The sequence below is a fragment of the Rhamphochromis sp. 'chilingali' genome (assembly GCF_963969265.1).
Source record: "Rhamphochromis sp. 'chilingali' genome assembly, chromosome: 17".
Classification (NCBI taxonomy): Eukaryota; Metazoa; Chordata; class Actinopteri; order Cichliformes; family Cichlidae; genus Rhamphochromis; species Rhamphochromis sp. 'chilingali'.
The window spans coordinates 7,251,985-7,324,073 of NC_137944.1; the positions used below are offsets into that span (position 1 = coordinate 7,251,985).

Below are 72,089 nucleotides of genomic sequence, written 5' to 3' on the forward strand. Positions count from 1 at the left end.
TTGCAGAAATTGGAAAAGTTTGTTGCCAGGATGGGACGGGTCCTTCAGTATCTGCGCTGCTCTAGTCCGGCATCTCCTGGTGTAGGTGTCCTGAAGCGGGGGGAGAGCAATCCTGCAGCAGCGTTCTGCTGTACGGATCACTCTCTGGAGAGCTTTTTGGTCCTTCACACAGCTGTTCCCAAACCACGATGTCATGTTCTGTGTGAGGATGCTCTCCACAGCGCCTGTATAGAAAATCCTGAGGATCTTTGAAGAGACCCTGAACTTCCTCAGTTGTCGTAGGTGATACAGGCGCTGCCTAGCCTTTTTGGTCTGGACCTGAATGTGGGAAGCCCATGTCAGGTCTGAGGAGATGTGAACACCAAGATACTTGAAGGACTGCACCCTCTCCACTGGAGCTCCATTGATGATAATGGGCTTGTAGTCTCTGTGCTGACCCCTTCTGAAGTCCACCACCAGCTCCTTGGTCTTGCCGACGTTCAGCTGGAGGTGGTTGTCCTGGCACCATGATGCCAGATTCTTCACTTCATCCATGTAGGCCGCCTCATCGTTGTTGGAGATGGCACCCAACACCACTGTGTCGTCAGCAAACTTCACAATGGTGTTGGAGCCATGGGTGGCCACACAGTCTGAAGTGTAGAGGGAGTGGAGCAGTGGCGAGAGGACACATCCCTGAGGTGCTCCTGTGTTGATCGTGATGCTGTTGGAGAAGCACCTGCCCACCCTCACCACCTGAGTTCTGCCAGTGAGGAAGTCCAACACCCATGCACACAGACGGCTGTTAAGTCCCAGATCCCTCAGCTTTGTGAACAGTCTGCAGGGCACTATTGTGTTAAACGCTGAACTGTAATCAACAAACAGCATTCGCACATAGTTACCCTGTTTCTTGTCCACGTGGCTGAGAGTGGTGTGTAGGACGTGGGCGATGGCATCCTCTGTGGATCTGTTGGATCTGTAGGCGAACTGCAGCGGATCTGTGGTGTCTGGGATGGAGGAAGAGATGGTGTTCTTCAGCAGCCTCTCAAACACCTTCATTACTACCGAGGTCAGTGCAACTGGCCGGTAATCGTTCAGGGATGAGGGTTTGCTGTTCTTGGGCACAGGGATGATGGTGGATCTTTTGAAGCATGTGGGGACCACAGACTTCGCCAGGGACTCGTTGAAGATGTAAGTGAACACACCTGCTAGCTGGTCAGCACAGCAGACGGCCGGTGATGCCGTCTGGCCCCGCCGCTTTCCTTGTGTTCACTCTCCTCAAAGCCGCTCGGACGTCATGCTCCGCAATGCTGGTCACCGGTCTCTCGCTGATGACGTCACTGTCCTCGGTAGTCAGGCGGTAGATAGAATTAGCCGCCTGGCTAACCTCGAAACGGGCGTAGAACTGATTCAGCTCGTTGGTGAATGCAGAGTCGGCGTTGATCGGCGCAGTGTCCCTGGCTTTGTAGTCCGTAATGGTGCATAGTCCGTGCCACATACTCCGTGTGTCCCCCTGGTGGAAGCGGGACTCCACACGTTCCCGGTACCGGCGTTTGGCATCTCTCACCGCACGCCGCACGCCGTACGAGGCCGCTTTGTAGGCGCTCATATCGCCAGTGGCGAGACCCGCGTTGTAGGAGGCGGTCCTGGCGTTTACTGCAGTGCGGATCGATCTCACAGCCTCAATGACTAAAGACCCATAGCCCTCACGCCTATAGTCAAATTCAAATTCAAATTCAAATTTTATTTGTCACACACACAACCATACACAGTATGACATGAGGTGAAATGCTTGTAGCTGTGCAATGTAGTGCCATTAAATGACAGTGGTTTTACAGTATTTACAAATTTACAGGTTATACAAAATTTACAGATTTAACTTAGAAATTTACAGTAAAAAAATGTGCAAATAGCAGAAAGAGATTATAAATTATAGGAAGTGTGCATGAAGAAAAACCAGAGTGCGTGTGGTGATGTGATGTGTGTGAGAGTCCAGTCTTATAGTGATGAGATGTGTATGTGAGAGTCCAGTCCTACACCTGGTTCAGGGCCCGAATAGCCTGGGGGAAGAAGCTCCTCCTCATTCTCTCTGTTTTGGCCTTAAGGGAGCGGAAGCGCTTCCCGGACCTCAACAGTGAGAAGAGTCCATTGTTGGGATGGGAGAGGTCCATCATAATCTTCCTAGCTTTGGTCTTGCACCGCTTGGTGTAGATGGACAGCAGGTCAGGGAGCTCTGATTGAATGATGCGTTCAGCTGAGCGCACCACTCTTTGCAGATCTCGTCTGTCCTGCTTGGTGCTGTTCCCAAACCAGGTGCAGATGTTTCCCGTCAGGATGCTCTCGATTTTGCAGGAGTAAAAGTTCTTGAGCACCTTCAGTGGCAGATGGAAGTCTCTAAGTCTTCTGAGGAAGAAGAGACGCTGACGGGCTTTCTTAACCAGGGTGTTGATGTGACAGGACCATGACAGGTCCTGAGTGATGTGGACACCCAGGTATTGGAAACTGTCCACTCTCTCCACTGGCGTGCCACTGATGATGAGGGGCTTGTAATTCCTCGGCTGCTTTGTAGTGAAGTCCACGATCAGCTTCTTAGTCTTGCTGACGTTTAGGAGGAGGTTATTCTCCTGGCACCAGGTCTCCAGGTTCCTAATCTCCTCCAGGTAGGCCGTCTCGATATTGTCGGAGATCAGGCCCACAACAACAGTGTCGTCAGCAAACTTGACAATGGAGGTGGTGTCTGATGTGGCTACACAGTCATAAGTGTACAGTGAGTACAGCAGGGGGCTTAAAACACAGCCCTGAGGCGCTCCAGTGCTGAGTGAGATGGAGACTTGTTTTCCCACCCTCACTGATTGGGGTCTGTCTGTGAGGAAGTTGAGGATCCACTGACACAGTGATGAGCTGAGTCCTAGATCCGTCAATTTGGTGAAAAGCTTAGAGGGAATTATTGTGTTGAATGCTGAACTGTAGTCCACGAAGAGCATCCTAACATAATTGTCACGGTCCTGGGTCTCCTGACCCAGCGTTTTTAGTTTTTTGTGATGTTTGTATTATTGTACTTGTGTGTGAGTTATTCGATGGTTTCTAGTTTCGATCCCTTGCCCTTCATGTTTCTCTGTGTCCCCTCTGTTCTGTGTAAGTCTGTGTCTGCATGTTTGAGTTCCCCTCTGTGTCTCTCAGTTCTTAAAGTCCTCTGCCTTATGGTTTATGTCTCTGTGTTTCTTAGTTGCTGTCTCCACTGTGTCAAGTTCGCGTCTCTGTGTGATCCTTCCTGTTTTACTTTGAAGGTCCGTGTCTTATGTGAATGTGTCCTGCTTTGCTTGTCTCGTCAGTCCTGATTTCTCCCAGCTGTGCCCTCCTTCTGTGTCTCATTCCCCTCGTTACTCCCCAGTGTATTTAAACCCTGTGTTTCTCTGAGTCAGTGTTGCGTCGTCCCTCATGCTGTGTGGATCTCCCTGTGTTTCTCTGTGGGTTTAGTTTGTGAGTTTACAGTTTAGTTTGCTTTGTATGACTTTCTCCTGCCAGCGAATAAAGCTGAGTTCTTTGTGTTTAAACTTTGTGCCTGAGTGCCTGCCTTTTGGGTCCAACTCCTTCCCACCGCACAGCGATTCATGACAATAATTGCCTCTGCCAGTGTCCAGGTGACTCAGGGATGTGTGGAGCAGGTGAGATATGGCATCGTCTGTGGAACGATTAGTCCAGTAAGCAAATTGAAGTGAGTCGATGGTGGCAGGAAGTGAAGAAGTGATTTGATCTTTCATCAGTCTTTCAAAACACTTCATCACAATTGAAGTCAGTGCTACTGGACGGTAGTCATTGTGGCAAGCGGGCTGCTGTTTCTTTGGAACAGGGACAATGATGGACTGTTTGAAGCACGTGGGAGGGAGAGCCAGGGAGAGGTTGAAGATCTCCGTGAACACCGGTGCTAGCTGGTCAGCGCAGGCTCTCAGAACCCGGCCAGGGGTTGCATCTGGTCCTGCTGCCTGAAGGTGTTCCTCACGGCATGCTCTGTGATGAGAATGCATTGTCTTCACTGGTGCACTCCGAGTGTGCGCAGCCGTTTGTTGTTTTAATTGCCGCGGTGTCGAAGCGAGCGTAAAACGTGTTCAGCTCATCAGCCAGTGAAGCGTCGGCATTCATCATTGACGAAGTGTTTGTTGATGTGTGAGAGCCTCATGCAGCTCACATAAGGCAGTATCCGAGTCCGCGTGAGGCGGAATGTAAACAGTGCAGGCAATGACCGCAGTGAATTCCCGAGGGAGATAGAAAGGGCGACATTTAACGATCAAAAGTTCCAGAATGGGTGAGCAAGAGCGTGTGAGATGTTTGTGCTGTCGCACCATCTGTTGTTCACCATCAAACACACTCCACCACCTCTTTTCTTCCCCGACTCCATTGTCCTGTCCATGCGGTAAACCGAAAAGAACCCCGCCGGCTGCACGGTGCGGTCTGGTATCGCTGGGTTCAGCCAAGTCTCGGCGAAGCAGAGGAGGTTGCAGTCCCGAATGTCTCTCTGCAACTTAGTTCTGGCTCTGAGGTCATCAAGCTTGTTCTCGATGGATTGAACATTGGCTAGCAGGATACTGGGCATGGGTGCGCTGTGCGCGCGAGCCCATAGCCTGTTCCTGATGCCGGTTCGTTTCCCTCGAGGCCGTCGCTTAGGGTCGCGTCCTTTGTTCTCTCTTAGGATCTCCTTTGGCCAGGTTGGGTCCGGAGTTAAACATGGTGAAATGTTTGTGTATTGTAGACCAATAGAAACCAGAGTGTCTCTACTGTAGCGAATTTGTGTGTTTTGCATGATGCCCATTATGGCAGATATAGCCACGGTCTGAGTAACCCCCTTATTTAGGCCACTCACACACGGACTCTATTCAGACCAAAGTCTTTTTTTTGCACTACTTTCAAGCACTTTGCAAGTTGTCCTCTAATGTGTGGCTTTCTCTTATTTTTGTTCATATGTTTGTATCGTGTTTGTATATATATCTCCTATTTGCTATTCATCCCCACTGTCAACTATGAATATTTCATTCTGGCACACTTGGTGTAGAGCACCCATCTCTGTATTCATGGTCTCATTTACTGGTTTTATGTGCTCATTTTGATTTTGTGGTCATTAATTAAGCCTTTTTAACATATTCACTGTAGCTCTGAGCTTTAGACAATACTCAACCGAGTTGCGTGTGAGATTACAAATACCAGACACAGTAAAATTGGGCATTAAATGATCTTTAAACTTCCATTAACAAATGCGCTGGTGTGAGAATTGTTCATGGTAAGAGTGCTGAATTCCCAGCTTTTGAGTGGTCTTGTAATCTTCCTCCTGCTTTCCTCAATTACTTAGAACATTTTGGGCAGTAAGAATGCATCTGAAGCAGATTATCTCGTCTTATGTGAATGTATGTTTCTGAATGTGAAAAACGGCAAGTTGGAACAGTGTCCTGACCCTGGTTCATATGTAAAATCATCTAAGAGAGGGCCAACTCTTAGTACAGTTTGTGCCGACAGGACTGACAGGAAATTACATGCTTTTGCAGAGCATGCTTTTGCAGGCGAAAAGTGAAACTAAGCAGAGTGTTTGATCGAAACTTAAAGTGTGTGTGACGTCTATATAAATGACTATCCTTCCTGTTTTGTGCTTCAGACCTTGGGTTGTGTGTTATGAGAAAGGTCTCCATATCCAGATATGTAAAATAAAGATCATTTTTTGAGTTTGACCACTTTGAGCCTTGTGTCTTTTTGGCCCTAAGAATCTAAAAGAACCATTTTTAATAGGAGCTGACCGGGTGCCGCAGGAACAAAGGGCTGGCCAGTAGCAGTGAGAATGTGAATTCAATAGTCTTTCAGAAAATCATGCAGAAATCCACAAGAAAAAAGAATTAGCCACTTAATCTGACTGATTTCTTTCTCTGTGGTGAAAACAGGGTACCATCATCCTCAGAGCCTGATTGCTTAAAGCAAAAACTCAAAAGGCAGGGGAAGGTAAACAGGACCCAAGACACAGGAGACAACTTACCAATAAAACAAAACAGGAAATGAATTATAACCACATCTGATGTACTAAACATGGGTGAACTTTACAAAAGGAAAACACAAGATATTAAAGAGCGAAAACTGGTAATTTCAGAAAATACAAAAAACCCCACACATAATAAAGTCAAATTTAAACAGCAAACTGTAAAGACCTCAGAGAACATAAAAAGACAGTAACTTAAAACCTAAAAGAAAATTAAAGAAATAAAATTAGATTTTTTTTTAATTTTTTTTTTTACTATAAATCAGCCAAAGCCTAATCCAAAATGTAATCAGTAATTTAAAGCACTGGCTCCAGTCCCATTGATCATGATACCATAGCAGTACTTTTAAATGACTTGGTGGCAGAACACTGACATCTAAAGAGAGATTAAAAAAAGAATTCTCATGTAAGACAACTGACTTGAAAGCATGACAGAAGACTAACACACTGATGAAATCTTCAGTGTTACAAAATCCATGCGTACCAGTGCAGTCTGACTGGCCCATTGCTCATGCATAGGTGTTAAGGGACCCATGGACTCAGGTACAGGAGGCATCAGACCGTCAAGCTCCATGGCTTTTAAATCTATTTGTTTACTCTAGGGGCTTAGTTTTCTTCTCTCCAAAACAGATCGATCTACTGGGAATGCTACTGGTGTTGTTATGATGTTTGCCTGGGTGCTGCTCTGCTGGTAGCAACAGCTCCTTCAGATTCACAAGATGCTGACACAGTGATACAAAGTTCTACAATTAACTCAGCATGGGAACCACAAAGCACCAGCCACCTTGCCATACAAATTTGGATCTTGGAATGAGATAGTGAGTCATTGTAGTGTTCAGATAGTCTGAGCCCAGTCCAAAACAAGAGAAAAAAGTAGCACTGACCGTATTATAAATTTTATTTATTTAGTTATAATTCTGACCTTTTTTGTTTGCCATACTGAGAGAAAGAGGCAATCACTGTATGAAACATTAATTTTTACTGAAGCTATTTGAAATGGTCTAAAATACATTAAGGTGACATCTGTGTCCACATAGATAGATGTGTTAGATATTGCTAAATTAACTTGTATTTTATTATTATTTCATATGCATCCGATGAAGAGCCCAAAAGAAGAATTTTGCCCAGGAAACTCAAATCCAGTAAATTTGGCTATTAATTATAGTAATGATAATTACTCACTGCCATGGGTGGACTGGGACAAAAAATTGACCCGGGCATTTTGACTAGAGATCGGCCCACCAGGCATTATAGGAAAAACCATAAAGCCTTTGAATGAAAACAAACGTTGTTGTGACAATGATGTACACTGTCTTGTTGGTATATATGCACAAGTCTAATAAACTTAAACCTACACCATCCTCCATGGTATTCTAAATCGTACTTAGCAGAAACCAAAAGACTGCTTGGTCGAGTTAACCTCCTAAACTATCTACAACACATGGTGGAAACCTGACATTAAGGCTACGTTCACACTGCAAATCCGATTTTTTTGACCCTATGCGACCCATATCCGATCATGGTATGACAGTGTGAACGGCACAAATCCGATATTTTCAAATTCGATCTGGGTCACTTTCGTATGTGGTACTGAATCAGATACATATCCGATGTTCCAGAAAGCGACTGCTGTGTGAATGGTCAAGTCGCATTAAATCCGTCTTTTACGTCACTGACACAAGACAGACACCAATTATCAGCGCCAGAGAATCGCCTGATAAGACATCGCGAACGCTTCCTGGCCATCCAGTGAAACTGCTGGGAAGACAATGTTGGAGAAACGTTAACATTTTATTTGGACTGCATAATTTGCAGATTCTGACAGAAATGTGCAACTATCATTTGAAGCACCGCTCCTCTAAAACAGCAATAAAGATCATTATTAGGTTATCTACATTATTATGTAAATAACAAAATAACTTATAGCAAAAATTGGGAAAAGTAAAGTCCGAAGTCTTTACATTAAGGGCCATCAGTCAAACAATATTGTTTGCTCTGGGTCTAAACAGAGCGCGTTGTATGTGACGTCTTCTTTTGCGCATGCGGGCCGCTTTGAGCGTTCACACTAGAGCGCCTTTGCCGTCACATTTTATTTGTAGTGTGAACAAGCAGACAAAAAAATCGGATTTGATCAAAAAATCGGAATTGAGCATTAAGACCTGCAGTGTGAACGTAGCCTTTGACAGAGAAGACTAAAGGTGAGACATGACCATTACTGAATATTAAAAATAATAAATGACAGATTTAGTGATATTTTCATAAACTATTTATTTACCACATCAATAAACAGCATGGCAGGGCAAAATATTTTTTCTAACATGGCAACCTTTAAAAAGTGACATAACATGACTTTGGTTGTAAGATTCAGATAATGATTTATTAAAATCCAAACAGTTTAAATGAGAATAAGAAAGAAAAATATATTTTCTGCCCCCCTTTCCCTATTAATGCCCTACCTGGCCCCCCTGGCAAAACTTTGTTTGACCCGCCCCTGCACAGTTACCAGCTGCCAGCTACTTAGAAAAGGATCTTTGTGTTATTTGTCTCTCAGAAACAGTTCATAACTTCCCTTCAACTCATTCGTGTCACCTAAAAGGTAAACCTGTTTCTCCATCCCCTGTTCAGCTCTGATGATTCAGTAAGGATATCTCCTGGATTCATCTTCATGTTTCCCTGTCTCCAGATATCCAAACAATATCATGACCAGCAGCTTTTAAGGCTTTGGCTCCAGCAAACATCAGCTGATACTAGAAATTAATATTAAATACATTCTAACAACAGCTTATCAAGCTTAAATGTGCTGCTGTTGTTTATCCGCTGGTTTCCTCTTTCTGGGCAAAGTGGGCAATAAACAAACAAGAGAGAAAAGCCAATCAGCTGATCATTTATCAGTTTCATGATTGAAGTATCAACAGGAGAGGGAGTGGGAGAGAATGAGAGAAGTAATATTAATATTTTCTCTCAATACATGATGATTCCGTTTTTACAGAACGGTTGGCAACTCTAATAACTAATTGTGAATAAAATAAAGTTCACTATTAGTAATATCATAGCACCCGTCTAGCAGTATAAAAAATCCGTCATGCTAGCTGGTACGCAGTACGAGTTATTTTAACTGGGAGGAAATAAAAATGTGAAAATAAACTACAACTAAACTTGGTTTATATCTGACCCACTCAGACCAACTTCTCACCTGCCCCTCGGACCGGCCGCGCCTCATGTCTCTCCTCCTCCTGCCTCCCTCATCCCTGATCCACCTGCTGGCCTCCACCACTTGCTAATGTTACTGAAACTGTAGAAGCTCCGCCATAGAAAACAACTGAGTTCTTTTTACACATCTGCCAACATCTGGCCAATCCACCACCTGTCATTGTTTACAAAAAACAAAGCAAAACGAAACGAAAAATCCCCATCTGCCCACCAGGCAAATGCCCAGTATGCCCCGTGGCCAGTCCAGCTATGCTCACTACTGCTAGTACTGCTCACTACTGAATTATACTGCTAATTGGGAATAAAATTGATGAACGCCAGAAAATAATTTGGATCATGTCTTTATGAGACGTAATATCATCACCTGAGCTCTGTAAAGCTATTTAAATATTGCTAGATTATTGTCCTCCCTTAACAAACATGCTACTTCTATCTATACAGAAACTTGGTGGCTTACTGTGTAAGTCACATTTATAAGGAAAAGATTCATAATCAGGGAAGATCATAATCGGGGTATGTCCACATTAATAAGTGACAGAGAGCGGAACTAACAGCCCTCCCGTTGTTCAATAAAAATGATTTAAATATAGCTCATCCGAGGGTTACTCACACTTTAACGATGGTATGGAAACCAAAGGATCCACAGAGAAAATGTGTTTTCTTAAATTGTGTAATCTGTAGTCTATGAGGCAATAAACCAGCTTTGTCCCGGTGTGACTGATTTCGAAATGGGTGGTTTCCAAACTCGAACATGGGTACGTGAGGAAATCCGCGCAAACTACACCTCTCCACACCTTTGTCAGAGATGACGGTATCACGTTCCCTGGTAGCAAACGAGTATGTCACGCTTGTTACCTGTGAGTGAAACGGTGAAAAAGCTCTCACCGATAGAGTCTACGCATCGTTTGTACGTGTATTATATGAAACTGAACCAGAAAACGATTTCCTCGTAGCTCGGGTAAGTAATTTATAAAAGTATCATATTGTAGCGGGTCACGGCTGTTCGGGGTTCTGTTTGTACAGTTCTGTTTTGTTTATGTTGCCATGGTAACGGGTGACACACTCTGGCTGTGACGGTATGTCCTTCGTGCGCCACTGCGGTAAAGTGAGCCGTCATTTGTGAGCCGCGGTCAAGCCAGCCGCCTCCTATCCGCCGCATAAATTTCCTTGCGCTTTTACACCAGTCTTTACGGTAGCGCCTTTTCGCTTTATATCCTGATTGAAAGCCTAGACTCACGCACACATGCACGCGCGTGAACAATCACACGCACGCGCGCACACAAATTACAATGGAACAGCCCAATACAGCCATCGTGACAGTCTGGTTGCATATTCAAAAATTCATTAAAAAATCATTCTTAAAAGTTGATGCCAAGCTTTCAACACAATCCTCTTCTCGGACACCTACTTTACCTCTGGGCCAGTTTTTACCCAGATTTACTGTAATATTACTCAGAAATCACAGTAAACTCATATTCAGTGCAATACAGTCAATGCACTACAATTATGTTTATTTCAAAAATTCATTAAAAGTCATCCTGAATAGTTGAGGTCCAACTTTCAACACATCCCCCCTCTGGGACACCTACTGTACCTGTGTGCCAATTTTCATCCAGATTTACTGTAGAATTCCTCAGAAATTAAAGGGTACTTGTATTCAATGCAATACAGTCAATACAATAGAATTATGTCAATTTTCAGAAATTCATTAAAAATCCTCCTGAGTAGTTGATGTCCAACTTTCAACACATCCCCCCTCTGGGACACCTACTGTACCTGTGTGCCAAGTTTCATCCAGATTTACTGTAGAATTCCTCAGAAATTAATGGAAACATTTATTCAATCTAATACAGCCAATGCACTACAATTGTGTCAATTTTCAAAAATTCATTAAAAATCATCCTGAGTAGTTGATGTACAACTTTCAACACATCCCTCCTCTGGGACACCTACTGTACCTGTGTGCGAATTTTCATCCAGATTTACTGTAGAATTCCTCAGAAATTAAAGGAAACTTATATTCAATTCAATACAGTCAATACAATAGAATTATGTCAATTTTCAAAAATTCATTAAAAATCATCCTGAGTAGTTGATGTACAACTTTCAACACATCCCTCCTCTAGGACACCTACTGTACCTGTGTGCCAGGTTTCAGCCAGATTTACTGTAGAATTCCTCAGAAATTAAAGGAAACTTATATTCAATTCAATACAGTCAATACAATAGAATTATGTCAATTTTCCAAAATTCATTAAAAATCATCCTGAGTAGTTGATGTACAACTTTCAACACATCCCTCCTCTAGGACACCTACTGTACCTGTGTGCCAGGTTTCAGCCAGATTTACTGTAGAATTCCTCAGAAATTAATGGGTACTTGTATCCAATGCAGTCGGCCAATACAGTAGAATTATGTCAATTTTCAAAAATTCATTAAAAATCATCCTGAGTAGTTGATGTACAACTTTCAACACATCCCCCCTCTGGGACACCTACTGTACCTGTGTGCCAAGTTTCATCCAGATTTACTGTAGAATTCCTCAGAAATTAATGGGTACTTGTATCCAATGCAGTCGGCCAATACAGTAGAATTATGTCAATTTTCAGAAATTTATTAAAAATCATCCTGAGTAGTTGATGTACAACTTTCAACACATCCCCCCTCTGGGACACCTACTGTACCTGTGTGCCAGGTTTCAGCCCGATTTACTGTAGAATTCCTCAGAAATTAAAGGGTACTTGTATCCAATGCAGTCGGCCAATAAACTACAATTATGTCAATTTTCAAAAATTCATTAAAAATCATCCTGAGTAGTTGATGTACAACTTTCAACACATCCCCCCTCTGGGACACCTACTGTACCTGTGTGCCAAGTTTCATCCAAATTTACTGTAGAATTCCTCAGAAATTAATGGAAACATTTATTCAATCTAATACAGCCAATACACTACAATTGTGTCAATTTTCAAAAATTCATTAAATATCATCCTGAGTAGTTGATGTACAACTTTCAACACATCCCCCCTCTGGGATACCTCCTGTACCTGTGTGCCACGTTTCATCCAAATTTACTGTAGAATTCCTCAGAAATTAAAGGGTACTTGTATCCAATGCAGTCGGCCAATACAGTAGAATTATGTCAATTTTCAAAAATTCATTAAAAATCATCCTGGGTAGTTGATGTCCAACTTTCAACACATCTCCCCTCTGGGACACCTACTGTACCTGTGTGCCACGTTTCATCCAAATTTACTGTAGAATTCCTCAGAAATTAAAGGAAACTTATATTCAATTCAATACAGTCAATACAATAGAATTATGTCAATTTTCAGAAATTCATTAAAAATCATCCTGAGTAGTTGATGTCCAACTTTCAACACATCCCCCCTCTGGGACACCTACTGTACCTGTGTGCCAAGTTTCATCGAAATTTACTGTAGAATTCCTCAGAAATTAATGGAAACATTTATTCAATCTAATACAGCCAATACACTACAATTGTGTCAATTTTCAAAAATTCATTAAAAATCATCCTGAGTAGTTGATGTACAACTTTCAACACATCCCCCCTCTGGGACACCTACTGTACCTGTGTGCCAAGTTTCATCCAAATTTACTGTAGAATTCCTCAGAAATTAAAGGGTACTTTATTCAATTCAATACAGTCAATACAATAGAATTATGTCAATTTTCAAAAATTCATTAAAAATCATCCTGAGTAGTTGATGTACAACTTTCAACACATCCCTCCTCTGGGACACCTACTGTACCTGTGTGCCAAGTTTCAGCCAGATTTACTGTAGAATTCCTCAGATATTAAAGGGTACTTTATTCAATTCAATACAGTCAATACAATAGAATTATGTCAATTTTCAAAAATTCATTAAAAATCATCCTGAGTAGTTGATGTACAACTTTCAACACATCCCTCCTCTGGGACACCTACTGTACCTTTGTGCCAAGTTTCAGCCAGATTTACTGTAGAATTCCTCAGAAATTAAAGGGTACTTGTATCCAATGCAGTCGGCCAATAAACTACAATTATGTCAATTTTCAAAAATTCATTAAAAATCATCCTGAGTAGTTGATGTACAACTTTCAACACATCCCTCCTCTGGGACACCTCCTGTACCTGTGTGCCAAGTTTCAGCCAGATTTACTGTAGAATTCCTCAGATATTAAAGGGTACTTGTATTAAATTTCACCGTCAAATTAATAAAGCTTCTCTGGTTCTGATTTTTCTGTAGAATATGTATATTTTGGGCATAAATAAAATTACATTGAGGTGCAGAATAGCTTTCCAAAAGCTAATTTTGATAGTCTTTAATTACTCATTTTAATGTCAGATCCTTTAATCTGAGTTGCACAGTGGCATGGTGTTTAGCACTGTTGCCCCATAGCAAGAATGTTGTCAGTTCAATTCCACCATCATGCTGTTTTCTTTCTGTCTGGAGTTTGCATATTCTCCACATGTTTGCATGTGTTCTCTCTGGGTACTCTGGCTTCCTCCCACTGTCCAAAGATATGTGTGGAATTGATTAATCTAAGTTATAGGTGTGAGTGCTAATGGTTTTCTGTCCCTGTGTGTTTGCCCTGCGCCAGACTTGACCTGTCCAGGGTGTACCTCGCCTCTCGCCCTATGACAGCGACCTCACGCAAGCCTTTAGAGGACAAACGCAAGTGAATAGATGGATGTTTCAATGTAGTTGGTACATTATGACAAAAATGATACACTTTACTTAATTACTTAAGAATTGATTATCACAGTGGCAATTATCAGAATCGTTAAAATTCTGAAGTGATTAAAAATTTGACTTGGTCTTCTCATTTGCATTCTATTTTTTATCCTATTGTATATTTTATTCTATTTTTTCTAATATATGTAGTATTTTATTCTATTCTACTTTGTATATTTCTGTACAGTATTTTATTCTTATTGTATTCCAATTTTGGTATATAACTTTTGCACTGTCCACTTCCTGCTGTGACAAAACAATTTTCCCACGTGTTGGAATAATAAAGGTTATCATATCTTATCTCTTTTTTCTCATTGTTTTCTGTTTTTAATGTTGGTTGATTTTACACTGTAATACTAAAATGTACAGCATTGCTGAGTATCAAAATATTTTAGTTTTACTCACATTTTTCAACATTTAGCTTTCTAGGAGACTTTCTTTTAAAATTTATTTTCACAATAATAGTGAGGACCAGTTGTCAATGTTTTTCAAAAGTCCTACACACACTTTCCTATACTCAACCAATGTGTTATCATCTTCCAAAAATACTTCAACAAACCTGTATAATTTTTCCATAACACCAATTAACAAAATCACAAAACAGTTGCTCAAGAGTATTCACCCATCAGTGAAGTATGAAGGTTATTATACCATAATGGAACTTTACCAAAAAAAGACATTAATTATTTTGTCTAATTCATTTAAAATATCCATCCATCCATCCATCCTCATCCGCTTTATCCGAGGCCGGGTCGCGGGGGCAGCAGCCTAAGCAAAGAGGCCCAGACCTCCCTCTCCCCAGCCACCTCCTCCAGCTTGTCCGGGGGAATACCAAGGCGTTCCCAGGCCAGCCGAGAGATATAATCTCTCCAGCGTGTCCTGGGTCTGCCCCGGGGCCTCCTCCCGGTGGGACATGCCTGGAACACCTCACCCAGGAGGCGCCCAGGAGGCAGCCTTGTCAGATGCCCGAACCACCTCAGCTGGCTCCTTTCGATGTGGAGCAGCAGCGGCTCTACTCTGAGCCCCTCCCGGATGGCCGAACTTCTCACCCTATCTCTAAGAGAGAGGCCAGCCACCCTTCGGAGGAAGCTCATTTCTGCCGCTTGTATCCGCGATCTCGTTCTTTCGGTCACTACCCACAGCTCGTGGCCATAGGTGAGGGTAGGGACGTAGATCGACCGGTAAATTGAGAGCTTCGCTTTTACACTCAGCTCTCTCTTCACCACGACGGGCCGGTGCAGCGTCTGCATTACTGCAGCCGCAGCCCCAATCCGTCTGTCGATCTCCGGCTCCCTTCTCCCATCACTCGCGAACAAGACCCCGAGATACTTGAACTCCTCCACTTGGGGCAGGAACTCATCCCCGACCCGGAGTGGGCACTCCACCCTTTTATTATTTTATTTCAAATATCTTTAAATGCAATGTATTTAATTATTTTTTTAAGTGTCAAAAATATTTTTTCAATGTGACACTAAGTACTTTTACAAGTTTCAACCGTTTATCTACTGAAATGTCCATTTTAAAAACCTTTCATGGGTATTTTTGGGTTTAAGTACAATTGATGCATCAATGGGTTCGTTTTTTATGTGCCTGTAATACATTTTTGCGTTGCTTAATTGAACATCGAAAGTCAAAGGTCATCTGTAAACACTATTTATGTGTAACTAATATCAATTATCCAAATGATTAAAATTGAACAGGCAAGTATTAACATTTCTAAATCGCGCATTATTTTACTTTTCTGAAATGCGTCCGAGGATATCCGGTGACTATTGATCCGGGACACTGATTAAGGGTGAAGGTGATAGTAGCCTATAGCCCAATGAGTCAAGTACTTGCGGTGGCGGTGTGATGCGTGCACATGCTTCAACAACTGTAGGAACTACGGAATTACAATTTTACTTGACAGTCTTAAATACACTACGTTTGTAAACTTGGAAAAGTTACGAGTTCCCGTGGTTCTGCAACAGACAATAATGAGCTACGCAAAACGACAGATAAGGTAAGCATGCAATTAGCTTAAGCCACAAGTCATTACGTTTGCCTTATTGACAAAAAATTTTATGAAGTTTTCCTTATGGCTTTTTGCTTCATATGTTATTTGCTTCCTATTACTGTTTTCTAAGTTAAATTTGGTTTTAACGTGTTTTTAAGTACTATGTATTTAGGTAGGGACACATTACGTAATAGATGTGGTATGACCACGTGATGCTCTCGGTAGCTCCTATAAACAAACAACCACTTTTAAACAACTTTGTTAGAAATAAATTTGATATTAATACATAATTTAATAACTTTTCCTATGTAGGCTTATTTCCTTGAACCCGAAACACAAATCATAAGACTGTTGCTTTGTCCATATCTTTGACTGTAATGGTGCGTTAACAATAATATGATTAGTCTGTTTCCATCCGAGACCATTTCGCTCACCCCAGTGGTTTTAAATAGGTCATTTCGAGTAATACAGGAAATATGTAAATATAACAAGTGCATGACAAAAACTGAAAATGTTATTGTTTGGCAAATACATTGAAGCCTTTGTTTTTTAATTTCTTATTTGTGTTACAGAACCTCCACATTTTCATCCTTTGGAAAGGCAAGTTTTATCCTTAAACAATATTTAGAAGTTATATTGTGTAAAAAAATTGAAATATAATTTTATAGTTGTATAGTTCTCTCTATTTTATTTAATTGTTTTTTACTTGCATTTACAGACACCGTGGCTCAGGGGGTTGGGAAGCGTATCTGTAACCGGAAGGTCGCCGGTTCAATCCCCGGGCTCTCTGTCCTGGTCGTTGTGTCCTTGGGCAAGACACTTTACCCTACCGCCTACTGGTGTTGGCCAGAGGGGCCGATGGCGCGATATGGCAGCCTCACTTCTGTCAGTCTGCCCCAGGGCAGCTGTGGCTACAACCGTAGCTTGCCTCCACCAGTGTGTGAATGTGAGAGTGAATGAATAGTGGCATTGTAAAGCGCTTTGGGTGCCTTGAAAAGCGCTATATAAATCCAATCCATTATTATTAGTGGTTAATAATAACACCTAACATGAGACATATTGCATTAATGGATGGAGGCACAAAAAACATAAACCGTTGTTTTTTGAAGGGCAAATCAAAATCACAGCTTTATTTGTTGGTCACAGAAAATGAGCATACTAAACTAAACTTGGAAAATATAAACTCACACTTTGCAGAGAGGCACACAAGGAAACACACAGCTTGAGGGACGACACGACACTGACTCAGAGAGCTTTGAGTACTCTGGTTGAGCAGAAAAGCAATATATATAAATCAGTCCATTTATCATCTATATGTGTGTGTGTGTGTGTGTGTGTGTGTGTATCAATCAATCAATCTTTATTTATAAAGCACTTTTCATACAAAGATGTAGCACAAAGTGCTTTACATGGTTAAAAGCAGCCCACCCTGCCCTCCAACTCACCCCCCACACTCTCATTAACATAAAGGAAGTAAATTACTTGTATTATGTCCACACTGCAGAATACAATATTTTCATATAAAAGCCATATAAATATATATAAGGCTTCACAACACTGTGGTGTTCAACAAACATTGCTTCTTTACTCTACTAAAGAACTTGCTGTGACAACATGCAATACAGAGTAGTTGATTTCACATTTCTATTATACAGTTTCCATGCCTTTTTGCATAGGTTATATAAACATCTATTAAATTTGTAATATAGAGTAAGCTCTATGCTAAACCTTTTAAAATAAAACATGTAGTTCTTGTTTTACCTTACTATACTCATGAGTTAATAATTATTTCACACTCAGGATGAAGGAAACACTGGCGACGAAACATTGGAGATGTGTCCATCTGCAATGGAAGGAAATGAATCTCTCCATTTGCTCAAACAGGTTGGAATTATTTATTACATTAATTATAACTACTTTTACTCTATGAAAACAATGTCTCTATTTAAAAGTTATTTCTTTGTTTGACAAATAAAATGATATTCAAAGGATGTTGTGGAGGAGAGTGATGACAATGGCATTGTCCAAAACATTTCTCCTGAATTGAAACAACCCGGTGTGTCTCCATCACAATCGTCTACATCCCTCGAAAAGGTAAAGTATTTTCCACATAACATTTCTGTCATGAAATTACATCACCTATTTTTAATAAAGTCTTTCTGATGCATTATAGGACTGGAGTAGAAATTCATCAAACACAAGTGACAGTAGTAATGCTGAAGAGGAATTCTACAAATGCTCTTTGCCACAGCAGCCATGCTTTTTTTTCATTGATCAGAAAGACTGGCAAGACATAAAAAAACACAGAAAGGGAGGCTTTTCAAAAGTATGCAGTGGACTAATGTTGTAGCCACTGGCATTAAGTCAGTACACCCATTTTGCAGTTTTGGATTTAAGAGGCATACCATCAAGACCAGTCAGTCACATTCTAAGACGGCTGTATTCTCATGTACGGGATACTGCCGTTTTAAGGATTGTCCAGTGACTGTGAAAGTGGAGGTTAAAGATGAAAAAACCCTGAAGGCTGATGTGCTTTTCCAAGGAGGTGAGGTGTGCCACAACACAAAGGAAATAAAAACAAGACCTGTGCGTGGACAGTCCAGAGATGTTTTAGCAGAAAAACTTGAAACCAAATTGCCAAGAAGTCTTTATCTGGATTCTCTAAATCTAATACCAGAAAAAGCTTTCCAAGCAGGGTGTCGGGATGAGGCTCCATCTAAAGATGTCTTGAAAAATATTGCCTTGTCCCACAGAAAAAAACAGAGACCTCATTTAAATGAGATGACCAGTCTGCAAATGTTAATAGACAGACAGCAAGGACTTCCAAACGAAGTCCTTCAGAGAGTGCTCCTGCATCCAAAAGGTATAATGCTGTGGTCCACAAAAACACTTTCAGTGTTTTACCAGCGGTGCAAAGACGACATAGTATATTTTGATGCAACAGGAAGCATTATCTCTAAAGACAATGCTTCTGCTAATCCGTACTATGTGTATGAAGTGATAGTTAGAAATCCCTTCAAGGGATCATCACCTCTACCAACAGCAACTTTTGTAACATGTGACCATACCACTGCCTCTGTTACATATTTTCTACAAGCATTTCAAACAGAGCTTACACGAATGTATGGAAGCAGGGCAAACAAAAGGCCAGTAATGATCATATGTGATGGCTCACTGGTGCTTCTCCAGTCCATTGCTGTAACATTCTGCAGAGCAAGTTTGGAAGACCTTTTGGAGCAATACTTCCAGGTTATCACAGGACAGTTAGACACGGATAACTTCAACATACCCATTCTCCACCGGTGTTTGAGTCACATCATGAAGAACGCAAAGGATCTTTGCAAAAAGAGGTATTTGTGCTCGAGTCTGTGAGTACGATTGTTATTTTTCTGTTTTAAGTATTTCTCCGGTGTTAGTGTACTTGCCCTTGTAGTTATTGTTGACTTTCTAATTCATGTCTATTATAATTATATTTTGCAATTGTTTTTTCTGCTAATGATTAGACTTTGTGTTTAGTATGCATATTGTTTATATGCTTTTTTTCACTATAGACTACAGAAACACTACAAATTTGGCATGCACGTTTTTGGATTACTGGCCTGTTCTTCAAACTTGAAAGACATGGATGGCATCATTATAAGTGCAACAGTTGTTTTCAAAAGTCCATGCAGTGGACCAGAAGTGAAAAAACACCTGCAGAACCTCAAAATGCTGATCGATCAGACGGGGAATGGGGATGCTGAAGAAACAGACATCATTCCAGAGGATTATAAGGTAATTTTAAAATTCATCTTGGATTTCAATGTTTCAGATATTAATTGTGTTCATGATGTAGTGTGACACCAATAACATCGTTTTGTAGTATATTTATGTGTTTTTAAAAACGATTAAGACTTTCTTTAAAACTCAAAAGACATTGTAATCATATGATATTTCAATTTTTATTTCAGACAGATATTGTTCATTCATCACTTAAAAAGCACTTTGTCGAAGTAATTGCCAGTGCCCACCTTGATGTGACTGGACCACTGAATGTGTACTATGCACCAGCATTCATTTCAAGTATTTCAAAGTACTTTCTACCACATGCTACCTTGTGGTCAGGAATGCTGCTTGGTATGTCTTGTTTTGGTCAATCAACACTTATATGTTGTTATTTATGTGCTTTATTGATTAAAAATTCTGTCTTTTCTTTAGGAGACCTTGGACGGCATGGGAAAGGCTCAGCGTATCGCTTTCTCAGTAAACGGTACAATCATGTGTCGAAGTTTAAGAAGCAGGTAGAATAAGTTAATACAGTAAAAGAAACATTATGCTGAATTCGGCCAAAGTGTAAATGATGTAATTAACATTTTCAGAACTACACTGAAGACAATCGAACGCAAGGGATAATGGAAAAAAGTCAATGGGACCTGAAAAGGATTCGCTTTGAACGAAGGCGTCTCACTAGACTAAATGACTTTGTGCAAATATATCAAAGGAAACATGATGCTCTTCTCCGAGAATATGGCGATGTAGGCAAAAAAAGGATGAAGGTGAGGTTTAAATAGGATAATTTAAATTTTGGGACAGATTTTGTGCAGTTTTTACACAACAACAGTCATTCGCACTGCTGTTTTTGAATTTATCAAATCTGTAATGTATATTCACATTCACATTAGAAATGTTTTTTTCTTTTTGTGCATTCTTTAGTCTAAAATGTCTTTGGTACTGTCATTGTGACTTTGTGTTATTAACAAACATTTTCTCAAATGCATTACATGTGGTTAGAATGACATTTCAGACGTGATAAATATAGGAGCTTATTAGACTAACAACTGTAATTAAACAAAAGACAGGAAGCATTAAGCATTTTACGGTAACTAAATTTGGGATTACAGTAAATGTCCTTGACGGTTTGCATGTTTGTAATCTTTTAAACATGAAGATCAGATCTAAAAAGTATTGTTAATTATTTAAAAATTATACTTTTCAGTCTTACCGAGTGGAGACCGAGAAGTGGAAGAAAAAAAGTCGAAAACGAAAAGGCTTCTATGTAACTCCTCTGATGGGAAAACGAGTCAAACAGGTAAGGTATCATCATTTTTTCTATCATCTATGCATGTCACTAAAACATTTTCTATTAGAAAGGTTGTGTGTTCTAATCAAATTTAAATGTGTACTTTGCTTTTCTTTTTTTTACAATTGTTCAATTAGTTATGTAAAAAATACTGTAATCTTACTGTAATTCTCTTTATGCTCCTGTGATTTAATTCATTTTATGCATATTTATGAAAGTAAATAACGATGTTAACTATACATAAATGTACAGTAATTATAACTCATCTATGTGTTAAAAATGTTTTGTATACATCAAATAACCATGTTAAGTCCCATAATACATTTTCTAATTAAAAACATCATTAGTCTTTCACAGCTTTTAGGAAAACTTTGTTAATGAAAATCTTGATATTGTACACTCCACACATGGCAACAGCTACCCATAAAATACTTGATGTTAGTGAAATAATTATCATTATTGTTAGTTATTGCTGTTGTAGAAGACCATTTATATCACTTAAAATTTTGTTTGGAAAATGCAGTAACATATAAACACAGACAAAGACTGTATATTGTCTAAACCTATGTATGTATTAGAGATCAAGAATAATTTAAGTTCTGCTAAAGACATACATTGTCATGTGTGTTCTGTAATTAATCTGTGTTCTTCCATGTAAAGTAGTAATTATATTATTTTTATAAGGATCATCAAGAAGAACCACCACACTCAGATGTGCCCACAGAGCAGACTGAAGCTGTCACTAAACAGGTTTGATATATACATACACAACACCCAGCACGCCCCTGCGGGCGGTTATTTATTTATTTTTTTTTTGTATCCTTCAAGCTCGGGTCCTCTACCAGAGGCCTGGGAGCTTGAGGGTCCTGCGCAGTATCTTAGCTGTTCCCAGGACTGCGCTCTTCTGGACAGAGATCTCCGATGTTGTTCCCGGGATCTGCTGGAGCCACTCGCCTAGCTTGGGAGTCACCGCACCTAGTGCTCCGATTACCACGGGGACCACCGTTACCTTCACCCTCCACATCCTCTCGAGCTCTTCTCTGAGCCCTTGGTATTTCTCCAGCTTCTCGTGGTCCTTCTTCCTGATATTGCTGTCATTCGGAACCGCTACATCAATCACTACGGCCATCTTCTTCTGTTTGTCTACCACCACTATGTCCGGTTGGTTAGCCACCACCATTTTGTCCGTCTGTATCTGGAAGTCCCACAGGATCTTAGCTCGGTCATTCTCCACCACCCTTGGGGGCATCTCCCATTTTGACCTCGGGACTTCCAGGTTATACTCGGCACAGATGTTCCTGTACACTATGCCGGCCACTTGGTTATGGCGTTCCATGTATGTCTTGCCTGCTAGCATCTTGCACCCTGCTGTTACGGTGTGTTCACACCGAACGCGATGGACGCGAATAAAACGCCCCAAACGCCCCTAATTTGACGCGTGTACATTCGCGTCTCAACGCGTGTCCAAGAAAGATCCATCGCGCGTCAAAATTTTTTGACGCGCGTGAACCGGAAATGTGGGAGGAATGTGGGAGGGAGTTGTGCCAGACCGGTATCTTTGCAAGATGGCAGCTATCGAGCTAGCGCTTGAAGAGAGAGTCTCCCTTCTCTATGTACTGTGGAGAGCAGAGCAGCAGCGTAAAAGACGTCCTCGCCGTACCTGGGTCCATCAGGTCCTCCAGAGGCATGAGCAGTTTGGTGAGTTTCACCACTTGCTCCAGGAGCTGCGCCTGGATGACGGCCGATTCCAGCGCTATCACCGTCGGCCAGTTTGAGGACCTGCTTTCCCTCGTCGGTCCCAGCATCGCCCGCCTAGACACCAACTACAGACGCTCAATCCCACCTGCAGAGCGCCTGTCCGTCTGCCTGAGGTTAGTAAAACTATTTAATACGGTAGTCCTTTATTGATATCTGTGCTAATATGCTAATCCATCCAGTTATACACTGCTAACATGGATGTGCTATGCTAACAGTGAATGCTGTCGGTGTTTACTGAAAGCAAACTGTGGTACAGAGACGACTCTTTATAATATTTCTAGTGATACTCAGAAGCTCTCATCAAGTCCCGATTTAATTCGATTTATGCTGTTATCAGTGTTTGCATGATAGCATGGCTGTGGTGTCACATCAATGTATGCGCTCGGTGTTTGCTGATATCAAACTGTAGCATTAGGACCACTGAGTTAACCTTTGTAGTGATACTCACTCCTTTTTATTTAGACCTGGTTTGATTCTGGGATAGTTGAATATTTGTATATAATCCCTGCAGCTGTCAGACTCTATAGCAGGGGTCACAGCCTTTATTAAAACAGAGTTAGATAAAACTGTGAACAGTTTGGTTCATCTCTAGTTACATGGTTCTATCTTGATAAGCTGTCTTATCACAGATTAATTTTTCAAAAATATTAATGATTTAAGCAAGGAAAGGGCTACATGTCAACACACAACTCTTTATTTCTATTAATGTCTTACTTCATTCCTACCTGATTGACATGTTTAGGAATTATGAGTGATTGGCTCACTGTAGTTGTGAAAGTTGCTACCAATCAAATTATGATATGTTAAAGTTAAAACAAAACACAACTGTTTTAGATATTATCTAATATACATTTTGTAATTATCCTTATAATTACAAAATGTTTTATGTAAGATTTAAGTTTTGTGATTTATATCTGACATCACAAAAGTATTTTGGAATTTGAATAATGTATTTTGTAACTGCAGTACACATAATACTGATTTTGAACAATTTTGTCCAGGTTCCTTGTCACCGGGGACTCCTTCAGGACCATCGCGTTCAGTTTCAGAGTCGGTGTGTCCACGGTGAGCCAGATCACCCCCCAGGCAGCGACGTCCATCTGGGACTGTCTAGTGGACGACTTCATGGCTGTGCCTTCACCTGGAGACTGGCGCTCCATCACAGAGGGATTCCAGGAGCGCTGGAACTTTCCTCTGTGCTGTGCAGCTCTGGATGGGAAGCACATCCAGACAAAGGCACCCCATATATCATATAGGAGACACACACATTGATATACACTAAATATTCATTTCATTTCTTTTTTGTGGTGCCCAAATTGATGCACCTGCTTGATTTTGTTTAAACAATTATTGCACACTTTCTGTAAATCCAGTAAACTTCTTTTCACTTCTCAAATATCACTGTGTGTGTCTCCTGTATGATATTTAACTGACATTTTTTATTGTAACAACCAACAATTTATACAGGAAAATGTCTATTAACAAGGTTGCCCAAACTTCTGCATCCCACTGTATCAGTATATTTTGTCATTAGTATAATATGAAATAAATTCTACATGTGTCAAGTTGTGTGCCAACATTTGCTGTGTAGTAGAACTGAGACATTAGTCATTATAAACATTTATTTGAAATAATATTAAAAGTCTCAAACAGAAAAACATTAAACATAAATATATAAAATATAAGAATTTACAGAGAGACAGGAATAAAAAGGACCAGCTGCTCTCCAGAGCAGGAACAAGGCTGAGGAGGAAATGCTCCATTGGAGACTGGTGTGGCCTCTTCAGGGACTCCAGGGTGGCCAGCTCCACCGCCGATGGACCGTCCTGGGACCCGTCCCTCATCTGCCTCGGAGCCGTCCTCCTCTGTGGGCCTGTAAAACAGCACAAAACACAAAGAAATGAGAAGGCTGCTACTAGATTTTAATTTCAACATTGAAAAAAAAAAAAAAACAATAACAGGATATAATCAGATTGGTTGTAGATATTTAGTAAAGGTGATCACAAGGGAATCCCACCGACTAAAAAGGTATCAGTGCTTGCTGTACATATCTGTGGGTGCAGCAGCAGGAGCTCAGGGACTGGGGATGCTCTGCTGCAGAATCAGTTGGTTCTATCAATACAGTATTAAATGTTAACAGGTTGGATATAATAATCGTAGAGTAGACAGTGGTCCCTCATTTATTGCAGGGGTTCTCAGAATAACTAGCCCCTGGTCACAGTTCTCACAATTGATTCTCAAAGTGCAAACCTTTGTAGATTGCAAAACGTAAAAGTATTATTATGCCGCGGTTTGTCTTCATCTGCCCGCCACTTTCGTGCGCCTTTTTCCCTCACGGTGCAGGTGTCTATTTCCGAATGAGGCTCATAGTTATGGGTGTTTTTGTGCTGTTTTTTCTATTGGACGCGATGGTTATCAAAACCAAACGTGATAAATTTGGCAAGCGCAGGAGATTTGTCAATCAGGCTGCAGAATGCAATGCTGTACTGTGCAATAAAAAATCAGCGAAAAAGCAAAGCAGTGACGGATGATCAGCGGGACCACTGTGTGCTGTTTATTAATAAACAATAAAATATATTCCTAAATGACAACATGCATAAAAGCAGAACGGTATTTGTACGTCAGTGGGAAAATAGCGGTGGCTTGCTAGCTTTTGTGCGGCTTCCCCGGGTCAGTGAAAACTTTCAAAAGAGAAATGAATGAACTTACCAGGTTGCCCGATCTCTTCACATATCTTCCTCCAAGCTCGGTCCTTTTTATTCCTGTCTCGGTACTGAAAGCAGCTGGTGTTGTACAGCTCCGAGTTGTTTGCTACCGCATTGATTAGCCTTCCCCTCCATTGAAGTATGAAAGGCTTTGGCTGGATCTGCCCCTTTGACCTAGGTAACAGCCACGTCACCAGGCTCCTGATTGGTTGTCGCGGCGCGATTTGACGCTGGAGTTCAGATTTTTCCAACTCGAGCGGTAGACGCGAAACGCGCGTATGCACAAAATGCAACACAAAAACTCACGCGCGTGGTTTTATTCGCGAGTCAAACGCGCCAGACGCGCTACACTGACGCGCGTTTCACGCGTTTTGGCGTTTTCGCGACGCAAATCTGCTTCCGAATTTTCGCGGGACCCGCAATCGCGCGTCATCGCGCCTTTCCATTGACTTTACATGTAAACCTGACGCTCTATTCGCGTCCATCGCGTTCGGTGTGAACACACCGTTATGTGCTGGATTGTCTCTGGGGCATCTTTACACAGCCTGCACCTGGGGTCTTGCCTGGTGTAATAGACCCCAGCCTCTATGGATCTTGTACTCAGAGCTTGTTCTTGTGCTGCCATGATTAGTGCCTCTGTGCTGTCTTTCAGTCCAGCTTTGTCCAGCCACTGGTAGGATTTCTGGATATCAGCCACCTCCTCTATCTGCCGGTGGTACATACCGTGCAGGGGCCTGTGCTTCCATGATGGTTCCTCGTCTCCCTCCTCTTTCTTGGGTTTCTGCTGCCTGAGGTATTCACTGAGCACTCGGTCAGTTGGGGCCATCTTCCCAATGTATTCTTGGATGTTCGTTGTCTCATCCTGGACTGTGGTGCTGACACTCACCAGTCCCCGGCCCCCTTCCTTCCGCTTAGCGTACAGCCTCAGGGTACTGGACTTGGGGTGAAACCCTCCATGCATGGTAAGGAGCTTTCTTGTCTTTATGTCAGTGGCTTCTATCTCCTCCTTTGGCCAGCCTATTACCCCAGCAGGGTACCTGATCACGGGCAGGGCGTACGTGTTGATGGCCCGGATCTTGTTCTTACCATTCAGCTGACTCCTCAGGACTTGCCTGACCCTCTGCAGGTACTTGGTGGTTGCAGCTTTTCTAGCGGCCTCTTCATGGTTCCCATTTGCCTGCGGGATCCCCAGGTACTTGTAACTGTCCCCTATGTCTGCAATGTTGCCTTCTGGTAGTTCAATCCCCTCAGTTCTGACTACCTTCCCTCTCTTTGTTACCATTCGTTACCATATATATATGTATTTATATAAATTATTTAATTGTATCAAAGAAACTATTATTATAATTACTGATTTTACTTTACTTTATTTTATTTTTTTTTGTAAACACTAACACTTAATTATCATTTTAAAGATGTTGCTAGTAAATATTTATTAAGGGAACCTTCTAAAAGAAAAGCAAGCTTGCTTTTCATTTAAATACTTTGAAAGTAGTTCTCCCGGATGCTCCTCGAAGAAGCCTTGAAAACAACAACACCAATGGCCAAATTACATCCCTGAACAGTGACAATATATTTTTGTTTTTAATCATTGGCTATAGATATAAATATTGTATCTCTGTACTCATATTCTCATAACCTACAGATGACGATATGAATGAAAAAAATTTAATTTTACAATTCATCACCCATTAAAAAATGTGGCCGCTGATGTTTTTAATTTTTCATATCACAGTCAGTGATCCATATTTTGCTTCATTGATTATTACTTGTTGACAATCGTTCATATTTTTGATCCGATAATCTTGAAGGCCAGCCATAATACTGATTCATATCATGACTTATGTTCGTTGGTTCCTTTGTTCTTCGAGCAACTTAAAAGATCGAGTTAATTGGGTCGTCAAGAAGTCACTTCTTTTTCTAAGAATAATGTCAGTCAGTAGTATTCGCGTAAAAATGATTGAAAAAGTCCGGTCATGAAAGGCATTTAAACTGTTGGATTGATTGCTCAATACTGTTTAAAAAAAAAAAAGCAAGACATTTTAATATCTATCTATCGATCTATCGATCGATAGATAGATATACATAGAGAATGAGAGAGAGAGAGAGAGAGAGAGAGAGAGAGAGAGAGAGAGAGATAAATATGTGAGTGTGTGTTTTTAAATTTTAATGTTATTATGTGAGAACAATGAAAATTTGGATCTAATAGCACTAGTTCATGCTTTCTAATACAGCAGGTAATACAAAGAAAGGATGGCTGGCATCTATAGTAGTTTTGCCTAATCTAATTTTGAAATACATTGTTGTTGAGCTATACTTGGCCTTGAATAATATGTTTATTACAATCTCTGTATTCATCTTACTTAAATTTTTTATAATGTTATGAATTCTATATTTACTTTGTTATTTAAATTTTTTTGTTTTTCATTTTGAAAATTTTCTCACAAGGATGAAGAAGAACAAGCAGCAACACAAAAAAGGATAATGTCAGCACATCTCACGCAAGATGTAAACATTTCAGTGTGGATTGCTGATCTCTGCAAGTTTCAAGTGGACGCTGTTGTCAATGCAGCAAATACCATGTTACAACATTGTGGTGGGCTGGCATTGGCGATCTCAGAATGTGGTGGGACAAAAATACAGAAAGAGAGCAATAATTACATAGCAGAAAACGGACCTCTGCGGACTGGAGAAGCTATTGTAACAAGTGCTGGGAACCTGTCTTGCCAAAAAATTATTCACGTAGTGGGACCATGTCTGCAAAGCAAACCATCAGCCAAAGATGTCACACAAGCAAAACCAATGTTGCGACAGGCCATAATCAGTGTTTTGCAAAAGGCCGAGGAGCACAAAATGTGTTCTATTGCAATTCCAGCAGTAAGTTCAGGAATATACAACTTTCCTGCCAGGGAATGTGCTGATGTGATTGTTCAAACAATCTATGACCATGTAAAAAATAAGACTAAAAAATCAGCACCATTTACAATAAATCTTGTGGACAAGGAGGAAAAAAATGCAAAGGAACTGGAGAGGGCGTGCAAAGAACTGTTGAAGGACCCATTTCCAAACAGTGAAGGACAAGGAAATCAGAATGAGGATCCAACTCCAACTTCCATAAGTCAGGTGATCATGGTTTTTGTGATATTAAGGTTTTAATTATGGTAATGTATTTTTGATTTATATCAATTTGAAAATATTAAATGCAAGGCAAAAATTACACTTTAAAACAGTGAATTAGAATATAGTAGCACACCACACATATTAAACAATATTTAAATGGTAATGTGTTTTAATTTATGATAGAGCACAGACGATATAGAACGATGCGATGTGTGAAACACCTCCAGAAAAGTACAGGAGGAAAAGGGCAACACATTGGATAAATTACAGGTAAATCAATGTGTATTATACTGTCTTTAGCTTCAATGAAATCACAACAAAAAGTCATAACATCATGATCACTAGAGTTGCTGCTATGTCATTCAGACACAGTTCGGAAACATGCAGAGGGTTACATGAGAATAACATGTGTGTAGGGTAATTTCCAATAAACCAAGTTCAAAAAAGGAGAGTCTATGGCTGACGCGTGTTCCTGGTTTCCAAAAGAAATGCTTCCAGTTGCATTATGATTTGAAGACTGTTTATTTATTACAAACTGAAGATGTAACAATGAACTCCTTCCTAAAAAAGCATGAAAGTTCCAAAAAATAGCAGTTATCCATAACTAGCTGTGCACACGGTCAGAAAACCGTGAGACTCCTAACCTCTATGTCCATGCTCCTCCCCTTCCCTCTCACACACTCACACAGGGTTTCATGCTACTATTGCACTTACATACTTAGTGAGAGGTACCCCCTTTTAGGTTCCAATCCCAAAACAGTGATTTAAAATTACTTTATGTAAACACATATATTTTCACATTTATTAATCCTGAAAAGATGACTTATGTAATGAATCTATGAATTATAAAACAAACATGAACTCAATCGTAAATAAAAATATAAAGCAGACGTCTGGCGCTTACAATGTGAATTTTTATGTTTGAAATTTTTGTGCAAAACTAAGGCTTATGTATTCTGTTATGATGAAAACTTTTTCTGTTCCCTTTAAACTATTCATCCTTTTTACAGCTTTTCCAAGCTTATTGATTGTGGTAGGTAGACTGATGTCAAATTGAGTTATTAGTATTCACAAATTAAATTTGAAAGTAACAATCTTGTGCACATCAAACAACTTTTCAATAAATACTTAACTTGTCATAAAAAATGTATTAGGTCTCTATAATGGTATAACACATAGTCATTTATATGTCTTGATGAATTGTCAATCATCCTTTTTATGTCAAACTGAAAAACTTGATTCCATTCATCTGGACGTAGCTTTTTCAGTGGGAGAAAAGTTTCGTCAATCATCCAAGTGACTTCTTCAGTCTAATCTTACTGCAGTTTTCCCCCAAATTATAAAGAGAACATTATCATTCTAAGTTAAACCAGCAAACTGAAGTAATGATCAGTTGCGGGGTGAGTTGCTTCATCATAACTATGCAAATTGGTATGACCATTGATCAAGAACGACTCATCAAAGACCACTAATAAATGCCCATGAGTCAGTATGCAAATGTACATTTTGTAAGATGCGGTACATCTGGAGTTATTTGTGTACTTTTTTGACAATGTCAAAAGCATTACTTACTCTTGTGCCACAAATACAAATACACTGTTTATGTTGCCCATAGGTCACTGCACTGTGGAAAAGACAGGAAACCGAAATTGTTGTTGCTGTGATTCCATCACAAATAAAAGGGAACAACTTTATAGTTCACCACAGCGAGCTGAAATCACTGGAACCTCATCAATGGTTAACAGGCGAGGTACGTGGAAAAGACAGACTACAAAATAAATGAAGCTGTATTTTAATTACTGTGTTACATAACCTTTCAAACCAAAAATTTAATTTCCTGGTGTTTGTTTTGGTTTATTGCTATTCATAGAGCAAAAACATCACTGATCTTAATGCTGTTCCCATATCAACAACACATTTTAGCATCCACGTTACACAGTTGGAATGTTTTTATAGACAGAGCTATTGTTTATACATGCTTTAGTCTTAAATGGATTTGTTACTGTGCTGATGCACTTGAATCTTAAAAGGTTTTATACTGTTGTCAGTCACAACTCCAGATCGCTAACTTTCATGCGTAATGACCAGCATTGCTTTAATTTAAAATAAATAAATAGCCGTAAAAAATTAAAAAATATCTATCAAATTATTTAAAAAAGTGAAATTGTCTAAGACGAACTTTCAGTCTTGAGTCACATTTTGTTATCCAGATTTTCCATGAAAACACAACTAAAGGATTTAATAATGTTCTGTGATATTGTAACTTTGATATTTATTGGAGTATATTGTTTTTTAAATCTGTTTTTATTAAAATGTGAAACGTTAATAAGCACAAAATGTTGCTTCAATCTCCTGTTCATGGCTGACAGGAGTCACCCACAGTGTGGTCTTCGGTTGATATAAACCTTCTGCCTCGATATCTGCTTTGTTGTATTTTCATAATTTGTCTTCTGTGTACTTTGGTTTTATATAGTGTTTATTTGAGTTACTGTTATTATACTGTTAGCTCAATATATTCTTTCCTTTTGTAATGTTTGACATAAACTAGCTATATTTTGATAGAGAAAATCACATATAAAATCAGTCAGCCAATCAATGAAAATGAAAGTGCGTTTGAGTGCTTTAGAGAGTAAAATTCTTACATTGATAGCACTACATTATTAATTAATCATGGATTACATATTTTCTAAAATGTAACATAATTAGCAGTTTAAGTTGACCTCTCTTCATTATTCAATGTTTTTTTTGTACAAGATCATAGAGTGTGCCCTGCATGAAATTGCCGGAAAGTTGGATTTGGGCAGTAAGGTATACATACTGAACCACTACACTGCCGGTGTCATCCTGTTCGGGAAAAGAGAAATGATGAGGAGGCACTGTTTGTCAAAGGTAATAAATACATATACATATTTCAATATAAATATATTTGTATTTTACATTGTGTTAATGCTTTGTTAACAGGTCAACTTTGACAACTACCAGGCAATTGTTTCGTTTGTGAACGTTGGAAATGTTCACTGGAAGTTCCTGGTTAGTACTAACACAAATTTTCCTCCAGAAAATTCATATTTTGAATAAAAAAACGCAATATTATGGAATAATTAGGGTTTTGTTTTTCAAATTATGTACTGTTAGTGCCATAAAATTTCATCCCTGGAAACCTTTTTTACTTTGTGAGACAAATGGATTCATCAAACCCAGATTTGTGGTGTCTTTGATCTCCCACTATGAAGTCCTGCGCGTCAAATGCCAGTATACTGTAATGCTAATTGTTTCCTATCATTTTCCATTAAAAACTGAAATTTACGGTATTCGACTGTAGTAAATCTTGTGTGGACAAATAAGATAATAGCAAATGGAATCTGTAAATCACCTTGACTTGTTGTAATAGGGATTGATGGGGATTGATGTAATAATATCTTTTATAACTGCTTTTCCTGGGCTCATTTTAACAATCAGCTGTAATAACTGATCAAACTAGTTTTATTCAAACCTCTCAAGCATGATAAAAGACATATTTTTATCTGTAATTACTGGCTAGAGAATTAATTGTATTATCTTTTCTGTTACAGTACCTAAGTAAAGCAGACAGCTGTCTTTACCTTGTTGATCCAGCACGCAACAAAAGAGAGCTTGAAGAATCCAAAGTGGCAGCACAAAAATTCAGGTAAATGTTATTTTTCCAAAATTAAAATTAAAAAATTATCATTTACTTTTATAGTTGTGCAGTGTTTTCCAAATTTGTAGGCCAGGCCTTATCGGTGGGCTGGGATGGTAATGTGCCTCAGTAATTACATTTTAGCATGAAAAAGTACAAGTTGGTTGTTAGTTTATTATATTACTTAATATTGTGTTAAATCACAGTATTAAGTAAACTGTATGTGTCCCAATAGTAGATGGGTCAGTCATTGGCCTTAAGAACTTGCTTTAGCAGTTTAGATGCAGCAGCTTGTGTTTGTAATGTGATGGTTGATTTTTGTTTTTTCTTTAATTATATATGACTTTCCCTTTTTTTTTTTCATTGAATTACAGTTTCTTTTATTCTGTGTGTTTTTTGGTGGTGCAGCCATATTGGCGTTGGGACTGTGTAAATAATATCAATAGTGAATTGTGATTACTGTAGATGATTTAATACAGTACTCAAAGCCAGTGCTATTTTAGTTTTTGTCTAAGTGATATCTCTCGACCGTCTTTGTTTCCCATAAATAAAGAATGTGGCATAAAATTAAGCCACATGTTATTCCAAAATGTTTTATAGTAGAGTTTTTTTCAAACTGTGTGTGCTGACATTGAACATTCAAAATAAGGTAATGACCTGCCTGTCTGGCAGCGTGCCGAGCGGGCAGATTTTGTATTCTAGTTCAGAACATTTTTCTGTTTGCCGTCCAGCATTAAAGCTGTACTTAAGTTCAGAATTTTGTTTCCGTGAGTCTGCATTTTCTTAACTTTTCCTGCCTGGACATGATAGTATAACCCTTTCACAGGGAGTTCTTCAAAATGAGGCGTACTGCGATCAACAAGACTGACTGGGTGGATGTCAAGTTAAAAGGAGGAGTTTTGAAACACCCAGTACAGAAGGACACAAATAGCTGCGGTGTGATTGTCATCTTGGTAAAGTAACGAAGACATGAGTTTCAAATAATTTTTGTGCTGATGGTGCATTATAAAATTGTGTCTGCTATAGAAAAGGAATATGACTAAATAATTTTTTAATATTTTGCTATTTACATAGATGGCAAAGGCGTTCATGGAGTCATTTCCCAACATACCAGAAATGACATTTAAAACAACAATTAAAGCAATGGCACAGCAGCGTGAAGCCATTGCTTTAAATATACTGGGAGCCTCAGGTTTGTGAAGTGTTACAGCACAAAGAAATGACTTGATTTAAATATTCATTGTCAATAACAAATTTTACTATGTTTGTACTAGTGTTCGAGGCAGAAAACAATTGCGCCATGTGCTCAACTCCAAAACCACCTTTTCCAGGGCCTTCAATCACCAAATGGGTAAGACGGATTTGTAATTGGGGATATTATTTAACAAAATCTATTGTGTATAGTTGCTTTTGTTATTTGGTTTTTTTGTTTTGAGGAAGAGGGGAAATATAGCCTTAACTAGCATGTAAATTTTTTTTTGGTTTGTGTGTCAGTTATTTAGAATAGTTGATAATGAAAAAATATGCAATACATACTAATGGCAGATTAATAAAGATATTAATGTTAAATCATGTGATTAAATAATTTTTTGTATTTTTGGTTTGTTGAAAATTCACAGATCCAGTGTGACAGCTGTTCAAGGTGGTTTCACACACAGTGCCTGCAGATGAACACTGAGCTGTTTCAGAAGGCAGAGGCTGCAGAATGGGAGTGCGCTCTCTGTGAAAAATAAATACTTGTATTTATTTTATAAAATGTATATAAGGTTGAATAATGTCATGTAAATTATTATTTGTATTGATAGAAACTAAGGAACAGATGTAAATTGTTTTTATACATTTTGTATGTGTACATATGTAGGTTATGTATTTCCGAAATGTAAATAGAGCTTGTTCGTTTAGATTTTGTATTGCATTCTTTTTCATGTTAATAGCTTTTGTAAAAAATTACACTAAGTTTAGAAAATAATGCGATTCTCGCACTTTGGGTTTGTGACACAACATTTTTTGCATTAGTTTTGGTATTTGTTGATTAAGATTACTATTGATCAATGTATGTAATTCTTGTTTTTGCTTTTATTAGTTAGTATTTTTTATTTGGCGATACTTTGTTATGTTCTTCTAATTCTCCCAGACACCTCATAGTTGCTCATTCTTTACTGCTTTGTTTAAATAGATCGTTTCGTGTCACCTACCATTACAATTCATTCCAATTGCCCTTGTTTGTTAATGTGAGGTATACATTCGTCATGTTTCCTGTTTTAAGAGTCTGTTTTCCTTTCTCATGTTCAAGTCTTGGGTGTACCCCTTCATATTTTATGTCATACTGCTGGTCGCCATCATGTTCAGGTCTGTAGTAGTGTTGACATAGTCACAGTAATATTAATAACAGTCGTATTTTACTCTCGCCCATTTCAGGATTAATTACAGTTATTGTAACAAATTGCTTTTGCCTTGTTGTATGTTCAAGTTTCTTCCATCAGCCACAATAAAGGGCTCTCTTTTAATTCAACACAGTTTTGTTGTCCTCTTATGTCCTGCTTTTTAGTCTGCTTTTAAATTAAATCATCTCACCCGCTGTATAGTAAGTAAAACATATTCCATTATAAACCTTGCGGTAATCTTTAAGAAAATATTTTTTAAAATTGAAAAAAATGGAAATATTGTTTCAGAAGACTATTTGTAGTGGATTCATCTTATCAATGAAGTAGAGTTTGTGAGCAAATATTGATGTCTATGTTGTTGTTGGACATCAACTACTCAGGATGATTTTTCATGAATTTTTGAAAATTGACATAATTCTATTGTATTGGCTGTATTGAATTGAATATAAGTTTCCTTTAATATCTGTCATGGTCCTGGGCCATGTGGGCCCAGTATTCTTAGTTCCTTGTATTTTTGTATTTCGTTCCTTATTTAGGCCATGTTTTCTGAGTTGCCCTGTTGTGTTGTTCCCTAAGTGTTTTCCCTTCATGGCTTTTACCCCCTGTGTGCCCCTCTGTGTATCTGTGAGCCCTCGTCTCTCCTTATGTTTTATTCCATGTTTCCCCTGCCCATTATGTCTAAGTTCTCCCCGTGCTCTCTCTCCCCCCTGTGTGCCCTCTATGTATTTATGAGCCCTCGTCTCCCTTTGTGGTTGTTTCATGTTTCCCCAGCCCGTTATGTCTGTGTTTCCCCGTGCTCTCTCTCCTCCTGTCTGAACCTCTGTGCCTGTACATGTCATGTTCAGTTCACCCCGCCCTGTCTCGTTATGATTATCAGTGTCACCTGTGTTCCCCGTGTGTGCCCACTTTCCTCGTTTACCCTCTGTGTATTTCTGTCTGAGTCTCCCTCTGTTCGGCGTCGCGTTCTCCCTCATGCCGTGTGTGGTTCTCCCCATGTCTTCCGGTATATGTTACTTTAGCTTTTCCCAGTTTAGTGTAGTTTTGCATTGCTTTTGTATCAACGTTATTGTTTATCACCTGTCAGCAATAAAGCTGCATTTTGAGTTTATCCCCCGTGTCTGTGAGTTTGCAATTTGGGTCCTCATCCTGCCTGCCACACGGCCGAAACATGACAATATCTGAGGAATTCTACAGTAAATCTGGCTGAAACTTGGCACACAGGTACAGTAGGTGTCCCAGAGGAGGGATGTGTTGAAAGTTGTACATCAACTACTCAGGATGATTTTTAATGAATTTTTGAAAATTGACATAATTGTAGTTTATTGGCCGACTGCATTGAATACAAGTACCCTTTAATATCTGAGGAATTCTACAGTAAATCTGGCTGAAACCTGGCACACAGGTACAGTAGGTGTCCCAGAGGAGGGATGTGTTGAAAGTTGTACATCAACTACTCAGGATGATTTTTCATGAATTTTTGAAAATTGAAATGATTCTATTGTATTGACTGTATTGAATTGAATAAAGTACCCTTTAATATCTGAGGAATTCTACAGTAAATCTGGCTGAAACTTGGCACACAGGTACAGTAGGTGTCCCAGAGGAGGGATGTGTTGAAAGTTGTACATCAACTACTCAGGATGATTTTTAATGAATTTTTGAAAATTGACATAATTGTAGTTTATTGGCCGACTGCATTGGATACAAGTACCCTTTAATTTCTGAGGAATTCTACAGTAAATTTGGATGAAACTTGGCACACAGGTACAGTAGGTGTCCCAGAGGGGGGATGTGTTGAAAGTTGGACATCAACTACTCAGGATGATTTTTAATGAATTTTTGAAAATTGACATAATTGTAGTTTATTGGCCGACTGCATTGGATACAAGTACCCTTTAATTTCTGAGGAATTCTACAGTAAATCGGGCTGAAACCTGGCACACAGGTACAGTAGGTGTCCCAGAGGAGGGATGTGTTGAAAGTTGTACATCAACTACTCAGGATGATTTTTAATGAATTTTTGAAAATTGACATAATTCTATTGTATTGGCTGTATTGCATTGGATACAAGTACCCTTTAATATCTGAGGAATTCTACAGTAAATCTGGCTGAAACTTGGCACACAGGTACAGTAGGTGTCCCAGAGAAAGAATCTGTTGAAAGTTGTAAATCAACTACTCAGGATGATATTTAATGAATTTTTGAAAATTGACATAATTCTACTGTATTGGCCGACTGCATTGGATACAAGTACCCATTAATTTCTGAGGAATTCTACAGTAAATCTGGATGAAACTTGGCACACAGGTACAGTAGGTGTCCCAGAGGGGGGATGTGTTGAAAGTTGTACATCAACTACTCAGGATGATTTTTAATGAATTCTTGAAAATTGACATAATTCTACTGTATTGGCCGACTGCATTGGATACAAGTACCCATTAATTTCTGAGGAATTCTACAGTAAATCTGGCTGAAACCTGGCACACAGGTACAGTAGGTGTCCTAGAGGAGGGATGTGTTGAAAGTTGTACATCAACTACTCAGGATGATTTTTAATGAATTTTTGAAAATTGACATAATTCTATTGTATTGACTGTATTGAATTGAATATAAGTTTCCTTTAATTTCTGAGGAATTCTACAGTAAATCTGGATGAAAATTGGCACACAGGTACAGTAGGTGTCCCAGAGGAGGGATGTGTTGAAAGTTGTACATCAACTACTCAGGATGATTTTTAATGAATTTTTGAAAATTGACATAATTGTAGTTTATTGGCCGACTGCATTGGATACAAGTACCCTTTAATTTCTGAGGAATTCTACAGTAAATTTGGATGAAACTTGGCACACAGGTACAGTAGGTGTCCCAGAGGGGGGATGTGTTGAAAGTTGGACATCAACTACTCAGGATGATTTTTAATGAATTTTTGAAAATTGACACAATTGTAGTGTATTGGCTGTATTAGATTGAATAAATGTTTCCATTAATTTCTGAGGAATTCTACAGTAAATTTGGATGAAACTTGGCACACAGGTACAGTAGGTGTCCCAGAGGGGGGATGTGATGAAAGTTGGACATCAACTACTCAGGATGATTTTTAATGAATTTTTGAAAATTGACATAATTGTAGTTTATTGGCCGACTGCATTGGATACAAGTACCCTTTAATTTCTGAGGAATTCTACAGTAAATCTGGCTGAAACTTGGCACACAGGTACAGGAGGTGTCCCAGAGAAAGAATCTGTTGAAAGTTGTACATCAACTACTCAGGATGATATTTAATGAATTTTTGAAAATTGACACAATTGTAGTGTATTGGCTGTATTAGATTGAATAAATGTTTCCATTAATTTCTGAGGAATTCTACAGTAAATTTGGATGAAACTTGGCACACAGGTACAGTAGGTGTCCCAGAGGGGGGATGTGTTGAAAGTTGGACATCAACTACTCAGGATGATTTTTAATGAATTTTTGAAAATTGACATAATTGTAGTTTATTGGCCGACTGCATTGGATACAAGTACCCTTTAATTTCTGAGGAATTCTACAGTAAATCTGGCTGAAACCTGGCACACAGGTACAGTAGGTGTCCCAGAGGGGGGATGTGTTGAAAGTTGGACATCAACTACTCAGGATGATTTTTAATGAATTTCTGAAAATTGACATAATTCTATTGTATTGACTGTATTGAATTGAATATAAGTTTCCTTTAATTTCTGAGGAATTCTACAGTAAATTTGGATGAAACGTGGCACACAGGTACAGTAGGTGTCCCAGAGGGGAGATGTGTTGAAAGTTGGACATCAACTACCCAGGATGATTTTTAATGAATTTTTGAAAATTGACATAATTCTACTGTATTGGCCGACTGCATTGGATACAAGTACCCTTTAATTTCTGAGGAATTCTACAGTAAATCTGGCTGAAACCTGGCACACAGGTACAGTAGGTGTCCCAGAGGGGGGATGTGTTGAAAGTTGTACATCAACTACTCAGGATGATTTTTCATGAATTTTTGAAAATTGACATAATTGTAGTGTATTGGCCGACTGCATTGAATACAAGTACCCTTTAATTTCTGAGGAATTCTACAGTAAATCTGGATGAAACTTGGCACACAGGTACAGTAGGTGTCCCAGAGGGGGGATGTGTTGAAAGTTGTACATCAACTACTCAGGATGGTTTTTAATGAATTTTTGAAAATTGACATAATTGTAGTGTATTGGCCGACTGCATTGGATACAAGTACCCTTTAATTTCTGAGGAATTCTACAGTAAATCTGGATGAAACTTGGCACACAGGTACAGTAGGTGTCCCAGAGGGGGGATGTGTTGAAAGTTGTACATCAACTACTCAGGATGATTTTTAATGAATTTCTGAAAATTGACATAATTCTATTGTATTGACTGTATTGAATTGAATATAAGTTTCCTTTAATTTCTGAGGAATTCTACAGTAAATTTGGATGAAACGTGTCACACAGGTACAGTAGGTGTCCCAGAGGGGAGATGTGTTGAAAGTTGGACATCAACTACTCAGGATGATTTTTAATGAATTTTTGAAAATTGACATAATTCTACTGTATTGGCCGACTGCATTGAATACAAGTACCCTTTAATTTCTGAGGAATTCTACAGTAAATCTGGCTGAAACCTGGCACACAGGTACAGTAGGTGTCCCAGAGGGGGGATGTGTTGAAAGTTGTACATCAACTACTCAGGATGATTTTTAATGAATTTCTGACATTTCCATAATTGTATTGACTGTATCGGGCCGTTACATTGTAATTTGTGCGCGCGCGTGCACGTGTGCGCGGGTATAGGCTTTCAATCGGCACATAAAGCGAAAAGGCGCTACCGTAAAGACTGGTGTAAAAGCGCAAGGAAATTTATGCGGCGGATAGGAGGCGGCTGGCTTGACCGCGGCTCACAAATGACGGCTCACTTTACCGCGGTGTTCCGGCGCCCTGTGTGTTGTTGTTGTTGTTGTTGCCGCGCTGAGCAGTTAGCTAGCAGTGTTCTTCTCCAGATGTTAATAAACGGCTGTGCTCCCTGACTAGCTCACGGGAAGCAAGACCAAACGATACCTCCGTCTCCTCCTTGTCTGAGCTCGCCACAATATTTTACCAGATGATGCGGTAAGAACAGCTTAATCTTCGCTGATGTTATTTTCTTTATTATCTTATAAGTGAATAGAAATGTTATCACAAAAGAGACATGGCTAAGTGTGTTGTAATGTTGCTTTATATATGATGACTTTCTAAACTATAACTTGTTACACTTTGCTGATTATATCACCACACACTCTGACTGCAGATTGTTAATGTTTCCCAGTCAAACATCTAGAATGATTTCAAAATCAAAGGTGCTGGTTTTCCTGCTGTTTGTCATTGGTATTGGTGTGTATTTCAAAACACGCTACCAATTGACTCATTATGCTGTGGACCAAAAGCTGTGTGCTTGCATAAAATGTTTATCAGAGGATAAGCAGTTGCTTCTGGATCGATCGAATAGAAGTGTTCAACCATTTTTGACTGCAAACTTAAACCTCTCACAGAATGAATTCAACTGGTGGAAGGTAAGTAGTCACCAGGAAAGGATGACATTTTTACACACCTCCCTCCAGCTCATTTGGTCTAACAACATAGTTTATTTGAAATGTCTGACAGGATTTGCAGGCTGAAAACCGTAGCTTCAGAGTTTATGAAACAACAGTGGCCAACTTGTTTCAGATCTTCCCACAGAATCCAGATGTTATACAACCCAAATATGACCACTGCAGGACTTGTGCTGTGGTGGGTAATTCTGGTAATTTAAGGAGATCGCATTATGGACCGCTGATAGATTTACATGAAGTTGTCATAAGGTACTTTCTAAGCTAAAGCAATTTTTCTTTACCATTAAATTCAAATTCAAATTTTATTTGTCACGTACACAGTCATACACAGTACGATATGCAGTGAAATGCAGTGAAATATCCCCTCCTACACAAAAGATCCAAACTGATGTGAAATATATCCCTTTGTGCTGTTTAGAATGAACACTGGTATTACCAGAGGCTTTGAAAAAGACGTTGGAAACAAGACAACTCATCGTGTCATGTATCCAGAGAGTGCTGTGGATTTGGATGACAACACCCATTTTGTACTGTTTCCCTTTAAGATACAGGACTTTGAGTGGCTCATTAATGCCTCTACAACAGGATTTACTGGAAGGTGAGTTCTCTTTTTCAGGGCTACATGCACATGTATTTGACATTTATTTAACGAGACTCAGTGTCTCATTTACAAGAGAGACCTGTTTTAGACAACATAATTAAATGAAAATAATAAAATAGAAACTATAAAGACACATCTCCTGGATGCACTGGTACGCATCTTCAGTGATGTATCCTAGGGTCATCAGGTGTTTCGGGTCTCACAACATCATACACCCTCGCCCAGGCGACCCAGCCGGGGGTGATCAGGCCCCGACTTGCGTACCAGTAGCTACCCACGGATCAGCCCTCTTAATCCACAGCCACCTTGTGGCTTTCTCTGCCGCTTCACTCACAGCCTGGATGGCCCTCTTCTTGGCTGCCCCAGCCACGCCCAGCCGGCCTAGAACTTTGCAGAGTGATCGTCCTGCAAAGCCCCTACAACCCACTTCTATGGGCTCATAGAAAGTCTTCCAGCCCGTTCCCCTGCACTCTTGCACTAATTCCTGGTCCTTTACTCGTTTCCTTTCATTAGCCTCCTCAATCCGCTCTTCCCAGGGCACTGTGAGTTCCAGCATGATCAGCTGTTTTGAGGCCTCAGAAATAATTATCAAGTCTGGCCGGAGTGATGTTTCTGCAATGTTCTGAGGAAACTTTAGTTGTTTACCCAGGTCAGCCTGAGCTTGCCCAGCTTTCTTCTTGGTCCCACCAATGCCACCCCATTAAAAGAAAAAATAACACTCTTAGGTTTAGATGTTACAGTCAGCATACACTACCTTCTTCTCTCCCAGCTGCTAAAATTACCGACACCTGCTACTAAGCAAAGTATCTCAAAAGATTTCCCCTAGATCGTCTTGCAGTACAGAATTTACATCAAATGCAAAAATAGAATGCCACTGCATGAATTCAACATGTATGCAGATTAAAAGGATTTGGCTGATGGATGTAGTGTGAGATGAAATAAGGTGAATTTCTGTATCAAACCATTACTCTGATCCTTCTCCATGTTCAAGACGGACCATGCCTTTTTTAGCTTTGTTTTTGTTAAACACCTACTTCATATTTTTCAATGTCATGCTGTTTCCAACAGGTCATATATGCCAGTGAAATCAAAGAGCAAAACTAACAAGGATTTGGTGAGTAGCGTCAATGGCAAAGCTTCCTGGTGGCAATGGTAATATTTAAAAATAAAAGCTGTTTAAAGGCTCATTCTAATTTCTAACAGGTCATGGTGGTAAATCCAGCTTTTATGAAATATGTACATGAGGTTTGGCTTGGAAATAAGGGACGTTATCCATCCACTGGCTTTATGGCTTTAAAACCCCTGGAGGGTCTTAAGGACATTTATTGTCTTTTGAATTTTTAGTTTTAAACCATTTTCACTGTGTTGAGTGGATTAAAGCCAAATTTGTCAAAGATTTTTTTTTTTACTTTTTTTGTTTAATTGTGGTGTAAATTCATTAAATTAGCCTAAAATGGCTAAGCTACAGCAATGCATCCACCTTTATGCCTTTGGACAAAAATTGTCCCATTGAAACCCATTATAAACGCTATTTTTCACGCCAGAAAAAATACGGTCAAAGGGGTCGTCAGGTTTCCAGCTTGGGTTTCGTTTTGGACTACAGGCCTTAGAGTTGTAATTTTTTTTATTTGTCCACCGGGTGGCGCCCTTGCTTCACATTTGACCTCTGCTGGAAAACAGCGGGCTGCTTGGACAGACCTGCCGGAAATGACGCCTCTTTTCCGGCGTGCAGCAGCGGCTTCGCCCGCTGATCGTGCGGACCATTTTTTGGTCCCTAGGACCATGAGAGGGTGCATTTTTTTTTTTTTAGTCAACAGGAAATGACGTATTTGTTGTCACGTGGTATCGGACGTGTGGGCTGGAAAAAGCAGTCCCCGGTGATCGTGCCCCGGTGATCGTCGCGACTTACCCCGGCAACATGCACTTATTTCGGCCTAGAGGAGGAGCATTTGCCGCCTGGAGACCATTTTCTGGTCCTGAAAAAAAAAATAAAAGGCGATCGAAATGACTGTTTGTGCCAATCTTTAGTCCATCTAAAGGCCTAATTATAATAACAATCAAATATTACTTCAAATGTTTTTTTGGGAAAATATTTAGTTTTTTAGTTTTTTTTTTAGTTTTTTTGTGATTTAAAGGGTTAAAACAACGAAAATATAATTAAAACTTTATATGAATATTTCAGGGAGAAGTAGTTTTAAAAGACTGACCAATTTAAAGTTAAAAAAAAAAATTAATATTTAATATTTTTATTGCACTTTTTGGGCGTGGTCGATAGTGTGCATTTTATGAAATGCGCTCCTGGAAAAAAAATAAAAGGCGATCGAAATGACTGTTTGTGCCAATCTTTAGTCCATCTAAAGGCCTAATTATAATAACAATCAAATATTACTTCAAATGTTTTTTTGGAAAATATTTAGTTTTTTTGTTTTTTGGGGCTAAAAAAACAGGGCGCTCATGTAATGAAACTGGGATTTAAAGGGTTAAAACAACGAAAATATTATTAAAACTTTATATGAATATTTCAGGGAGAAGTAGTTTTAAAAGACTGACCAATTTAAAGTGAAAAAAAATATGAATATATAAAGTTTTTATAGCACTTTTTGAGGAATGGACATTTATTGTCGTTAAGCACAAAGGTGGATGCATTTTTAAGACGCCTCCAGGTGTTAATTCTTGCTCTTCACATTTGTGATGAGGTAAGTACAAAGTTTTCAGTTTCTGAAGTGCCAGACGTACAAAATAAAATATGATTTTTATTGTCATACAAGCTGGTCCATTTGAGTCTTTGCTAATTTGTTCTTTTGTTCTTATATTGCTCTCCTAAATAGATGTGCATTTCAAAAGTTCAAAATGTCTTTGGTGAAGATCAGAGCAGGTTTACCCACCAGTACCACTTGATTAAAAAACTCTGTGAATGGTTAAATTTCAGTTCACATGCCCTATGAAAGTGAAAGCTGTTGCAAGTATTTTTGATGTGTCCCCTTCTTAAATTGACTAGACTACAATCTAGAAGACATTCCTTCATGGAAAGCTTTTTAGCTAAACCTCTCAATAAGAGGTTTTGTCATTGTATACTCATGGTATAATCATAGTGTTTCCATTTAGTGCTCAGGTCGCTGTCCAACTGTTCATTTCATTTTTCAGCAGCCATTGTTTGGATTTTAGTTAAAAAAGGGACATTTTGTTCATGCATTTGTTTCCCATTCATTCATATGTTCATTTTTTGTCTTCCTAGGTTAATGTGTTTGGTTATGGCGCTGACAGTGATGGAAACTGGAGTCACTACTGGGAAATACTCACAAACAAAAGGTTAAGAACTGGAGTACATCCTGGAAATTATGAGTATAACATCATCCAGCAACTAGCTCAGCAACAAAAAATTAAGTTCTATGAAGGCCTAATGAAAAAAATGTGATTGAATGCCATACACTCAGTAAGAAAAGAACTGAAAGCCAAATGGATGTGTATCTACAACTATAGTAATTTCCTAACCCTCCTAACTGAAACTGATATTGGGAATCTTTAGGAAGGACTAGTAATCATGAAAGGGGTTACGTTAAAGAAGTCTTTGGATATGTGACATTTTGGTAGGGCGCCCCCCCCCCCCATCCATAGCTTAAATTAACCATGTAAAAAAAATGTACCCAGGGGTCATACTCTTTAGTAGTTTCTAACATCTATGGTTCTTAAGAAATGAAGTATTTTCTTAAGAGTTGGCAGAATTACAAGAAGACAGACAACAGCAGTATTATTCTTAGTTAAAGTAAGCTGTTTGCATGAAAAGGAAAATGGTGCAGTAAAGTAATTTATAACATAGAGGGTGTTTAATTCAGTCACCAAATATTTAGATTTGTAGAATTTTACAGGGTTGATCTCCTTAAACTTGCGTTATTGTTATTATGCAAGTGGAGAGCTGTCATACTCTCAGAGTAGGAAGGACTCAAACACACAAACACAAACAGAGGCAGGCAGTCTTTTCTTTCAAGCTTCAAACATGGAAGTATTTGAGTGTTTTGCAATTACAAAATTTAAATTAGAATTCAACAAATTTGACTTTTAGACTAATGGATCACAAAAGTTTAAAGTTAGATATGTCATTATAGATGATGATACATAGAGGGTGCTCTTTTACGTCTTACTGAAGCAGAAGAAACTTGTAAAATATAACACATTGGGTTATGTGTAACTGTAAACTTACACACAGTCTCTTTTCTCCTGGGACTTATACTTCCAACAGGCAGTATTCCTTTCAAATTCATGGCTTACAAGAGAAGCTGTTTAGAACAAACAAAAATGTAAATATATAAAATCAGATAGAGTGGCTATGAATGTAATGACAAGAATGCAAAAGACAAATGATGAAAACCTGGAAAGCCAGATGCCTGGAAATCAAGGGGATAACATAGGGAGACAAACAACCAATCAAGCTAACATCCAGTTATCTTGAGTGGTTTAAAATAGTGGCACGGTGGCACGGTGGTTAGCACTGTTGCCGCACAGCAAGAAGGTCCTGAGTTCAATTCCAACATCAGGCCGGGGTCTTTCTGTGTGGAGTTTGCATGTTCTCCCCGTGTTGGCGTGGGTTCCCTCCGGGTACTCCGGCTTCCTCCCACCGTCCAAAGACATGCAGCTTGTGGGGATAGGTTAATTGGATAATCCAAATTGTCACTAGGTGTGAATGTGCGAATGAATGTGAGTGCGAATGGTTGTCTGTCCCTGTGTGTTGGCCCTGCGACAGACTGGCGACCTGTCCAGGGTGTACCCCGCCTCTCGCCCTATGACAGCTGGGATAGGCTCCAGCGCCCCCCGCGACCCTGAAAAGGATAAGCGGAAGCGAATGGATGGATGGATGGTTTAAAATAGCTAATTTTAAAATAACACTTCACCTAGAATCCACACAGTGACAAAGAGACCACAAGTCATCAACTGTCAGAAATTTGAAAAGATTTAAAGATTATTTGTAGTTTACATCCACTACCTGGCCTTGTTACACAAAAGCTGACAAAATAATCAGTTTCCTGTGCTCAAGTAAAAGGCATATGAGCAAAATAATTTGTTTGTTGTTATGACCAGGGTAAAATGATGAAACTGACATTTGCCAACTTTTAATTGTACTTTGGGATGCTGAACATTGGAATTATATGACAGTTGTTAAACAGGTCAGATTAACACGCTGTGAAATTGCTTCTTTTTAGAGAGTCCATCTAAGAATTCTTGCCATTGGTCTATGTTGAGTCAGTCTGTTTTTTTAAAGCAGAAAACCTGCAGAAACAGGTAATGGTAGTGTGATGATATTTTTGCTGAAAACTACCATGTACTTTTCTTCCAGTTTAGGACAGAAAATGATTGAAACAAGAAGCTAACAATGGAAAAAAAAAAACTATAACATAAAAAACACAATTGTGAGTTATTTTTCTGAATGACTGAAAATTTGGTTTAACCTTAGTGTACTTAAAGTTGTTATTGTGAGTTTCCCCATTCTATTTTGACAACAGGAAGAATCTGTTAGCTAGGTAGCAAAGTGAATCTGTAATTTACTTTAAAATGAAAAAAAAAGAAAAAGATTTGCTATTCCTTCCTATTATGTAAGGGGTCATAATCTAGAGAACAGGAAACTACAGAACACAAAGTTTATTTCCTTTTCTGATATATCAGGCACACTGAAACAGTGCTATAATCAGAGTTAAACAACTACATCGCTTAATGAATGAATTGATCACTGAATGAATCTTTACAGTAATAGACTGAAAGGATTTGTGGTGATTGTTTTTAAAATATATAATAATATTTTTTTTTAAAAAAACATCTTACACCTTTCCTTAGGTATGATCCCATAAGGGTATGGATAAAGTAAGCAGGTAATGTTTAGACCTTCCACTAGCTTTTTGAAGAACTAGTTGTCATTGGAAGATAACACACACACACACACACACACACACACACACACACACACACACACACACACACACACACACACACACACACACACACACACACACACACACACACACACAGCTTGAAAATGTCAAACAAAATAACTCCTGTCAGTATTTTTTATTCTTTGCGAAACCAACCACCACCACACCAACTGCTAAAGGGATAACAAAAAAGATAAAACCTAGTAGACTGACAGCTAATCAAGCTGACCAAAAAAGAAAGTGCGATAAAGATGATAGCACTTAGGAGTTGAATGATCATGACTACTAACCCATTAAACGAAAAGCATTGTGCATTCAGTCATTTTCTAAGCAAAATCCTAGGTGGAACAAAAACAAAGTATCTCCTAAGAAAGAAAAGATGATGCAGCTCAGTACAGATGAAATTAAAGCCTTTGAGTGTGGTAAGGGCCATACCTTGGAGGGCCTGAGATGTTGCCAGAGGGGGTGGAGACATATAGACACAGACGAACAGGTACACACAGACACAAACGTTTCAACTTTGAAAGTTTGTTAAGTTAACATTTTATTTATTCCAACTGTTAGTTTGTTTAGTTTACTTTGGTTGAACTCCCCTTACTTACCTGTGTTCCAGGAGCAAAAGGAGGAAGTGCTGTCTCACTTCCTGTGTTTATAGGTTCCTATTTAGTTCTGATGTCTCAGGAAGAGACCAGGTGAGGGAGTAGGTGGGTGGGGTGGGGGGTGAGGGGGGTTGTAATTTAATAAAGTCAAGGGTTTTGTTTGCTTGAGAGTTATATGTGTTGTTGTAAAATGTAAGAGCTATATCTTAGAAGTGTGTTTTATTGCTGGTAAAGAGGAGCATCACAAGTAAATGATTATGATGGTAATGTTTAGTCTTCTCAATTGAATGGAATAGGCCATAGGAGAACATTGTATTTGGATAGCTTGAACTAGAACTAGTGATGGCCAAACGAAGCTTTCTGAAGCATTGAAGCTTGTGTTAAAAAACGGTTCATTAATCGAAGCGTTTTAAGATAGTCCTCTCTGGTGACATCTGGTGGCCAAAAATATGAAGAACGTCTTGAATGTAGAAATTAAAGTGTACTGCTTCATTATTATGACTGCCCACTTTACAGAGTGGACTACACAATTCTGTCTGATACTGGGCTAACCTTGTGTTGCTTTGAACATGTATTTTTTGGCTGTTTTTTTTTCTATTTGTTTAATAAATACATTTGATCAATAAACTTCTTTTTAGTTAAACATGTACCATGGTGTGGTTGCTCTTTGCTTGCGGCTTCTTGATGTTGGTAAATACAATAGATGAAAAATACATGTATAATGTACAACACCTTCTGGAGGATGCATCTGTTGTGAGGTCCTGCCTATGTGTGCAATTAATCACTGGACAGCTGGACAGGTATGTTTATAGATAATATTGTATTAGGCCACTTTTCCTTCACATATTTTTCACCAGTGGGATCACTGAATTTGGCAATGTACTTTACAGTGAGCAGCAGCATGCTCGCATTTAAGTATATAATTGTTTGCAATGTAACAAAGATTACCCAACTTTTTTTAATGATCTGTAGACCTCTTGTCAAATTAATGACCCACCAATATGTTCCATTTATTTGTTTAGTCACCAAATATTTAAATATTACAACTTTTACAAGAATAATCTCAAAGTTTTATTATGACCCACCAATATGTCCCTTGTGTTCAGTAAAGGGCAATATAGGATTCATGTTTTAGTGGCCTTAAGAACTCATTAACCACTCATCAGTGTGAAAAGGATCACCCATTCAAATCTACTCAAACAGAATAACAAGGGTAAATAAAATGCTCTTAAGCAAAAAAAGTGTGTTTTAACACACACACACATATATATATATATATATATATATATATATATATATATATATATATATATATATATATGAACTCAAAAACCACAATAAAGGCATTTGTGAGGTAAATTGGTAATATTTAGACTTGCCATTTGCCTTTTGAAGAAGTGCTTGTATTTGGCTTTTTCATGGAAGTTCTTGGCCAGATAACAGCAACATAATACATAACAGTAAAAAGTCTGAGTCAGAAGAGGCAAACTAATGTCTGACCAAAGACTGCTGGCCTGAAAGAGCAGGCTACAGTTTTTCCCTTTTTATGGGACATTGGCAAACACTGGACAGCCTCTTTTGAGCTCATCCTTCATCCAACCAAGGTTCACGAAACTCAAGAGATTCACATCTAGAACAAATAAAAAGGATTAGGCTTAAAACCAGACAACCAATTAGTCATTTAACTGATTAATGGTTGAGACATTTCTGTGTGATTGCATTTGTAACAACTGAATAAGTGTTGATTAATCATTGCTGTTAGTTTTTTTTTTTTTTTTTTTTTTTTTTTTTGCTGGAGCACCACACAGCCCTTGGATCGGTTGAAGATGGTTTTGTTTTGGAGGCTGCAGACTCTTGTACTGGAAATTTCTTTAGTTTATGTATTAATTAAATCACTTTAGTAATAGTAGTAACACTTTTGTACTCAGTATAGAAAGCTCACTCTTGGCATCAGTTGTATGCATGTGGAATGTGATCAAAAGTGGGGTCCAAGTTTTATTGCACCTTCACAGCAGACTCATTTTCCTCTTGAGGGCTCTGGACATCCTGTTGCAGATGAGATGACGGTTGGTCGGAACTGTTCCTAGACTGAAGAGATAAGGATCTGTTAATAATTGATCTGCTGTGAAACGTTCTTTGTTTGGGAAGTATAAAGGGATCAGGGTGATGTCTTTCACTCAGAAAAACGGGTTAGGTGTGTGATCTGAACATTTTTCTCCACTGCAGTGTTTTTCTTTTCTTTTTTTAATAAACCTCACTTCAAAAGCCACGCATGCCTGTTGTTTGCAGTTTTATTCAATATTTTCCATAACACTCTCAACACTGAATATCCAGCAATGACGAGCTCACCTGAAACTTCACACCTTGGCTCATGTGATTAGGTAGAGCACATGTGTCAAACTCATGGCCCGCAAGCCACATCCAGCCCGGCGTACATTTATATCCGTACCTCTTGATGGATCTCAAGAAGAAAAGAAGAGGCTGTTGAAGGAGTGTATGGTGAAAAACAATTATATCCTTTCTCCTAACACTCACTCATCCCTTACTCAGGAGAAGCTAAGATGAAGCAGCATTAGCTTAATGAAAAGCACTCACCGAGACACAGATGCATAAACAGTCACCAGAGACAGTGAAAATATTTCACACCACATAACAAGATATATTACACTTTACAAAGCTCTTTAAAAAAAAATCTGTTCTTCACGTGAGCAAATAAGTAAAATCATCTGTGTGCCAACAGATAATCCAGTTTTCCCACTTAGACAGAACCATCAATGCTGTTTGAAGTCAGACGTCCTTCATCTTCCATCCATTCTCTTTTGTTGCGTTTGAACTGGAGCCTATCTCAGCGGTCACAGGTCAAAACACTCAGGTCACCACTCTGTCACAGATACTTGTGAAAGGCGCTATGGAAAGATAAAACTGATATTACTTTTGAAATGACCAAATATATTGAGTCATTATATTTGTATTGTTTGTAATTAAATGATCTGAAAAAACTGCACCTTAATAAAATTTGATCTGAGAAACCTTAGGTTAAACGATTCGGAGGAAGTAAAACTATCATTTCGTTAGTTGACTCAGAGCAAGTAGAAACGCATTACGGAACGACAAACATTCCGAACACGCCCTTAGAGTCAAACAATGAAGACACATGAACAGTGGCGGTCCTAGCCTGTTTGGCGCCCTGGGCGAACACTCCCTGTGGCAAAAGTTATGCGAGATCCCGAGTTTGTTTTGCGAGATCTCGCAAAAGTCCTTCTTAATTTTTTTCTTAATTTTTTTTTCTCCCATGTCCCTTGCGGGACTCCGTATTTTTCTAAACTGAGTACCTGATGGCTTTGAACTTTTCTTGTCCATCTTCCATTGGTTTTAATTTTGCACTCCAGTACCCATCCCTCAACCCGAGGATCACCACAACATAATCTAACACAGCGGTCTCCAACCTTTTTTGCGCCACGGACCGGTTTATGCCCGACAATATTTTCATGGACCGGCCTTTAAGGTGTCGGGGATAAATACTACAAAATAAAACTAGTACCGGTATCGAAAAAAAGAAGATTTATTCATAACACACATGAAAAGACCCAGGAAAACTGAGTTAACGATAAAAATGATGACAAAATAACGCTGAAAACCGATAACAACCCTGAAAACCATACATTTCACACCTGAGCCTCAACTTTCTCAAACGATTCACGGACCGGTACCGGTCTGAGGCCCGGGGGTTGGGGACCGCTGATCTAACACCATAATCTACACCTTAGTTCATAGATTCACTTTGTCTAGGGTGCATTTCTGAGATTTCACACAACCCAGGATTCAAATCATGAATACATAATGGTATTGGATTTACAACATTATAAATGAAATGTGCTCTATTTGGAAGCAGCAGGCCCCCCCTCCCCTTTTGACGGGTTGTGTGCGAGACTTTAAATCAGGGGTAGGCAACCTTTCTGATGACGAGTGCCATTTAAAATTTCCTCAGAAGTCACTGTGCCATATGATTGCATTAGCAATGAATCTAATAACGCTCTATATGAACAGTTACACGCAGGGGGTTGGGAAGCGCATCTGTAACCGAAAGGTTACAGATGGTTCGATCCGGAAGGTCGCCGGTTCGATACCCGTACTCTCTGTCCTGGTCGTTGTGTCCTTGGGCAAGACACTTCACCTACCGCCTACTGGTGTTGGCCAGAGGGGCCGATGGCGCGATATGGCAGCCTCACTTCTGTCAGTCTGCCCCAGGGCAGCTGTGGCTACAACCATAGCTTGCCTCCACCAGTGTGTGAATGCGAGAGTGAATGAATAGTGGTATTGTAAAGCGCTTTGGCTGCCTTGAAAAGCGCTATATAAATCCAATCCATTATATCTGACCCAGATAGACTGCAGGTCACAACTTCTTACCTGAAGTTCAGTTCACCTGACACTCGGAACGGCGGCTGCCTCGGGTCTCTCCTCTTGCCTCCCCTTTCTCTCATCCACCTGCTGGCATCCACCACTTATTAATATTACTGAATCTGTGGAAGCTTAGCCACCACCAAACAACTGAGTTCGTTTTTTACACACCGACCAGCATCTGGCCAATCCACCACTTTCATTATATACCATTACAAAAAAAAAAAAAAAATCATCGGCCACCGACCAAAATAATGCCCAATGGCCAGTCCAGCTATGGTCGTGCCATCACTTAACCCTTCGCGTGCCAACTATGGCACGGGTGCCCAGTGTTGCCGACCCCTGCTTTAAATCATCAAACTGTAAATTTTAAATTGTTATTGATCCCTTTACCCCTAGTCCTAAAGTGTATATTTATTTTCTTACTCTTCTTATATATATTGTTTGTTTACTTGCACTGCTGTAACTGGAGCCTCATTGTCTCGTGTCTCTATATACTGGACTGTATGTAGCGGAGATGACAATATAGTTTACTTTGACTTCAGCAGCGAGCAGGTGCACCGAGGGCTCTCACGCTCACTTTTCGTGTATAGAATTTTGAAAAAACATTGGTGCAAATTATACGTCTGTATCATAATGTCTGGTGTTTTCGTTTTTGTTGGTTTGTTTTTATTTTGTTTTATTTTGCGAGTTGGTTTTTAGATGCCGCTCCAGCCGGTCAGAGAATCCTCCGCCGCCACGCCCTCCCCTCTCTGCGCCGCAAGCAGCATGCGCACCTCGCAAACCAAGGGCGCCCTTACTCCCAGTAAATGGGCGATAGAAAACCGATCGGGGCCTATGCCATTCCCAATATGCGCTGGCATGACGTCGGGGCAGCATGAGTACGAGCATTTTTTTTTTTTTGCCGATGCCCGTGATGCCGCCCCCCACCACGATGCCGCCCCGGGCAATCGCTACTGCACATGACTGTAAAAAGGATATAAAAAGGATGATCTTCACTTAGCAAACAAATATTTCCAATGGCCAGTGATTCCATAAGCCAATGATAATCAAATGAGAATCGATAAAGATAATCAATACATTTCAATACATTTCACACCACCTCCTCCCACCACAACTCTTCATATTCATGAAGCAGATGTGAGGAAGCAGTTTAAGAACCTGAATGCTCGGAAAGCTCCCGGCCCAGACGGTGTGTCTCCTGCCACCCTCAGACACTGTGCAAACGAGCTGGCCCCAGTGTTTTCTGGCATTTTCAACTCCTCACTGCAGGCATGTCATGTGCCTGCCTGCTTCAAGTCCTCCACCATAATCCCTGTCCCCAAGAAACCTAGGATCACTGGACTAAATGACTACAGACCCGTGGCTCTGACATCTGTGGTCATGAAGTCTTTTGAGCGCCTAGTTCTCTCCCATCTCAGGACCCTCACGGCCCCCCTCCTGGACCCCCTGCAGTTTGCATATAGAGCCAACAGGTCTCTAGACGACACTATCAACATGGCTCTACACTTCATCCTGCAGCATCTGGACTCCCCAGGAACCTACGCCAGGATCCTGTTTGTGGACTTCAGCTCTGCCTTCAACACCATCCTTCCAGACCATCTCCGAGACAAGCTTTCCCAGATGAATGTGCCTGATCCCATCTGCCGGTGGATCACTGACTTCCTGACGGACAGGAAGCAGCATGTGAGGCTGGGAAAGAATGTCTCGGACTCCCGGACCATCAGCACCGGCTCCCCTCAGGGCTGTGTTCTTTCTCCTCTGCTCTTCTCCCTGTACACCAACTGCTGCACCTCCACCCACCAGTCTGTCAAGCTAATCAAGTTTGCAGATGACACCACCGTTATTGGACTCATCTCGGACGGGGACGAGTCTGCCTACAGGAGGGAGGTTGAACGTCTGGTGTCCTGGTGCAGCCACAACAACCTGGTGCTGAATGCCCAGAAGACAGTGGAGATTATTGTGGACTTCAGGAAGCACACAGCCCCACTCCCCCCATCATCCGGACTGACACCCCCATCACCTCTGTGGACTCATTCCGCTTCCTGGGTACCACCATCACCCAGGACCTGAAGTGGGAGCCCACCATCACCTCCATCATCAAGAAAGCCCAGCAGAGGATGTACTTCCTGAGGCAGCTGAAGAAATTCAACCTGCCAACACGGACGATGATGCAGTTCTACACTGCAATCATCGAGTCCATCCTCACCTCCTCCATCACCGTGTGGTACGCTGGAGCCACTATCAGGGACAAACAGAGACTGCAGCGTGTTGTGCGCTCTGCTGAGAAGGTGATTGGCTGCAGACTCCCATCTTTGCAGGACCTGTACACCTCCAGGACATTGCGGCGTGCAGCTTGGATCTCAGCTGACCCTTCTCACCCTGGACACAGTCTGTTTGACCTGCTCCCCTCAGGCAGGAGGCTCTGGTCCATTCGCACCAGAACCTCTCGCCATAAGAACAGTTTCTTCCCCTCTGCACTCATGTATATATCTTTCAACGTAGCACTCTTAATTCTTATTCTCATGTATATATCTCATGTATATCTCATGCACATATCTTTCCACGTAGCACTTTTAATTCTTATCCCTACTTTTATTTTTTTCCATGTCTATTTAAGTGCTATTTATGACACTATGTTTGCACTGAAGCACCGCAGCAATTTCCTAATGTTGTAAACCTGCTCAACATTTGGCAATAAACCCCATTCTGATTCTGATTCTGAATAGGGAATCAAATTGCTGATATTGATATGCAAGAACAGCCCTTACTTGTCAAAGCATGGACTCCACTAGACCCCTGAAAGAGTGCTGCAGTATCTGACACAAAGATGTTAGTAACAGATAGATAGTAGGTCCTGTGAGGTGTGAGCTGGGGGCTTCATGGATCTGACTTGCTTGTCCAGCATATTCATTGGCCCTTATCACACACACTCAAATCCTTACACTTGCCCATTTTTCCTGCTTTTAACAAATCAGTGGAGGATAAAATGTTCACTTGGTCCCTAATGTATCTATGTATGTATGTAAACATGGTATTCCCTTCACTATTCCCACTTGTCTGAAGGCCTCCACCATTATTCCCATCCCCCAAAAGACTGGAATAGACAGCCTCAATGACTAAAGACCCATAGCCCTCACACCTATTGTCACGATGAGTTGTGTGGCTGTCAGTGGCTGGACCCACGTGCAGGACTCGGAGACAAAACATTAACTTAAACGACGGCTTTATTTGCTGGAGAGTCACCTTTGGACAATGCATAAACAACAACTTAAACTAACTAGACAGGAGATGCTGAAGGAAGACGACCATGGATACACACACAACAAACGTGGAGGACGCAACAACTGGCAGGGAAAAACACAGGGCTTAAATACATACTGAGGTGATTAGGGAATGTGAAACAGGAGGAGAGCACAGCTGGGACTCATCAGACATGACAAGACAAGGGGAGGCAAAACTCAACACATTGACATAGTACACAGACTTTCAAAGTAAAACAGGAAACTGAACAGACGTGGACTAAACTAGGGGATACAGTGACAGAAATCAAACCCAAGAGAATCAAAACACATCATGAAAACAAAGATAACTAATACAAACAGAAAAACACTGAGTCCACAGACTCAGGACCGTGACAGTACCCCCCCTCAAAGGGCTGGCTCCCGACAGCCCCAAACAAAAAAGGCACAAAGCACCAGGCCAGGGTGGGCGGAGGGGGCCCAGGAAGGAGGGACAGAGACCAAACAAAAAACAAGGAGCACAAGAGACCAGAACAAACCAAAAACAGGTCAACACAAAACAAGACGATCCACGAGTCCATAGCAAAGTCCGGGAGTCGACAACACAAGAGCCGAAACAGTTCAGGGGGCCGACCATGCACACGGCAACGGCGGCGACGGGCAAACAGTTCCGGAGGCCGACCATGCACACGGCAACGGCGGCGACGGGCAAACAGTTCCGGAGGCCGACCGTGCACACGGCAACGGCGGCGACGGGCAAACAGTTCTGGAGGCCGACCACTCGGAAGGCAGTGGTGGCCACTGAGCAGGTCCGGAGGGCGGCCGCGATGCCAGCGGTGGCGACGAACTCCTTCCGGAGGCCGTCCCCGAAGGCCATGATGCCAACTTAGCGGCCTGGAAAACGGCTGGCAGAGGCGAGGCGGAACAGGTCGAGCTGGCACCGACGGCGGCGTGGCAACCACAGGACCAGACGAGGCAGGACCAGACGAGGCAGGACCAGACGAAGGCGGAGCTGAGGCTGGACCAGACGAAGGCGGAGCTGAAGCTGGACCAGGCGAAGATGATGAGGATGCGGAGGCCGGACCAGGCGAAGATGATGAGGATGCGGAGGCCGGACCAGGCGAAGATGAGGATGCGGAGGCCGGACCAGGCGTGGATGACGGCAGCGGGACGGCTGCGGAACCTGACGGCAGCGGGACGGCTGCAGGAGGTGATGTGGAGATGTGCTGGCTGGGTCCTCCAGGACCACCAGCAGATGTGAGGATGTGCTGGCTGGGTCCTCCAGGACCCTCAGCTAACGAGGCGTGGGGCTGGGTGGGCTCCTCGGGCCCTCCAGCAGACGTGGCATGAGGCCGGACGGGCTCCTCGGGCCCTCCAGCAGACGTGGCATGAGGCCGGACGGGCTCCTCGGGCCCACCAGCAGCCGTGGCATGAGGCCGGACGGGCTCCTCGGGCCCACCAGCAGCCGACACTTGAGGCTGGCTGGGTTCTCCTAAACCCCCAGCAGATGAGGCAGGACGCTGGTTGGGTTCACCTGAACCCCCAGCTAACATGACGTGAGACTGGACGGTCGACTGAAACAGAAGTTGTAGTGGTGGTCGCAATGAAGGTCATGCTGGGTGTAGTGATGGTTGTTGAACATGCAACAGAGCGGGTAACAGACTCTCAGCAACTCCTCTCCGGGGAACAGGGACGGGTACTGGGCCTGGTCGAACCTCAGCCACCGCCACCTGAAGAACAGATACAGGGCCAGGGAAGAGCTGTGTTCTGGCAGCCGTACCCCTGGGGGCCGGTGTGGGTGCAGCAGCTAGCTGGACCGCCGCTGCTCCCACCCGAGGAGCTGAAACGGGTGCAGGAGTCAGCGGGGTCTCAGTTGCCCCCACCCAGGGAACCAGAACAGGCACAGGCAATGACCGGGCGCCCACCATCCCCGCCCGTGGAGCAGATACAGGTGCAGGGATGAACGGAGCCATAGTCTGCCTGGGAACTGGAACCGGACGCGGAGAGCAGAGCAGAGGAGCTGTAACAGTCACTGGGAAAACCAGGTTTATGGCACCAGACATGGTTCTAGAAAACCGAGACTTACGGCAGGCTGACCTTGGTAAAACCGCTATTCTTAAGTTGTCCAGGTTGACGTTAGCAGTCTTAGAAAAAACGAGTTCAGGGGCAGTCACAGGTGCTGGAGGAATTATACAAGCGGTATCTGAAGAAACTGGGTGTGAAGCAACATAAAACACTGTCTTACAAAACGCAGCCTGGGAAGTTGCACACACAGTGTCCAGGGCTACTGGCTGAAAAGCACGGCGCACAGAGTCATACAAACATGATCGTGGATCCGAAACTTTAACTTGAGCAACCACTTCTGCAGTGTTCAAACCAAGTATTTTTGCCAGCTTGGTAACAGCAGATGACACCTGGTTGGTCTTAACCTGGACAGTCACAGGACGTATAGTCTGGAAGAGTTCATAATGAGCAACACAAACAGTCTTTGAATAAGCAGACTCCAGGCTTGTGAAATTTAACTCGGGGGAGGTTATGGAAACATGAGGTTTATCATAGGAAGCCTCAGAATGAACTGGCTGGTGAGCCGCGTAAACCATGGGTGAAGCAACACCAACAACAGCCTCATGAGGTATAGCCTGCACAGCATAGATGGAATGTGGCTGGGAAATTGAACTGTCCCTGTTTAGTTTAGCGGTAAGAGAAATAGTCTTTTGAGCTGCATCTTTAATGTCCCGAGTGAGATGATGATTGTCCAAGTCAGAAAATTTCATAGCAGATTCACATATATAATCTACATCTGGAAACTCACTATTAACTGATCCAAAAACAGATGGCTCGGAATCAACATAACCTGCCTGAGAAGCGAAAACAGAAACCCCAGTCTTTTCAGAGTGAAACCCAGAAACACCACTCTCAGTTACAGGACAAAAAACCTCTTTTGACTCTGAAATAAGGTCATCTGATTCCTGAATATTCTCAAACTTTGAAGAAACAAAAGAGGGAAGATTAGAATGCTCAGAGTCCCGAAAGACAGCCTCAGAGTCAGCCACCTTGGGATCATCAGTTTCTGTCTTTGCAGGCCCTGAGTTAACAGTCAAAAAGTTAACCGACTTCGAATTCGCCGGCTCAGAGCGGGAAATTCCCAGCGTGGAAGAAGCCGGGTGACAACTGTTCTGTTCACTCACCACGTCCAGCAGTTCAGAACTGGACTCGGGTTGCGGTGAGGGACGGCGACGACGAGAACGCCGCTTTCTCTTAGAAACCGGAGTGACAGAAAAAACGGAGGGTGTCGGAGCAACAGTGACTGGTCCCTCATCCTCCGACCACATTCCTGCCAGGCATGAGGCAGGTGAGGGGTGGTCGGAACCAGACGTGAGGGAGGAAGGAGTCCGATGCTGCGACTTCAGCTGCTGCAGAGGGGCTTTAGAATGCTCCGCCCGCTGCGGCGGCATGAGAAGGCTTGCTCGCTGTGACTGAGGCGGTGTGGATGAGGAGATGAGGGTGAATTGGGCCAGCTCCCGGGCTTTGACTGCCTCCTTAGCCTGGGTCAGCGAACGGCTGAACTCCGAGGCAATAGACAGCTTGCGCAGTTGAGGATTTCTGTCAAATATGGTTTGTATTGCATTCAGCCCGACTGAGAACGTCTGCAAATCTGAGGCGTGGCTAATGCGAGTCATCAGTCCGAGGATGCGAGCAAGGTCCACCTCTCTCTCGAGGTGAGCTGAGTCCGCTGGGTCCATGTTATGGTTGCGTCCTTCTGTCACGATGAGTTGTGTGGCTGTCAGTGGCTGGACCCACGTGCAGGACTCGGAGACAAAACATTAACTTAAACGACGGCTTTATTTGCTGGAGAGTCACCTTTGGACGATGCATAAACAACAACTTAAACTAACTAGACAGGAGATGCTGAAGGAAGACGACCATGGATACACACACAACAAACGTGGAGGACGCAACAACTGGCAGGGAAAACACAGGGCTTAAATACATACTGAGGTGATTAGGGAATGTGAAACAGGAGGAGAGCACAGCTGGGACTCATCAGACATGACAAGACAAGGGGAGGCAAAACTCAACACATTGACATAGTACACAGACTTTCAAAGTAAAACAGGAAACTGAACAGACGTGGACTAAACTAGGGGATACAGTGACAGAAATCAAACCCAAGAGAATCAAAACACATCATGAAAACAAAGATAACTAATACAAACAGAAAAACACTGAGTCCACAGACTCAGGACCGTGACACCTATAGTCAAATTCAAATTCAAATTCAAATTTTATTTGTCACACACACAACCATACACAGTATGACATGAGGTGAAATGCTTGTAGCTGTGCAATGTAGTGCCCGACCATTAAATGACAGTGGTTTTACAGTATTTACAAATTTACAGGTTATACAAAATTTACAGATTTAACTTAGAAATTTACAGTAAAAAAATGTGCAAATAGCAGAAAGAGATTATAAATTATAGGAAGTGTGCATGAAGAAAAACCAGAGTGCGTGTGGTGATGTGATGTGTGTGAGAGTCCAGTCCTACACCTGGTTCAGGGCCCGAATAGCCTGGGGGAAGAAGCTCCTCCTCATTCTCTCTGTTTTGGCCTTAAGGGAGCGGAAGCGCTTCCCAGACTTCAACAGTGAGAAGAGTCCATTGTTGGGATGGGAGAGGTCCATCATAATCTTCCTAGCTTTGGTCGTGCACCGCTTGGTGTAGATGGACAGCAGGTCAGGGAGCTCTGATTGAATGATGCGTTCGGCTGAGCACACCACTCTTTGCAGATCTCGTCTGTCCTGCTTGGTGCTGTTCCCAAACCAGGTGCAGATGTTTCCCGTCAGGATGCTCTCGATTTTGCAGGAGTAAAAGTTCTTGAGCACCTTCAGTGGCAGATGGAAGTCTCTAAGTCTTCTGAGGAAGAAAAGACGCTGACGGGCTTTCTTAACCAGGGTGTTGATGTGACAGGACCATGACAGGTCCTGAGTGATGTGGACATCCAGCTATCGGAAACTGTCCACTCTCTCCACTGGCGTGCCACTGATGATGAGGGGCTTGTAAGTCCTCGGCTGCTTTGTAGTGAAGTCCACGATCAGCTTCTTAGTCTTGCTGACGTTTAGGAGGAGGTTATTCTCCTGGCACCAGGTCTCCAGGTTCCTAATCTCCTCCAGGTAGGCCGTCTCGATATTGTTGGAGATCAGGCCCACAACAACAGTGTCGTCAGCAAACTTGACAATGGAGGTGGTGTCTGATGTGGCTACACAGTCATAAGTGTACAGTGAGTACAGCAGGGGGCTTAAAACACAGCCCTGAGGCGCTCCAGTGCTGAGTGAGATGGAGGGGGAGACAGTGATGGACTGTTTGAAGCACGTTGGAGGGAGAGCCAGGGAGAGGTTGAAGATCTCCGTGAACACCGGTGCTAGCTGGTCAGCACAGGCTCTCAGGACCCGGCCAGGGGTTGCATCTGGTCCTGCTGCCTTCCTGGTGTTCACCCTCCTGAAGGTGTTCCTCAAGGCATGCTCTGTGATGATGAATGCATTGTCTTCACTGGTGCACTCCGAGCGCGCGCAGCCATTTGTTGTTTTAATTGCTGCAGCGTCGAAGCGAGCATAAAACGTTCATCAGCCAGTGAAGCGTCGGCATTCATCATTGACGAGGCTGGTCGTTTATAGTCCTTTATTGTCTGCAGTCCTTTCCACAGGCTCCTAGAGTCGCACTGTCGTAGCTGTGACTCTAGTTTTTCCCCGTAGCTCCGCTTTGCCTTTCTGACGCACTGCGCACGTTGTAAGACGCAGCCTTGTATAGGTCCATATTACCGGAGACGAGCCCTTCATTGTAGGCAGCAGATCTCAGAGCGTCGCGGATGTTTTTATCCACCCACGGTTTCTGGTTGGGAAACGTTCGGTTGATAGATCTTTCTGCTGTGTCGTCCGCTAGTTTCCCGATGAATCCCACAACCGCTTCCGTAAACATGTTGATGTCATCAGAGCTGCGCCGAAACATGTCCCAGTCTGCGTCATCCAGTGCGTCATCCAGTGCGTCATCCAGTGCGTCCTGCAGCGCGGTCACTGATTGGTCCGTTCAGCGAGCAACCTCCCTACTAATTGGTGGTTGCTGCTTTAGCCTTTGTTTGTAAGCAGGCATGAGGAAGATGGTGGCATGGTCCGATTTTCCAAATGCCGGCCTTGTAACAGTTCTTGAACGGGGTGTAGCAGTGGTCTAATGTCCTAGTGCCCCGGGTGGGGCAGTTGATGTGCTAGCGAAGGTTGTGAAATGTGAGTTTGAGATTTACTCTGTTAAAATCTCCCATAACAATGAGTGCGGCATCTTGGTGAAGTGTTTGTTGATGTGTGAGAGCCTCATGTAGCTCACATAAGGCAGTGTCCGAGTCCGCGTGAGGCGGAATGTAAACAGTGCAGGCAATGACCGCAGTGAATTCCCGAGGGACATAGAAAGGATGACATTTAACGATCAAAAGTTCCAGATTGGGCGAGCAAGAGCGTGTGAGTGGGGAGATGTTTGTGCTGTCGCACCATCTGTTGTTCACCATCAAACACACTCCACCACCTCTTTTCTTCCCCGACTCCATTGGCCTGTCCATGCGGTAAACCGAAAAGAACCCCGCCGGCTGCACGGTGTGGTCTGGTATCGCTGGGTTCAGCCAAGTCTCGGTGAAGCAGAGGAGGTTGCAGTCCCGAATGTCTCTCTGCAACTTAGTTCTGGCTCTGAGGTCATCAAGCTTGTTCTCGATGGATTGAAAATTGGCTAGCAGGATACTGGGCATGGGTGCGCGGTGTGCGCGAGCCGGTAGCCTGTTCCTGATGCCGGCTCGTTTCCCTCGAGGCCGTTGCTTAGGGTCGCGTCCTTTGTTCTCTCTCAGGATCTCCTTTGGCCAGGTTGGGTCCGGAGTTAAACATGGTGAAATGTTTGTGTATTGTAGACCAATAGAAACCAGAGTGTCTCTACTGTAGCGAATTTGTGTGTTTTGCATGATGCCCATGCAAGATTATTGCAGATATAGCAAAAAGTGACGAAAAAAGAAAAAAAGTGGAAAAGTTGGGGCAGAGCATCCAGCACGGCAGCCGACCTCACCAGCGCCATCTTAGACTTTTTCATGAAGTGTTTTGAGCGATTAGGTTCTCAGAACATCAGAGACTGTCTACCCCCCTCCCTCAACTCCCACCAGTTTGCTTACAGAGCGTATCAGTCCACGGGGGATGTTAGCACCATCGCCCATTACAGAGCGGTGCGAAATGTGGAAAACAGGTAGAGCTACGTAAGGATGCTGTCCAACACCAAAATACCGGATATCCTCACAACCATACTGGACCACCTTCAGATCCCCCCTGCCACCTGCTTCTGGATCAAAGACTTCCTCACCAACTGGCCTCAATCAGGCCATTGCCAAATTCTCCTGTCTCAAGAAACCCACGGCCATCACAGGGTCACCCCCTTCGCATCCTGCTAACCACATGACTTGATGCCCTCCAGTCGGCTCCTCAGGTCAATCGGGTCCCACACCTCCAGACTCACAAGGATCTTCTTCCTCTGGGCCATTTGGACTGTCAATAAACACTATCCATCCACATCCCACCCCTGCCCACATATCTCACCAATCTGAGCCACGGTCTGAGTAACCCCCTTATTTAGGCCACTCACACACGGACTCTATTCAGACCAAAGTCTTTTTTTTGCACTACTTTCAAGCACTTTGCAAGCTGTCCTCTAATGTGTGGCTTTCTCTTATTTTTGTTCATATGTTTGTATCGTGTTTGTATTGTCATGGTCCTGGGCCATGTTGGCCCAGTATTCTTGGTTCCTTGTATTTTCACTCCTTATTTAGGCCATGTTTTCTGAGGTGTCCTGTTGTGGTGTTCCCTAAGTGTTTTCCCTTTGTGACTCTTACCCCCTTTGTGCCCCTCTGTGTATTTATGAGCTCTCGTCTCTCTTTGTGTTTAGTCCATGTTTCCCCCAGCCTGTTATGTCTGTGTTCTCCCCGTGCTCTCTCTCCTCCTGTCTGAACCTCTGTGTACTTCCTGTTTTACTTTGACAGTCTCTCGTCAGTATGCGTCATGTTGTGTTCACTCCTGCCCTGTCTCGTTATGTTTATCAGTGTCACCTGTGTTCCCCACCTGTGTGTAATCTCCCTGTGTTCTCTGAGTGTATTTAAGTTGTGTCTTCTGTCATGGTAGTTGCTGGTTCGTCTGTGTTATTTCCCTTCCACCCTTCTGTGTTGATTCTCTGGTCATTCTCCCTGCATGTCACGTTTGTATTCCGGTTAGTGTTTTATTTAGTTTTCCCAGTTTAGAGTTTTCACCGTTTTGTTCCTCGCCACCCTGTCTGTTGTACCTTTTAGTTGCAAATAAACTCACCCTCCACTACAGCAGCCTGCAGTTGGATCCATTATTATTCACACGGCTTGCCCCGGCAAACCGTGACAGTACGAACCAGCCACAACATGGATCCAGCAGACTTGCCCGGGGAGAGGGATCTGATGCAAGTCCAACGCCTGGTCGACTGGATAACCCACACCTCGAATACGAGAGCAAGGATCGTTGGGATAAATGGTATCGAGGCGATCCTCAACAGAAATCCCTATCTCCGCCAGGTCAGAGGATGTTTGGACTTATTGGCCAACTTGTATGAAGCCCGGGAGGCGGCGCAAGCTCGGGAACTGTCGGACTGGGTCCTGCAGCAACAAACTACAGCCACCCCGGAGCAGCCGCGTCTGCCTCGCCTATCGGATGCGGTTTTTCCAGGCCCGTCGGAGCCCTCTGCGGGGAGGAAACGCCGATCGCGCCGCGGTCGCGCCACCCCATAGCCGGACGTTCGGACTTCTAATTCGCCGGCTGTGGTGAGTGAGGACTCTGTGTCTTTTCCAGACAACGTGACTGTTCATTCAGGGGCTGTGTTTTGTGTGGCGGATGTCAACGCGAGCTGCGTATCGCCTGCGCAGCTACTCCCAGCTCAGTTAGCTCTCCCGCAGCTACTCCCAGCTCAGTTAGCTCCCTCGCAGCCACCCTCAGTTCAGTTAGCTCCCTCGCAGCCACCCTCAGTTCAGTTAGCACCCTCGCAGCCACCCTCAGTTCAGTTAGCTCCCTCGCAGCCACCCTCAGTTCAGTTAGCTCCCTCGCAGCCACCCTCAGTTCAGTTAGCTCCCTCGCAGCCACCCTCAGCTCAGTTAGCTCCCTCGCAGCCACCCTCAGCTCAGTTTCCAGTGTCCCCCTCAGCTCAGTTTCCAGTGTCCCCCTCAGCTCAGTTTCCAGTGTCCCCCTCAGCTCAGTTTCCATTGTCCCCCTCAGCTCAGTTTCCAGTGTCCCCCTCAGCTCAGTTTCCAGTGTCCCCCTCAGCGCAGGCCCCAGTGTCCCCCGTAGCGCAGGCCCCAGTAGCTCCAGTGCCGCCTGTAGCGCAGGCCCCAGTAGCTCCAGTGCCGCCTGTAGCGCAGGCCCCAGTAGCTCCAGTGCCGCCTGTAGCGCAGGCCCCAGTAGCTCCAGTGCCACCTGTCGCGCAGGTCCCAGTAGCTCCAGTGCCCCTGCTACCCGTAGCCCTGGCTCCAGCATTACCGGTTCCACTCATTCACTCCATGCAGGGAGAAAATTTAAGGTCCAGTCAGGGAGTTTCTCGCGCTTTAGCTGCTTCAGGCACCGTTCTGCACTCCAGGGCTTCCCCAGAGGCTAGGTCTCAGTCCCCAGCTGATTCTGGACCCCTGAAGGTTGAGCAGCCCTCAGAGAACAACTCCGTGTCAGTGCTGTCTGAGCAGGGCCAGTGCTCAGCACAGCATCCATTGCCTTCGTGTCTGCCAGAGGACTCCATGCCTGCTGGCTTTGTGATGGCTTCTGCTGGAGGGTCCGAGGGACCGCTCCGGCCTTTGTCTCGTGTCTCCGCTGGAGGGTCCGAGGGACCGCTCCGGCCTTTGTCTCGTGTCTCCGCTGGAGGGTCCGAGGGACCGCTCCGGCCTTTGTCTCCTGTTTCCGCTGGAGGGCCCAAGGAGCCCGTCCAGCCTTCTGCTTCGTCAGCTGGAGGGCCCGAGGAGCCCGTCCAGCCTCCTGCTTCATCAGCTGGAGGGCCCGAGGAGCCCGTCCAGCCAGCAACAGCTGCAGCCTCATCGCCAGCTGCAGCCTCATCGCCAGCTGCAGCCTCATCATCATCATCAGCCTCGTCTGGTCCAGCCTCGGAGCCTTCAGCCTCGTCTGGTCCAGCTTCATCCGAGTCTTCATCCTCGTCTGGTCCAGCTTCATCCGAGTCTTCAGCCTCGCCTGGTCCAGCTTCAGAGTCTTCATCCTCGCCTGGTCCAGCTTCATCCGAGTCTTCATCCTCGCCTGGTCCAGCTTCATCCGAGTCTTCAGCCTCGCCTGGTCCAGCTTCATCCGAGTCTTCGTCGTCGCCTGGTCCAGCTTCAGCCTGTGCTTCGCCTGGTCCGGCCTCATCAGAGTCTTCATCCTCGTCTGGTCCGGCCTCATCAGAGTCTTCATCCTCGTCTGGTCCGGCCTCTGCTTCTGCTACGCCTGGTCCGGCCTCTGCTTCTGCTACGCCTGGTCCGGCCTCTGCTTCTGCTACGCCTGGTCCTGCGGCTGTTATGCCGCCGCCCAAGCCTCGTTCTGCACCTCGATATCGCCGGCCATTTTCCGGGCCACCTGCTGGACGTCACCGCCGTCGGGGTCGGCTCCCTGAACTGCTCCGTGGTCTCCTTCGTCGCCGCCGCTGCCTTCCGCACGGCCGGCCCCCGGACCGCCATCGCCTGAGTGGCCGCCGTTGCCTTCCGCACGGCCGGCCCCCGGACCGCCGTCGCCTGAGTGGCCGCCGTTGCCGTCCGCACAGCCGGCCTCCCGAACTGTATCCACGTCGCCGCCGTTGCCGTCCGCACGGTTGGCCCCCTGAACTCTTCTGTTTTGGACTCCTGTGCTGCCGGCCCCCTGGACCTTTCTGTTTTGGACTCCTGTGCTGCCGGCCCCCTGGACCTTTCTGTTTTGGACTCCGTTTTTCTTGGGCTGTGGTGTGTTTCGTTTCATTGGTTTTCTTGGGTTGGGTCTCGTGTTTTGTTTTTCCTTTTTGTCTTTTGGCCTTCTGGTGCTCCTGTTTTGTTTTGCCTCGAGCCCTCCGTCCTGGACCCCCGCCGCCCGCCCTGGTCGGGTTGTTTTCTGTTTTTTCTGGCTGTTTTTCTTGTTGGGCTGTCTGGAGCCAGCCTTTGGGGGGGGGGGGGGGGGGGGTACTGTCATGGTCCTGGGCCATGTTGGCCCAGTATTCTTGGTTCCTTGTATTTTCACTCCTTATTTAGGCCATGTTTTCTGAGGTGTCCTGTTGTGGTGTTCCCTAAGTGTTTTCCCTTTGTGACTCTTACCCCCTTTGTGCCCCTCTGTGTATTTATGAGCTCTCGTCTCTCTTTGTGTTTAGTCCATGTTTCCCCCAGCCTGTTATGTCTGTGTTCTCCCCGTGCTCTCTCTCCTCCTGTCTGAACCTCTGTGTACTTCCTGTTTTACTTTGACAGTCTCTCGTCAGTATGCGTCATGTTGTGTTCACTCCTGCCCTGTCTCGTTATGTTTATCAGTGTCACCTGTGTTCCCCACCTGTGTGTAATCTCCCTGTGTTCTCTGAGTGTATTTAAGTTGTGTCTTCTGTCATGGTAGTTGCTGGTTCGTCTGTGTTATTTCCCTTCCACCCTTCTGTGTTGATTCTCTGGTCATTCTCCCTGCATGTCACGTTTGTATTCCGGTTAGTGTTTTATTTAGTTTTCCCAGTTTAGAGTTTTCACCGTTTTGTTCCTCGCCACCCTGTCTGTTGTACCTTTTAGTTGCAAATAAACTCACCCTCCACTACAGCAGCCTGCAGTTGGATCCATTATTATTCACACGGCTTGCCCCGGCAAACCGTGACAGTACGAACCAGCCACAACATGGATCCAGCAGACTTGCCCGGGGAGAGGGATCTGATGCAAGTCCAACGCCTGGTCGACTGGATAACCCACACCTCGAATACGAGAGCAAGGATCGTTGGGATAAATGGTATCGAGGCGATCCTCAACAGAAATCCCTATCTCCGCCAGGTCAGAGGATGTTTGGACTTATTGGCCAACTTGTATGAAGCCCGGGAGGCGGCGCAAGCTCGGGAACTGTCGGACTGGGTCCTGCAGCAACAAACTACAGCCACCCCGGAGCAGCCGCGTCTGCCTCGCCTATCGGATGCGGTTTTTCCAGGCCCGTCGGAGCCCTCTGCGGGGAGGAAACGCCGATCGCGCCGCGGTCGCGCCACCCCACAGCCGGACGTTCGGACTTCTAATTCGCCGGCTGTGGTGAGTGAGGACTCTGTGTCTTTTCCAGACAACGTGACTGTTCATTCAGGGGCTGTGTTTTGTGTGGCGGATGTCAACGCGAGCTGCGTATCGCCTGCGCAGCTACTCCCAGCTCAGTTAGCTCTCCCGCAGCTACTCCCAGCTCAGTTAGCTCCCTCGCAGCCACCCTCAGTTCAGTTAGCTCCCTCGCAGCCACCCTCAGTTCAGTTAGCTCCCTCGCAGCCACCCTCAGTTCAGTTAGCTCCCTCGCAACCACCCTCAGCTCAGTTAGCTCCCTCGCAGCCACCCTCAGCTCAGTTTCCAGTGTCCCCCTCAGCTCAGTTTCCAGTGTCCCCCTCAGCTCAGTTTCCAGTGTCCCCCTCAGCTCAGTTTCCATTGTCCCCCTCAGCTCAGTTTCCAGTGTCCCCCTCAGCTCAGTTTCCAGTGTCCCCCTCAGCGCAGGCCCCAGTGTCCCCCGTAGCGCAGGCCCCAGTAGCTCCAGTGCCGCCTGTAGCGCAGGCCCCAGTAGCTCCAGTGCCGCCTGTAGCGCAGGCCCCAGTAGCTCCAGTGCCACCTGTCGCGCAGGTCCCAGTAGCTCCAGTGCCCCTGCTACCCGTAGCCCTGGCTCCAGCATTACCGGTTCCACTCATTCACTCCATGCAGGGAGAAAATTTAAGGTCCAGTCAGGGAGTTTCTCGCGCTTTAGCTGCTTCAGGCACCGTTCTGCACTCCAGGGCTTCCCCAGAGGCTAGGTCTCAGTCCCCAGCTGATTCTGGACCCCTGAAGGTTGAGCAGCCCTCAGAGAACAACTCCGTGTCAGTGCTGTCTGAGCAGGGCCAGTGCTCAGCACAGCATCCATTGCCTTCGTGTCTGCCAGAGGACTCCATGCCTGCTGGCTTTGTGATGGCTTCTGCTGGAGGGTCCGAGGGACCGCTCCGGCCTTTGTCTCGTGTCTCCGCTGGAGGGTCCGAGGGACCGCTCCGGCCTTTGTCTCCTGTTTCCGCTGGAGGGCCCAAGGAGCCCGTCCAGCCTTCTGCTTCGTCAGCTGGAGGGCCCGAGGAGCCCGTCCAGCCTCCTGCTTCATCAGCTGGAGGGCCCGAGGAGCCCGTCCAGCCAGCAACAGCTGCAGCCTCATCGCCAGCTGCAGCCTCATCGCCAGCTGCAGCCTCATCATCATCATCAGCCTCGTCTGGTCCAGCCTCGGAGCCTTCAGCCTCGTCTGGTCCAGCTTCATCCGAGTCTTCATCCTCGTCTGGTCCAGCTTCATCCGAGTCTTCAGCCTCGCCTGGTCCAGCTTCAGAGTCTTCATCCTCGCCTGGTCCAGCTTCATCCGAGTCTTCATCCTCGCCTGGTCCAGCTTCATCCGAGTCTTCAGCCTCGCCTGGTCCAGCTTCATCCGAGTCTTCGTCGTCGCCTGGTCCAGCTTCATCCGAGTCTTCGTCGTCGCCTGGTCCGGCCTCATCAGAGTCTTCATCCTCGTCTGGTCCGGCCTCTGCTTCTGCTACGCCTGGTCCGGCCTCTGCTTCTGCTACGCCTGGTCCGGCCTCTGCTTCTGCTACGCCTGGTCCTGCGGCTGTTATGCCGCCGCCCAAGCCTCGTCCTGCACCTCGATATCGCCGGCCATTTTCCGGGCCACCTGCTGGACGTCACCGCCGTCGGGGTCGGCTCCCTGAACTGCTCCGTGGTCTCCTTCGTCGCCGCCGCTGCCTTCCGCACGGCCGGCCCCCGGACCGCCATCGCCTGAGTGGCCGCCGTTGCCTTCCGCACGGCCGGCCCCCGGACCGCCGTCGCCTGAGTGGCCGCCGTTGCCGTCCGCACAGCCGGCCTCCCGAACTGTATCCACGTCGCCGCCGTTGCCGTCCGCACGGTTGGCCCCCTGAACTCTTCTGTTTTGGACTCCTGTGCTGCCGGCCCCCTGGACCTTTCTGTTTTGGACTCCTGTGCTGCCGGCCCCCTGGACCTTTCTGTTTTGGACTCTGTTTTTCTTGGGCTGTGGTGTGTTTCGTTTCATTGGTTTTCTTGGGTTGGGTCTCGTGTTTTGTTTTTCCTTTTTGTCTTTTGGCCTTCTGGTGCTCCTGTTTTGTTTTGCCTCGAGCCCTCCGTCCTGGACCCCCGCCGCCCGCCCTGGTCGGGTTGTTTTCTGTTTTTTCTGGCTGTTTTTCTTGTTGGGCTGTCTGGAGCCAGCCTTTGGGGGGGGGGGGGGGGGGGGGGGGGGGGGTACTGTCATGGTCCTGGGCCATGTTGGCCCAGTATTCTTGGTTCCTTGTATTTTCACTCCTTATTTAGGCCATGTTTTCTGAGGTGTCCTGTTGTGGTGTTCCCTAAGTGTTTTCCCTTTGTGACTCTTACCCCCTTTGTGCCCCTCTGTGTATTTATGAGCTCTCGTCTCTCTTTGTGTTTAGTCCATGTTTCCTCCAGCCTGTTATGTCTGTGTTCTCCCCGTGCTCTCTCTCCTCCTGTCTGAACCTCTGTGTACTTCCTGTTTTACTTTGACAGTCTCTCGTCAGTATGCGTCATGTTGTGTTCACTCCTGCCCTGTCTCGTTATGTTTATCAGTGTCACCTGTGTTCCCCACCTGTGTGTAATCTCCCTGTGTTCTCTGAGTGTATTTAAGTTGTGTCTTCTGTCATGGTAGTTGCTGGTTCGTCTGTGTTATTTCCCTTCCACCCTTCTGTGTTGATTCTCTGGTCATTCTCCCTGCATGTCACGTTTGTATTCCGGTTAGTGTTTTATTTAGTTTTCCCAGTTTAGAGTTTTCACCGTTTTGTTCCTCGCCACCCTGTCTGTTGTACCTTTTAGTTGCAAATAAACTCACCCTCCACTTCAGCAGCCTGCAGTTGGATCCATTATTATTCACACGGCTTGCCCCGGCAAACCGTGACATGTATATATATCTCCTATTTGCGATTCATCCCCGCTGTCAACTATGAATATTTCATTCTGGCACACTTGGTGTAGAGCACCCATCTCTGTATTCATGGTCTCGTTTACTGGTTCAGATGTGCTCATTTTGATTTTGTGGTCATTAATTAAGCCTTTTTAACATATTCACTGTAGCTCTGAGCTTTGGACAATACTCAACCGAGTTGCGTGTGAGATTACAAATACCAGACACAGTAAAATTGGGCATTAAATGATCTTTAAACTTCCATTAACAAATGCGCTGGTGTGAGAATTGTTCATGGTAAGAGTGCTGAATTCCCAGCTTTTGAGTGGTCTTGTAATCTTCCTCCTGCTTTCCTCAATTACTTAGAACATTTTGAGCAGTAAGAATGCATCTGAAGCAGATTATCTCGTCTTATGTGAATGCATGTTTCTGAATGTGAAAAACGGCAAGTTGGAACAGTGTCCTGACCCTGGTTCATATGTAAAATCATCTGTATTAATATTTAACTTGATGTTATAGTTTTGTTGTGATTGAGAAATACTCCCTCTTCTACAGAAACCTTACAATAAATGAAAGTGTGGCAGTGCCTGCCTGACAGATGAGTTGTTTGAGCAGCAAGACAAGACAAGACTCTGAAAGGTAAACTCAGTTTCAAAAGAGAAGCAAGATAGTAAAACAAGCAAAACAACAACAACAAAAAACCCTCAAGGAGTATTAAAAATATTTAGTAACACATGTTATAAACTTAAGTGAAACCAGATACACTAGGACGTAACACAGAGTATAAGCACACTCAGGAAACAGTATGACAAGACAAATAACTAAGAAGAGAATGAGGCGATAAATACACAAACAGTAACAGGAGAGAAAACTAAGCAGCTGAGACAATAACTCACAAGATCAGGCTCAGGGAATATGGCACCCAAGACTCAAGTTCAGGCTTTAGCTGCTTGGCACCTAAATGCTCCTTTTGTGCCTCTCTGGTTGCTCTTATTGCTGGGACTGAACAGAATTAGCTAGCCAGTTTAGGTTAGTTGAAGGCTCCAGGAGAGCTAAAAGCAGGAACAGAAAACTCACTGGGACAGCCGGCTGTGATTGCTCTGGTGGCAAACCAGACAGAGCAACAGTGTCTTAGGGGACTGTTACAGGAGACACAATGAGTTCAGGCAAAGCAGTGGAGGGCTGGAGGGTCCTGGTCCTGGCTGCATGGACAGGCTGGAGTCTAGCACCCTTTCTCGTCAGACTTGGGACAGGCTGAGAATTAGGCACCTTTACTCTTGGAGCAGGGACAGATTTGGTCTGCCGCTATGGGACTCAGGCAGAGGGGCTGGAATAGATCTGAAGACTCTCATTTTATGTGGGGGACTAACGGATACTCGGCCAGGCACCACAACCTTGGTCAAATTAAGGTAAACTGAGCAGTGATGCCGGAAAATTTAGGGCAGTGTGGAGAAAACGTGGGATCTTGACAAGCGATTAGATGAGGACTACTGTGAGGGCCGGGTTACTGTCGTGGTGAGGAGTGTTGGAATTTAAAAATATAATCTGAAAGCTTATCTGCTATTATATTGTTTTCTGGATAAGAGAGGGCCAACTCTTAGTACAGTTTGTTCCGACAGGACTGACAGGAAATTACATGCTTTTGCAGAGCATGCTTTTGCAGGTGAAAAGTGAAACTAAGAAGAGTGTTTGATCGAAACTTAAAGTGTGTGTGACGTCTATATAAATGACTAGCCTTCCTGTTTTGTGCTTCAGACCTTGGGTTGTGTGTTGTGAGAAAGGTCTCCATAGCCAGATATGTAAAATAAAGATCATTTTTTGAGTTTGACCACTTTGAGCCTTGTGTCTTTTTGGCCCTAAGAATCTAAAAGAACCATTTTTAATAGGAGCTGACCGGGTGCCGCAGGAACAAAGGGCTGGCCAGTAGCAGTGAGAATGTGA

General features: G+C 43.0%; 2 protein-coding genes and 1 long non-coding RNA gene across 4 annotated transcripts; 2 read left to right on the forward strand and 1 right to left on the reverse strand.

Moving 5' to 3' along the window:
- Nucleotides 1-10,030: 10,030 nt before the first annotated feature.
- On the forward strand, nt 10,031-44,170 carry LOC308384238 (CMP-N-acetylneuraminate-beta-galactosamide-alpha-2,3-sialyltransferase 1-like; the record flags this gene model as incomplete). 2 transcript variants are annotated; one of them, XM_080862702.1, is made up of 9 exons in its annotated part: nt 10,031-10,157; nt 39,680-39,757; nt 39,954-40,197; nt 40,289-40,485; nt 40,655-40,834; nt 41,906-41,951; nt 42,041-42,129; nt 43,504-43,533; nt 44,073-44,170. In XM_080862702.1, 7 exons carry the CDS (start codon nt 39,750-39,752, stop codon nt 43,505-43,507), a joined length of 768 nt encoding a protein of 255 aa, XP_080718828.1. In that variant the 3' UTR covers nt 43,508-43,533; nt 44,073-44,170. The 2 variants fall into 2 exon arrangements, with proteins under 2 accessions (XP_080718828.1, XP_080718827.1); XM_080862701.1 differs by lacking the exons at nt 10,031-10,157; nt 39,680-39,757 and having other exon boundaries at nt 39,943-40,197.
- LOC308384240 (uncharacterized protein) lies at nt 22,555-24,210 on the forward strand. Its single transcript, XM_080862704.1, has 2 exons — nt 22,555-22,864; nt 23,753-24,210. The coding sequence occupies exons 1-2, from the start codon at nt 22,605-22,607 to the stop codon at nt 24,021-24,023; spliced, it is 531 nt and encodes a 176-aa protein (XP_080718830.1). The 5' UTR covers nt 22,555-22,604; the 3' UTR covers nt 24,024-24,210.
- LOC308384241 lies at nt 24,360-25,960 on the reverse strand. Its single transcript, XR_013969286.1, has 2 exons — nt 25,461-25,960; nt 24,360-24,624 (listed from the first exon to the last, which is right to left on the reverse strand). It is a non-coding gene; the product is annotated as an uncharacterized lncRNA (long non-coding RNA).
- Nucleotides 44,171-72,089: the final 27,919 nt, after the last annotated feature.

Bases quoted from the DNA above. Each gene is read 5' to 3' on its own strand.
- LOC308384240 (XM_080862704.1), top strand. From the start codon at position 22,605: ATGTACTGTGGAGAGCAGAGCAGCAGCGTAAAAGACGTCCTCGCCGTA. The intron at 22,865-23,752 runs GTTAGTAAAACT...AATTTTGTCCAG, and splicing joins CGCCTGTCCGTCTGCCTGAG to GTTCCTTGTCACCGGGGACT.